This window comes from Canis lupus, chromosome 19 (assembly GCF_003254725.2).
Source record: "Canis lupus dingo isolate Sandy chromosome 19, ASM325472v2, whole genome shotgun sequence".
In the NCBI taxonomy this organism is placed as follows: Eukaryota; Metazoa; Chordata; class Mammalia; order Carnivora; family Canidae; genus Canis; species Canis lupus.
The window spans coordinates 10,366,791-10,438,879 of NC_064261.1; positions in this window are offsets into that span (position 1 = coordinate 10,366,791).

Below are 72,089 nucleotides of genomic sequence, written 5' to 3' on the forward strand. Positions count from 1 at the left end.
GAAATTTGATTTCCTTTGATTTCCAACATTGTAATTTTTGTTTTACTTTTTCTTATGAATCTCCTTGTATTTTGTTTTGCTAAGTTGTTGTCAAAGTATGTTTTCCTTCATGTCTGTATTTCGCATATTACTTAGAAGGCTCTCAGATCAGTATTCTAATAGTTCCGAATAGTTCCGAATTGCAGTGTCACCATCTATAATGCAAACATACAAGATTATTATTGTATAAATTAAATAGACTTACTCCGTAAGCATTTGATCTATAAGAAATGTTTGATTACTCCTAATTCTCTTCTTTTGACCATAGAGTTCTATGTTCAGTTTCTACATCAGCTTCTTCTAAAAGAACAGTATAAATATAACGCCTGGTCATTAGATTCTATCAAAAAGTCACTTTACAGCGTCGTTGAATTTTAATATCACACCTCTTTCTCAACCTGAATTATTTTCTAAACCATGAGAAGACTTTCTTCATTGATAGAGAACCGATAATTTTTCTTTAATATTTTTTTTTCCTTTTCTGTTGCTTTAGGTAAAGCATCCAAGGATGTAAGGTGTGATACAATAAGGAAATTGATTGTCAAAGAATTTGGAGTTCTGATCCTTAGAGATAGGCTGTATTAGTAAATCATAAAAATAAGATCATTAATACCTGAATTCATTTCTCACAAACGGAATTAACTTTCTCAAAGTTTTGTGTGGTAGATTGTTTGCCAAAAATATCCATCCTTTCTGTATTCATGGCAGTATTATCTATTACTGCCTAACAGATTATTCCAAAATTTAGCAGCCTAAAGCAACACACATCATTTCACAGATTTTCTGAGATTTAGGAAGCTGCGAGCAATTTACCTGTACGATTCCAGTCTCTCATGAGATTGCAGTTAAAATGTTGGCTGGAGCTAACACCTCTGATGGCTTGACTTGGTTGGAGTATCCGCTTCCAAGTGTTTTTGGCAGGATGACTCAGTTCCACAACACATGGACCTCTGTATGGATCTGTTCATGCGTGACAGCTAGCTTCCACAAGAGCAAGTAATCCAAGAGAGAGCAAAGCAATAGCCACTTTGTTGTTTTTTAGTCTCAAAAGTGGCATACCTTCGCTTTTGCCATATTCTATTTGTCACACACACTAACTCTGATAGAATGTGAGAGGAGAATACACAAAGATACAGCCAAGAGAGGAATCCCTGGAGGCTGATTATCACAATGCTTCTTTAAAATATGACTTTCTAATTAATTGCATCAATAATTAGTTTATTTCCCTATCCCTTATTTCCAAGCTCTGCTCTTAATTTGCTTTGATCAAGAAATTGCGGGCTAAGGAACTCTTTATCAGTTTCAAGCCCAGACATCATGAAATCTTGTATGCTTTAGTTCACTCTCTTAGAAACCAACCTGCCCTATGTAAAGTCTGAGATAGCTTGATGAATATTAAGAGTCTATGTGAAAAAAAGCCCAGTAGTCCCAATGGTCTCTGATAGTAAGACCCAGACAATATCTTCAGAGCTATATACTCAGTCTGTGACTCATCAAAGACACATATGTAAACACAGGCAGGACTCAAAAAACTCTATAACTTACTCATAGTTCAGTCATAGTAATTGGTTGCTATTTTCTGCCACTAACTTTTGGATGATCTGCTACAGAGCAATTGATAACTGATATATTCTGTGTGGAAAATGTGGACTGCATCTTGTACAAGAAAATGATTAGAATGAAAATCAAATAGAAATATGTCTTAAAGTTCACCTTCCAGTTTATATTATTAATTTTGACAGAGATATCTAGTTGCTCAGCTTTGCTGGTTACCTCTCAGGTGCAGCCTGTCCATCTATGCCATGCTCTGTAATTCTGGGGCTGAGAGAAGTACAGTCGATATCTGATGCTCTTTTGCCACCTGGACTACTTGCTGAATTTTTTTTTTTTTCAGTAGAAGGAAATCAGAAGATAAGACAGGAAGAGATATAGTTCTCCTCCAATTTTTCTTCCTTGGGCTGTGACTAAATGGTGATATTTTCTTCTTCAGCCTACTCTAAGGTGTCCTTAAAAAGACTCACAGTCATTTCCTAAGAAGACTGTATGTGGAGGAAAGGAACACACTCTGGTCGCTTAAGAATTCACTCTAAATCCTGGGTCCTAAAACTTCACTGTGGTCCACAGTTATTATGAGGTCCTACGTAGGTAACATATACTAAGGCTATTTTTCCGGTTCCCAAATATATAATTTCCACAGACTTACCTACACAACAGCTTGTAAATTCTCCACATCCCCCCCTTGATTCATGGATTGAGACTATTATTTGAGAAAGGACCAAATGGAAACCCCAGGAACATCTCCCTACCACACTAGCAAACAATACATAATGCACTCTCTTTGTGGGATTTCAGAGTTCAGTGCACCTTGTCAAATATGAAAATGCAAGGATTACCCCTTCTCCTTTACCGGGCATGTTTGGCCTGGGCAGAAAGTTGATGAATTATGGAATCATCAATAATCACTATAAATTGTGAGAAATTTCAACAGGTAGTAATTCAAACTGCAGGTGTCACTCATCAAAGCACAAGGTACACGGTCACAGCTTTCCATATATTTTTGCAAGGACCACCTGGAAACAGTTCATTTTTACTAGCAGAGACCAAAGCAAAACTTCATTCTCTTATCTAAGGGCAATGTCGACACTCTCGATCCTTTTTCATAATGGTCACCCTAACATCCTGCAAACTCTTTTGTGGTCCACTCCATTGAGGACATAGGTGGATCTGATGATAAAGAAGTAACAAATTCAAAGATGCCTAAATAAGACATGTGCCCAATTCAGAGAATTACAATGTGATCCCTTAAGGCTTATAAAGGGGGTAAAGCCATGCTTTCTTTTATGGATAATTATTCTAATTATTCTCTTCTGAGGAAAGTTTCCTGTCTCTGGTTGTTTCTTCATTGCCCGGATCCTGGCTTCTGCCTACTAACAGACCATGTGTAGTTGCCATTGACTGGTGTAAAGTTCTAGTTTAGGGAGGAATAATTTTACCAGGGGAAACAATACCATTGAACTGGAGTCAAAGGCTTGAACCTTACAATTTGAGGCCCCTCATACCTTAAACTTATAGGCAAAGCAGAAGATAACTGCACTGGATGAGATGAGCAATTCTAATTGCCAGGAGGATCTTTTTGGTTGCTGACACATAGTGGGAGCCGGGAGAGCTAGGTCTGAAACTCAGGGCTTTTTCTAAGCTACCTTTTGGCACTTTTACTGTCAATTATATAAGTAAATTTAGAATAGAGTAACCCAACAAAGGCAGAACTACTTTGAAAGCAGACCCTTGGGGAATAAACTCTGGGGTTCCAAATCTAATAAAAACCCTAGCCAGTTGAAGTGTTAGATGAGGAAAAAAAGAAAATGAGATGACTAATAGAAGAAAGAAATTATGATAACAAACTTTAGCTTCATGATCTTTGACACATCAGTGTTACTATGTGTATTTTCTTCCTTTCGTAATTAATTGCCCAATTAATCAATCTACATTTTTACCTTACTTTTCATTTCTTTATGATTCTATTAATAGTGATTAATTTCCAAATATAATCTTAAGTTTACAGAATATTCAAGAGTGGGATTTGTGTTTAAACTGAAAGTAGCATAAATATGAGTAGGAATGAAAAAAAAAGGAATGAGTATGGTGGCTACTGTTTCTCCCATTTTTAGAAAACAACAGATTCTTTATTTGCAATTACATTCTGCTGGTCAAAAATAGCCCAACTGAAAGTAGCATAAATATGAGTAGGAATGAAAAAAAAAAAAAAAGGAATGAGTATGGTGGCTACTGTTTCTCCCATTTTTAGAAAACAACAGATTCTTTATATGCAACTACATTCTGCTGATCAAAAAACCCACCCTTTTGTAACATACTCTAGGATTCTTCATTCTAAAGTTCCTCTGCCAATTGTCTTCCCATTGGAGTCAAAGGAAAAACTATTTTTTTCCTGTTGCATGGTAGCTATCTTCTTCTGGCCCTTTCTCTAAAGTGATTGTCCTTCAGGCTTCCAATTTTGGCCTGCATGAATCCCTTCTGCACATACTCACTGACAAAACGGGGAGTCCTAAGGTGAACACATCTCTTGAGGATGAGTAGAGGAGGACCTCCATTCACATTCCTAGATTTTGGAATCCCCATCTCTTCTGTTTTCCTCCAGCCCTAGGAATGATAGCTGCTTCCTGAAATCTCTAATCTACAGGGCTGACATCTTCCTTTTTGTTATCTCTTGGGCCTACTTGTAACTATGTATCAATTACTTTATTAGAACACTTTACTATGAAGTATCTAATATGTAATACTATACTATAATAAGTATCTAATATGGCTTATATTGGTGTCTCTTTGTTTGTTTTGGGACAAATGATAGGACTGTTACAGCCCCAATTTCCTTGGTAATAAAGATAAATTTTTATTTTATTTTATTTGGAGATACCCCAAACCCCTTTAAAACTATGTTTAATCCTATGACTAAATTCTGGTCAATCAGAGCTGAGTATAAGACATATCCCTTAAAGAGAAAGAAAATTACTTATTCCCTCTTTTAGTCATTTTGGCTAGAATATGACCATGAGGATAAACCATTCTTTACCTTGCAGAGAAAGAGAAACACTTTAGGGATATGGAGATGGAAGTATAATACAGAAGACTGAGCCTCTGACATGTTATGGAATAGAGCTGCCTTTCGTGTTTGGACTTGGACAAGAAAGAGAAATTTTATCTTGTTCGAGTTGTTATTTCAGGTGTCTGCTACAAGCATCCAAATGAATACCCAATATATACATCAAAGTAATATATTTCAGTTCTCCTAATCTATTAACAGCAATACGAATTTTAACTAAGCCCTGTGATTATATCAATTACTCACCTTCTCAGGTAAATTAAAGCAATTTATCTTAATTTACCTCCTTTCTCTCCTTTCACCAAAACTTGGCCCACTGCTGCTAATGGCAGTATGGACTCCTTTCCTGCATAATGGCACTTGCAATAATCTTGTCTTAACCAAGGTAAGAGTGAGTTGACAGCAGTAAGCCACAGGTGTGTGTGTGTGTGTGTGTGTGTGTGTGTGTGTGTGAGAGAGAGAGAGAGAAAGGAAAGGCTCTCCTATATTTTACTTTAGATGAATTAAAGACTATAGAATATATTGTACCAAAAGTATATGGTCAAAAATGTTTCCATACATTTGTCTATTACCCTGATATTTGAAAATTTTTGGATCTATTGAAACTAACTTAGAACAAGTGTATTTGTAGTAATTCGACTTTATTTTTTTTAAGATTTTATTTATTTATGCATTAGAGACACACACAGAGAGAGGCAGAGAGATAGGCAGAGGGAGAAGCAGGCTCCATGCAGGGAGCCTGATGTGGGACTCGATCCCGGGACTCCAGGATCACGCCCTGGGCCGAAGGCAGGCGCGTAACCACTGAGCCACCCAGGATCCCCTAATTCAACTTTAAATATAGGTTTTTTCCTCTTAAGTTTATCTGTGTGCCTTAGTGAAGCACTTTAAATGGAGGGGTAGTTATCCTCCAGAGTTGCTTAAAGTAAGGAATAATTATACCTCTTATAACTGTCTTTCGAGTAAAGCACACCATGCACATTAATACACCGGAGGACAACTATATGTTGGCTGAAAATATGAGTCCCAGAGGAAATGATTCAAAGACTTATGTCCTGTATTTGTAGTGTCATGTTATTCATATTATGTCTCTCATGGGGTGACACCAAAGATAAAGTAGTAAAGCAACACAAAAAAGGTCACTTCGTAAATCTTATGAAATAAGTAGTATAAAATGCATTCATGATGAGATACTGGATTTTTTTTCTTTCTCTCTTTTTGTTTTGTTTTGAGAGCTAAGTAGTTTTGTTAAGGAGGAAATCTTTGACAGTGCTTTTATGTTACTTCATCATATTTTTTACCACGTGTATTTAAACTTTAAATAGGACTCTTTGAACCATAGTTAACATTGTGTGACAGGGCCTTTGAAAGACTTGAGATAAAAATCATTTTGTTGGCATTGTCTGAATCAGAATGTGTATTTTTTTTAAAGTAGAGCCTACTATTAAATACCATATGACTCAGAAAAACCATACAAACAGATGAAAGTACAACTATGTTAATTTACAAAATATTCTTCTAAAGTCCTTTACTCTGTCAAATATCGCTTCTCAATAAATATTTCCCAGGCAATCCTTTTTGTAGGAAACAATAATCATCACAGTAAACAAAAAATTCTGTTTTCCTCAAAGAAATAAAATTGTTTGCTAATAAGGACTTGGAAATAACTCTTTAACATTTCCTGTTTTAAAGTGACTATCTTTATGTAGTAAGAAGACAACATCGCATAAGACCAGTAGTAGAGTGAGGCTCCACTCATCACTAAGAAATTTTATTGTTTCCACTAGACAGAGGTAAAATGATTGATTTTGTGGCAATAAACCTGGAAATCACAAATCCTTACTTCTAAAAAAAAAACAACAACAACAACAACAACAGTCCATGGGATGCCTGAGTGGCTCAGTGGTTGAGTGATCACACCTTTGTTTGGCTCAAGGTGTGATCCCAAAGTCCTGGGATCAAGTCCCACATCAGATTCCCCTTGAGGGGACTGCTTCTCCCTCTGCCTGTGTCTCTCCCTCTCTCTCTGTATCTCTCATGAATAAATAAAATCTTAAAAAAAAAGTCCTTGATTTCAATATTTAATTTAGTGTATAGTTGAACATCTGGTCTGTAATATCTGTTTGGCTTTCACATGACTACTAATATGGGTAAGACATTAGGATAAGCCAAAGACCAAAATTTATTCATTTTTCTTGTTATGAAGATTTATAAATCTCAGTGTAATTATCATTTTTACAGTTAAACCATGGGTTTTCTATATTTGGATGTTTCACTTATTTCTCCTTTCTTTTTATGACTTTTCTACCACTTATTTGAATTTACCTAAGAAATTTATCAACAATAAACCTCAACATGAATTAATTGGATTGTATCTTTAAAAAAAAAAACTAAAAAAACTATCTTTTTGTCTTTATGAAGTTTAAATGCTTAATATTCATGTATTTCAAACCCTTCAGGTGTCTGAAGAATTCCTACGGTCTAAAGATACTACTGTGAGTATATCAGACATAAGGAGGAATGGGTGACAGGTAATCCCAAACAATACATCTATAAATTCTTATGCCTAACCTTCAAAATCAACATAAAATTTCCATTCTATTCTGTAATTTGATAATGTCTGTTTTAATATGAATTATGTTCCCAAATATTCAAATAAAATTGATATTACTGGAAGCATACATGTTTATCATATATCCATGAAGTAGGTAACACACAGAGAATAACTTCCATCCCCATTCTCCAGAATGTTTTTCATATATCATCATATAAGATCTCAAAATCTGTTCTTTAGAGAGACAAAATGTATGTACAGCATTTTCCTAATAATTAGTTTACAAATTATATGACCAAATTGGTATGACATTATTCAAGTCATTATTAGTCATTTTATTATTTTAAAAAATGGCAATTTCTGCTTTTTGTTGAAGAAAATATTATTTTAAAATGTTGTTGTTTCTTCTCTCTATGAAATGACCTTTGTAGGCAGCCTGGGTGTCTCAGTGGTTTAGTGCCTCCTTCAGCCCAGGGCATGATCCTTTAGACCCAGTATCGAGTCCCATGTCAGGCTCCCTGCATGGAGCCTGTTTCTTCCTCTGCCTGTGTCTCTGCCTCTCTCTCTCTCTCTCTCACATGAATAAATAAATAAAATTAAAAATCTTCAAAAAATGAAATTATTCTAGCTGGCTATAAACATTTCTGAATTGTTACATTTCCTTTATCTTTCCATATATGGATATGAACAGAATGGTCACTCAAATATACATATTTATACCAAAAATTTTTATTTATATATCTAAGATCTAAATGCAAAGTAATCTTACATGAATGTTGCCATATCTCTTCAACTTCTCCACATCCAAAAATCAATTGTCAAAATGCCAGCAAATCACATTAACACACTCAAGATTTTCCTAAGCCACAGAGCAAACTAAACTTTTACTATAAAATACTTAGTTCATATATAATTTATGTTTTTTAAGTGCTGTGGCCATTGAATAAGTACACTTATGAAAATTACTTGATTCAACTTGATTGTGCACATTTGGAATTTGTCTCTATTAGCCAGTCTATGTTTTTCAAATGTAATCATAATTAAGATGGCATCTATTCCATTAATGCCATGTTGAGCATAATTATTATTAGAGGTGACTGAACATAACATCCTTTTCCTCATTCAAAGATAAATCTTCAGAAATAAAAAAGTTATATATCAGCATAAATGATTTTTAAAAGAATGAAAATCACAGCTTCATTTGACAGACATAAAATTAATTCTAAGCCAAATCCCAGGGATTTTTGAAATGATATTAATTTATATTTTAATTTTTCTCTGCCTAAAATGCATCTCTTTCAAATACCATTATGTGCTGATGCATACTCTCTAATCTCAGGAATAAAACTTATGCCAAACCATTCTTCTTAGAAGAAAGAAGAGTATCAAATTCTAAACAATTTTATCATCAAGATCATATTAATGAGTGATGCCTGGGTGGCTCAGTGGTTGAGCGTCTGCCTTTGACTCGGGACATGATCCCAGGGACCAGGATCAAGCAGAGAGCCTGTTTCTCCTTCTGCCTGTGTCTCTGCCTCTCTCTCTCTCTCTCTCTCTCTCTCTCTCTCTCTTTCTCTGTCTCTCATGAAAAAATAAATAAAATCTTTTTTTAAGATTATATTGATTTGTCAACATGCAACACATGCCTATGCAGATTTGATAGCAGTTAACTTTTGTACAAAATGAAACCGATAGGGGATCCCTGGGTGGCTCAGCAGTTTAGCACTTGCCTTCGGCTCAGGACATGATCCTGAGCATGACCCTGGAGTCTCAGGATCAAGTCCCACATTGGGCTCCCTGCATGGAGCCTGCTTCTCCTTCTGCCTGTGTCTCTGCCTCTCTCTCTCTCTCTCTCTCTTTCTCTTTCTCTCTCTTTCCTTCTCTGTGTGTGTGTCTCTCATGAATAAATAAATAAAAAGCTTTAAAATAAAACAAAACAAAAAAGCAAAATGAAACCAGATAATTAAAATTAAACAGTTTTTGTATCTTAAAATGTTTGAATATTACAAAGTTTATATCTTTTAAAAAGATTTTATTTATTTATTTGATAGATAAAGAGTGAGCACTGGGGTCGGGGGACAGAGGGAGTGAATCTCAAGCAGACTCTGCACTGAGCACAGAGCCTGACGCAAGGCTGGATCTCATGACCTAAGCCGAAATCAAGGGTCAGTCGCCCATCCAACTGAGCCATACAGGTGCCCCTATATTTTTTGTAGTCAATAATATTTAATAACATTGTATGGTAACAGATTATACCTACATTTATTATGGCAAACATTATGCAATGTATAGAATTGTCAATTCACTATGTTGTGTACCCGAAACTAATAAAATATTGTATGCGAACTCTACTTCAAGAACTTCTTTTTTCTAAAAATGTCAACTCAAATATGCTCCAAAAATGAAGCTTCCCACACTCTTGTCTTATCCTGTACTTAGAAAACAGAATATTTCTTCTTCAGGATTAAGCCTGTGTCTATTACTTATTTTAAAAAAAATGCTAGCATTCTTTTGTCAAAGAAAAAATAATCAACATGGCCAAGTTTTGCAGAAACTCTCATAACTTTTCATAATGACAATTTTTTTAGAATTTCAGCCTCTGAAGTTTATATCTATATCTGTTTTTTGCAACATTACAAGCAGAGTCTACAAGAAAACAAATTCTAAACAACTTTGAGAATAATTTGTTAATATTAGTTAAAAACATAAACACTTACAGGTGTTTTTTTTCCTGAAATTATTTTGTTTGTTTGTTTGTTTGCTGATGCTACTCAATTGTAGTCAAATAATATAGTTTCTTTTCAGTATAGTCATGATGATAAATATAATCCTAATTAAGAGTGGAAAGTGACAGTTGGAGTCTTGAAGGCTTCAATTTATCTTTCCAGTCTAGATCTAGGTAACCAAATGCTTATTGATTAATATAATTGTTATTGATCATACCTCTCTATCTGAAGTTTATATCCTGAAAATTTATTTCCTGTTCCATTTCCCTATGAGAAAAAGCTTAAAAGACCAAATTTTAAAATTATTAAATCTAATTTTGGTACCATAAATTTTCTTTGGAGATTTTGTTTGTTTGTTTGTTTGTTTGTTTGTTTGTTTGAAAGAGAGAGAGAGTACACAGAGGGGTTTGGAGCAGAAGCAGAAGCAGACTCCCTGCTGAGCAGAGACCCCATCATTGGGCTCAATCCCAGGACCCTGAGCTGAAGGTGACTTTTAACTGACTGAGTCACCAAGGGACGCCTGGGTGGCTCAGTGGTTGAGCGTCTGCCTTAGGCCCAGGGTGTGATCCTGGAGTCCCCAGGATCGAGTCCCACTTCAGGCTCCCTGCATGGAGCCTGCTTCTCCCTCTGCCTGTGTCTCTGCCTCTCTCTTTGTCTCTCATGAATAAATAAATAAATCTTAAAAAAAAATAACTGACTGAGCCACCCAGGTTCCCTGGTACCTCAAGTTTCTGTTATATTTGTCATGTTTGACCAACAGAAAGGCTTTATGTATATGGATATTTGTTCAAATATTCTGCTGTTTGCCACATTGAAAAAGTTGGATCTTTACCAAAATATTTATGATCCATAACTCATCCTTCCAGTTTAATGTTAAATCTTAGAGACGTCCTAAAGATATTTGAACCCTGAACTATATAGTGAGTTAAGTTTCAATAGATTTTATTCATTCCAATAAATTTGTCCATTACAGTACTCAATCTCTTCTTTTATGGCAACTTAGTAACACTGATCATTTTCTCTTTTTTGTCTATATATGCTATTTTTGCTTAGGATATTGTAATTTTCAGTTTATTAATAACTATAATAGAAAATGTAGGGCACCTGGTGGCTCAACCAGTTAAGCAGCCGACTCATGGTTTAGATTCAGGTCATGAACTCAGGGTCCTGGGATTGAGCCCAGAAATGGGCTCCACATTCAGCTGGAAGTAACTGGAGATTCTCTCTCTGTCTCCCTTTGCCCCTCCTCTCACTCATGCTCTCTTTCCCTAAAATAAATAAATAAATAAATCTTTAAAAAAATAAGATAATAGAAGCATAACTTCAGCTTCCATTTGTATATCATTATACCATTCATAAAGGATTTTTATACACATAAGATCATTTGAGTTATTTAATAACCATATGAAGAGAAGCGCTAATGATTATTTCCATCTTATGATTGAGAATACTAAGGCTCACTGACACAAATGAGTTATCTAAAATACTTTTTCTAACTCAAAGCCAGATTCTCATTTAAATTAACTATGTTTCAAATGTTTAGTAACTGCATTACAGTGTTTTATTTTTTAAAGTCCTCCTATCAAGAAGTGTCATGATGATGTCTGGCAACTATAATAACTCCACTCTGACTTGAGTCCACATTTTCAGAATGAGGAAAGATCACCACATGAAATCTGGTTTTCAAAATGGATTCAATGCCAAAATAGTAAGTAGCTACCATTCATTGATCAATTACAAATACTGTTAATTGGATGTTTGTGTTAAAATAGGATTGATAAAACCAATAGAACAAAAATTGAAAAAAGTAGTGGCGGTTTAAGTAAGGATTTTTTTTAAAGATTTTATTGATTTATGCATGAGAGACATAGAGAGAGAGAGAGAGGCAGAGACACAGGCAGAGGGAGAAACAGGCTCCATGCAACAGCCTGAAATGGGACTCGATCCCTGGTCTCCAGGATCCCACCCAGGGCTGAAGGCGGCGCTAAACCGCTGAGCCACCAGGGCTGCCCAAGGTAAGGATTTTTTAATGTTGCATGTCATTCTGAATAGTTTTAGGGTATAGTCTACTTATTTAAAGTAAATAATTCATCTATATTATCATTAGACTTTCAAAAACCTACAATTCTCGGCAACTGTTCATTTAGTGCACAAGTAAATGAGTAGAATATGTGGAAATAATAAACAGCCCGGTAAAAAAGCTCTTAAAAAGAGCATTCAGTTTGAAATGTGCTAAGGATAAACAGTGTTGAATAGAATAAGTTCTATATTCAGGTGACAGAGTGAGGCTGACTGGATTAGAAACCTGGTCAATTCAATTAGTGACTGTGTGGTCTTGTGTATTTTACCTAAACTTGGTGAAATTAACTTTTTTTTTTTAATTTTAAAATGGACATTACAATACTATCTTCCTCATGAATGTCACAACTGTAAGACAATGATTAAAATACATGGTCCATAGATTTACAATGTGATAATAAATAATTGGCAGTTATTAGCAAGACAGTAATCTCTGTGGGGGCAAAGACCAAACAATGTTTGCACATCAGCATATTCTTAGCATAGTACAGGTTCCACACTCAGCTGGAAGTAACTGGAGATTCTCTCTCCATCTCTCTCCGCCCCTCCTCCCACTCGTGCTCACTTTCTCTAAAATAAATAAATAAATCTTTTAAAAAATAAGATAAAATAAAGATAATAGAAGCATAACTTTAGCTTCCATTTGTATATCATTATACCATTCATAAAGGATTTTTATACACATAAGATCATTTGAGTTATTTAATAACCATATGAAGAGAAGCGCTATGAAGAGAACCATGTGAAGTAGAAAGTCTTGCTCTTAGTGGACTCTCAATAATTCTGTTATTCCTTTATTCTTGAAAATGTAAGTTAACCATATAATTTGCCAAGGATTATTCTCACTGATTATTTAAAGAAAGCCAAGCCTGTTACTGGATTTAGGAATGAAGTCTGATTATTCTAAGATAGTCATGGTAATCCTACTACCCTTGCCAGTTGATTTAAGGACCCAGGGTAAGTCGAATAGCTCACAGCTGTTTGGAGACGAGAGAGAGAGAGAGAGAGAGAGAGAGAGAGAGAAAGAGAGAGAGAGAGAGAGAGAGAGAGAGAGAGAGAGAGAGAGAAATTAATCTATGTTGGCTCAATACTATCAATGAGGAGGATTTTCATTCCAGAGTGTGGAGGAAATATGTGCCACTGGACTTGAGCAAAGAAGCATGCAATTATAGGTGTGAATGGCATCTATTTTATACCTGTTAAGAGAACTAGAATAAAGCAAATAATTGTATGTCAAGGTGAAGAGAGAATGAAATGGCAATATTGAGTTGGTTAGTTAAATAATCTAAACACATACTACCTCTAGATTCTGTAATGCATAAGATAATAGATTAATTCATTGTTTTAGCTAATCTCTGTTATTGCAGCTAAAAGCAATTTAACAGATGGATACTCCTTGATTCCCAGCTTTTAAAAAAAATTAGGAAAATGAAGTGAACTACTGGTGAAATAGCAAGAGAATTGCCCTTTTAACCATATGAAAATTCCATTAAGTTTCCTTAAGTTTTGATTAAATATAGTTATAAAAAGAGATGATTGATAAAGAGGATTGTCCTATCTAGTAACTTTGCATAGAAAGCAACAACATAACTATTAGAAAAAGAATGCTTTTGTCTTGTAGCTCTAAGCCTAAGGTTTAAAGCATTGTTCTAAAATTACTTGCAAAATCTATTTTAAAATCGTGCTGATACTTACAAACTATATAGACTTGTAGAAAGTTATGTATTTCCTTTCAGCTCTGTTCCTTGATATATAAAATGATAGTAAGAGTAATTGAATCTTTGAGTGAGAGTAAAGATTAAACAAGAAGACAACATATATAGCCTGTGTTCTTTGTCCTCTGTAATTAAAATGTTTCTACTTTCTCAATATTTTTACAAGAAACATTTATTTGTTATAGCAATCAAAACCTAATAGTCTTGTCTTAACTTTGTACTCTATTTCTATTTGTAAAATAAGTGTAATTCTTAAGCACTGTAATTACAATCTGTAAAATTATATAATAGAATATTAAAAATAATTAAGATTCAGGGATCCCTGGGTGGCGCAGCGGTTTGGCGCCTGCCTTTGGCCCAGGGCGCGATCCCGGTGCATGGAGCCTGCTTCTCCCTCTGCCTGTGTCTCTGCCTCTCTCTCTCTCTCTCTGTGACTATCATAAATAAATAAAAAATAAAAAAAAAATAATTAAGATTCAAATTTTAGCTATTCACTTGAAACTTTAATTTATAACACTGGATTTTAGATTTAAAACAAAAATCTTCTTTGAATCATCAGGCTTAAGGAGTTCATATAATGTACACATGAAGAGAAAGGAGAAGTGAGCCAGAGATACCCGAATACAACTCTCCTCTCCAAAACCAACAACCTTGTGCAAGAGAACGACGTGATATTAAAAGATTTGGATAATGCATTTTATCAGGTTAGTTTGGTTATTCTGTACTAACAAACTCTCAGTTCTCAGTAGCTTAAAATACAATATTTATTTTTTTAAATAATAATAATAATAATAATAATAATAATAATAATGCATGTCTATCCTGTTGGCAGGATCATTGTAGCCAATCAGACACCCAGTGGAATGGAAAGTCCACCATGTTGTGATCCCATCAGCCAACAACCCAATGACCAGGCCAAGTGACAGCATAATAGATGACATAATATTTTAATATTTTCTTATTGGCATTTCTATAACTAAATCCTAGGTTTACAATGCGATGTATTATATATATATATATATGTTTTATCTTCTTAATTCTATGTCCTAGATTGTAGACTTAACTACAAAATTCCTTAAATGCTGTATTATTTTGGCTGAGAAAATTATAACACAGCAACAAATGATTCCAAAATCTCAGAGATTTAACACAATATATTTTATTCTTTTTTTTAAAATTTTGAGTATAGTTGACACACATTGTTACATTACTTTCAAGTCTGAAACTTAAAGATTAAACTTCTCTACATTTCATACGATGCCTACTGTCTGTCATCATACACTATTACAATATTATTGACTATATTCCCTATGCTGTGCCTTTGAATCCTGTGACTTATTTGGTCCATACCTTGAAGACTGTATATCCCACTCCCTTTCACTTTGTCCATCATCCTACTCCCTCATCCCCTCCCCTTTGGCAAATTATATTTATAGGTCTGATTCTGCTTTTTGTTTGTTTATTAATTTGTTTTGATTTTTCAGTTCCACCCATGAGTGAAATCATATGGTATTTGTCTTTCTCTGTCTGACTCACTTCACTCAGCATAACACCCTCTAGCTCCATCCATGCTGTTGCAAATAGCACAAACTTATACAGTTAATGTTTAGAAGGAAATGCTAAAAATTGAGCAATTTTATTGATGGTGTTGTTTGTTTCTATTTCTTAGCTTCTTTCTTCTTTCTTTCTTTCTTTCTTTCTAACTTCTTTTTTTTTTTCTTTTAGGTCATTGTGCATCAAATATTTGAAGGAAAGTGTGCCATAGCACAAAGCTAGAGGAAAAACAAGATAAAAAGATAAAAACAATTTTTTTTTTTTTTGAGAGAGAGAGAGAGTATGCAAGGGGAACAAGAGAGAGAATCTTTTTTTTTTCCTTTTTCTTTTTTCAAGATTTTATTTATTTATTCATGAAAGACACAGAGGAGAGAGAGAGGCAGAGACACAGGCAGAGGGAGAAGCAGGCTCCATGCAAGGAGCCCGATGTGGGACTCGATCCTGGGACTCTAGGATCATGCCCTGGGCCAAAGGCAGGTGCTAAACCGCCGAGCCTCTCAGGGATTCCCAAGAGAGAGAATCTTAAGCAGGCTCCATCCCCAGCTCAGAGCTCTATCCCCCAACCCTGAGATCATGACCTGAGCCAAAAATCAAGAGTGAGTCACTTAGCCAACTGATCCACTCGGGTGCCCCAAGATAAAAGCAATTTCTGTTGGCTTTGGAGTTTCAAATTAGAAGTTAACAGATTTAAAAAAAAAGAAAAAAAAGACAAACAAAGGTTATACAAATATGTAATACATCTGTGAAAGTTTTGTAATGTGTCATAGAAAAATACTCTGTGCTCATGATCAGAAACAAATTCCTAGGTACAGATCATAGGGGAGATCAAGAGGAAACAAAAGAAAAATGAGACCCAGGTGGTAAGGGCCTGGACCTGGAGTGACCTGTGGATAAAAGCAAGTTCAGCAGCCAGAGGTCACCTGACCTCCAAAGTCGTTAACATGATCCATCCATGACAGTTGGAACTGGATGGAGCAAAGATCATGCCCACAGATATCTAGTCCTCATTCCAATAAACAGCTTTCATTACTTGGATCTAGGCCTGCTTTTATCAAACCAAAGTCTGGGATTGTGATTATTTTACACTAGGCCAAACAAAGGCCACAAAGATAAAGGGATAGGAGTGGCTTAAAATTGAGCCTGTTCTCTAATTTACCTAGCTGTTGTACTCAGGCATGTAGCAACATCTAGAAAATTCTTTGTCTTCACACAAGGATGCCAGTAGTTTTTCCAGATGTGAGTCTCTGGGGCTGCCCTTCTTCAAAGGAGATTTTGTTTATGAATTGTCACAAAACTTCAAGAAACGTTAATTATGTCTTGTACTTTCCTCTGGCCTCTGCTGAGGAACTTTATACAAAAAAAAAAAAAAAAGAAAGAAAAATTCAGTAGGTCACCTATTAACTCAGGCAGGAGGGACTAGTCAGTCTCTGCCCAGAGAATCAGTGAAAGCTTGTCAAATTTTCTTCCTTTTATGTTCAGGATAATACAAATTGGCAGTTCTGAGCTACTACTACAGATAGAACTATCTATAATACCTGTAGCTGAGTAATCTTGAAATGAATTGGCCAATCTGATTATCACTATTATCACTATCACATCATTATTACTCTGTCATAAAAAAATACTAACACAGGGGTAGCTGTGTGGCTCACTCGGATTCTCTCCCTCTCCCCCTTCCCCAAACCATGCCCATGCTTACTCACTCTCTCTCAATCTCTCTTTCTCTAAAATACATAAAGCTTTAAAAAAATACTAACATAGATATATCATATATTTTAATTTGAACTTAGAAAAATTAATTTTAGGGGCTTCATCAATCTAAAAATCTGCGCAGCAAAAGAAACAATCAGCAAAACTAAAAGACAACCTACAGAATGGGAGAAGAAATTCACAAATGACATATCAGATAAGGGCTAGTATGTATGATCTATAAAGAACTTATCAAACTCAACACCAAAAATAATCCAGTCATGAAATGGGCAGAAGACATGAACAGACATTTTTCCAAAGAAGGCCTACACAAGGCCAGCACATGAAAAAATGTTCCACGTCACTTGCCATTAGGGAAATACAAATCAAAATCACAATGAAATAATACCTCATATCACTCAGGATGGCTAAAAGTAGCAAGATGGGAAACAAAAAACATTGAAGAGGATGTGGAGAAAGGGGAATCCTCTTGCACTATTTGTGGGAATGCAAACTGGTGCAGCCACTCTGGAAAACACTGTGGAGGTTCCTCAAGAAGCTAAAAATAGAGCTACCCAATGACCCAGCAATTGCATTATTGGGTATTTACCCCAAAGATACCGATTAGTGAAATGCCATGACACCTGCACCCCAATGTTCACAGAAGCAATGTCCACAATAGCCACATCCACAATAGCCAAACTGTGGAAGGAGCCTCAATGTCCTTGACAGATGAATGGATAAAGAAGATGTGATCCATATATACAATGGAATATTACTCAGCCATCAGAAAGGATAAATACCTACCATTTGCTTTGACATGGATGGAGCTGGAGTATATTATGCTGAGTGAAATAAGTCAATCAGAGAAGGACAATGATATGGTTCCACTTATATGCAGAATATAAGAAATAGTGAAAGGGGCTATAAGGGAAAGGAGGGAAACTGAGTGAGAAGAATTAGAGAGGGAGACAAACCATGAGAGACTTCTAACTGGAAAACAAATGAAGAGTTGCAGAAGGGGAGGAGGTTGGGGGGATGGGTTAACTGGGTGACAGGCACTAAGAAAGATACTTGGTGGGATGAGCACTGGGTGTTATACTATATGTTGGCAAATTGAATTTAAATTAAAAAAAATAAAAAAGAAATAATTCATTTTAAATTACGATGTAATGAAATGTAAATTTATAATCTGAACTGCAGGTTTTGCTTTATCACTGAAACGTTATATGACATATAGGTATTTGTCTCATAATCATTTAATATCTATGATTCTATTAAATGGTGATATCTGAACTGAATTTTTGAATTGATAACTGAAGTGAAATTTGTAAGATATTTGCTGGATGTTGCCAAAAGTGAATGTAAGTTTCAAATTGAATAATGTCCTGTTTAAAAATTAAATGGTCTTTTATTTTTTTAATGCTTCAGGTTTTTATTTAAATTCTAGTTAGTTGGGGGCACCTGGGTGGCTCAGTGGTTGAGCATCTGCCTTTGTGCTCAGGTCATGATCCTAGAGTCCTGGGATCGAGTCCCACATTGGACTCCCTGTTCGGGGGGGAGCCTGCTTCTCCCTTTGCCTGTGTCTCTGCCTCTCTCTCTCTCTCTCTCAATCTGTATCTCAAGAATAAATAAATAAAATCCTCAAAAGTAAATAAAATAAATAAAATAAATAAATTCGAGTTAGTTGGGGATCCTGGGTGGCTCAGTCCATTAAGCATTTGGCTTAGGGATCCAGGGGCCCAGGGATCAATCCCAGGCATCTGGTCTCCCTGCTCAGCAGGGAGTCTTCTCCTTCTTCCTCTGCCACTCCCTCTCCTTCTGTTCTGTGTCTCTGTCAAATAAATAAAAAAATAAGATTAAAACAACAAAAATATACATAAATTCTAGTTAGTTAACATATAGCGTAATATTAGTTTCAGGAATAGAATTTACTGATTCATCATTGACACATAGCACCCAGTGCTCATGACAAGTGTCCTCCTTAATACCCATCACTCATCAAAATTAAGTGGTATTTTAAATAAAAAATCTTTCTTATTCTTGCTGATGTATGAAGCAATTGGGAAAATTGGTCATCCCATCTAATAGTATCTACTTTTCTTCCTCTTGGAGTTACTAATTTCATAAAATATTAGCTATTAAAACCCACCAATGCATTTAAATTAACAGCTTAATTAAAATTGATAACAATTTATGTAATTGGTCACTTGCTATTAATTATACATATATTTTATTAAAAAATTGAACTCTGGAAAGAAGAAATCTCAATATATTGATATTTTCAGTAATTAAATATCTTAAACATATGTAAAAAGTAATTACCATATATTATGCTTTTTTTCCTGACAGCTATGTTTCATAGTTCTTTCTTAGATTAGTGATTGCGATATATTTTAAAGAAGGAAATAACATTGGAAAATAAAAATCTAACTCATTTTTATGACTTCTTTTCTGTTCAGTTACAAGTATCAGTAGCTACAGTTATGAGAAAAAATTTTCATACTTACACATTATGCAATTCATCAACGGATCTTACATTTCTCTAATAGGAGATGATTTGGCATTATTTTGACTGGGATAGAGAATATCGTTCAGAGTAAAATCAATTTATTTGTGTTTCTAATTTATAGAATGGTTTCTCCAAAGTATAGTAGTGTGGGGTTTTTGGAGTGTGCCTCCACAGAGAATAGGGATCAGGGAATAGCAGAGAACATGCAGTGAAGGGAGATATTTCCATGCACCTGGCACATTTCAATTAAATGTGCTCCTAAGGAAGCTTAATGGTCCAGAAGTCATCTTTTTTAAATGATAATAACTAACCCCTAACTAACTAAAGGTTATATTTATCTAACAATGGAGTCAGAATTTTCCACTTAGATCTATTTTTTAAATATAAAATGCTGGAAAAATGGTGAGAGTTTATGTCTCTTTAGTTGCAAGACTTTCTTTCATTAAAAAAACTCACTGATACAAAAAGTATCAAGACTTTTCTGAATAGCATGTAGCAAATATAACTCTGCACAACTTGAATGGGCACAGAAAATGTAGTTCCAGCATTATGTCTGTAAGTTATGCAATTGCACTTCTCTGACTCCTTTCCTCTACTGATTTTATATGAATTAAAATCTATTTAACATTGACTGGCTATAGATTTTCTTTTTATATTTATATAAATCTCCTGAAGAATTATTTTATAATAAGTCACTTGGCTCTTATACACACTAACATACGGCATACGTTATAAAATGTACAAAATAGTTAAAATATTAATAAATGTTTAATAGAAAATGAATTTCATATCAAAATATTTTATATGAAATAAAGCACTATCATTATTGCAACTGATCAAGTAAACATTGTAGAGATATTAACTAAATTCTTGAAATAATAAATATATAAAATGTACTATCCTTTCTAGCTTCAGGGCCATTCCATTTGCATTATTTTTAAAAGCCTAATATAATAATTCAAATATTTAAAAGCCTACCTTTGCTGATGATAGACAGGAGGATAGGCTTTCATTCCCACCTTAACTTGGTCTTAACTGTGGATTTAAAATGTGGCCTTTTAATCTCGAATTTATTATTCAGTCTTTGTATGTTTCAATGTCTCTGAGTATGATCTGGCTTTGTAAAAGTTGGATTAAGACTTCCACTTCCTGGTGGTCTGTAGCTGCAAAAGCTTGATAAATTACAAAATCACAAACTCAAATGCTTCAGCAAGAATGAAATGAATTAAAATTCCGTCAGAAAAAAAAAATCTTTCATATCTGTAGCTTTTATAAGGGCTTTTGTCAATTTGAACAAGAGCTTGATGGAAGAACATGAACTAGCCCAGGCAGTGTTGCTCAGGGGACAGAGAACCAGCAGAGATTTTAGCAGTCACATGGGGCTAGAATAGTAAAATTTGAGACATTAGAGCCTTCAAATACATGGAGGATTGTTTTTTCTAAAGGCACTTTCCGTATTTCAAAGTTGAAAGGTGCAAGAGAATGAAACAATAAAACAGAATAGAAATTGCCAGAATCCTGTGGTGGCTAGGAGAAAAAGAGCCTCATGAGGGAGGGCCCAGACTACAAGTCAGAGCTGAAAGCCCTAGAGGGAATGATGAATTCACAACAGCAATCTGTAACTGCTTTTTCCTTGAGCCAGTTGCTGATCTGAAGCTAAGATGGAACTGAGAATTCAGAGAACCACTACTGGTGTTCAGAGGAATTAGAAAACGTTTTGGCAGCGGTGTGGCTCTTGTATGGTAAAACAAGACTTGAGGCTTCAAATACAAATTGCTATCTCCTCCATATATTTCTAAATTCTGAAGCTGCATAGGTGGGTGGCTAAAAAGCAAAACCAAATTCAGCCACCCCGCCCCCCAAAATCATAGGTGTAATTTCCATTGCATGTGAGTATGATGAAGACAAGCACTTGCCAACCATCAAGAAAGCCTTTCATATTCTTCACAGAGGTACCTTGTGAACCATGTCTGAGACACAGGCAAACCTGAGACTTGTAGACTGAGTCTTACAGAAGCTACGATGCAGTCTCCACTCAGCTCAGTTAGTCATTGGACTGAGGTACTTAGCATCCCCACACCACTAATTCTGGAGTAGAAGAAAGAGTAAATCCTCTTTTTCAGTAGATATGTGGAACCTTTACAATCCTTTATAGAAACAATGAATTATCAAACGTATGGTAAGTGAAGACCAGATGACATGCAACTAAAAAAAAAAAAAAAAAAGAACCAATACTAACTCTGTATATAATCTAGATATTGTAATTAGCAGTAAAAGCCTTTAAACTATAAAAAATTTGATGAAAAGGTGGACAGAAGAGGTTAAAGTATGTACAATTTTAAAGGAAAATTGAATTCTATAAAAAATATCAAACAGCCTGGAATGTAGTTAGCGATCAATACTTGATATTAACTGTAGAATGAATATAACAGAAGAAAATATTAGAGAGCTATAAAGCAAGTCAATGGAAAATATTCAAATTAAAACACACAAGGAAAATAACATAATGCTATCTGAGCATTAAAAATGTGGAAGACACAGTCAAGAAGATACTGGAAGTGTTAATGGCTGAGAATTTTTCAAAATTGATAAAATATCTCAGAAAACATCTATTATGTCAGGGAATCAAAATTAGAATAAGCACATAGAAAATTACACCTAGGCCATATTGTAGTAAACCTGCTTAAAAAAAAAAAAAAAGACAAAGATAAAATCCAAAAAGCATCCATAAGAAAAAGACCCTTTTTCTTCAAAGAAGCAAAAATAAGACTGACAGCTTACTTAGAAAAAACAGCGTCAAAAGACAATAAATAGTTGTCATTTTTAAAAAATGATTTTATCTATTGACAGAGAGAGAGAAAAAGTGAGCAAGAAAGAGTGGGGTGAGGGGGGCACAGGAAAAGATTGGAAGCAGACTCCCACCAAGCAGGAAGCCCAACTGACAGCTCTGGGCTGGATCCCATGACCCTGGGATCATAACCTGACCTGAAGGCAAATGTTTGCCTGATTGAGCAGCCCAGGCACCCTAATAGTTGTCGTTAAAGTATTGAAAAATATAGCTAGTACTTTATTAAAAACACAGAAAGAAAATATGTGTCAACAGGATAGAGTTCAAAATTATAAGTGATAGTGCCCCAATTTCAGGTAAAAAAAAAAAAAAAAAAAAAAAAGTTTAACCACACTGTATCCTGTGTCTGCTACTGAATGCAACTAAAAATGCTGAACAATATGCATGAAGCATCTGTCTGAGGTCTCTGAAACATAAATACTGGAAAACAGATTAGGAAGCATAAAGAGAATAAAAATACAAACTATTGACCAGGAGAAAATATTTGCAAATCACATATTTGACAAAAACTTGAATCAAGAATATATAAAATATATAAATATATTTATATATATAAATATATATAAAAATATATAAAAAATTTTATATATAAAAAACTAAATGAAAGAAGGCAAAGACTCTATTAAAAACTGGGCAAAATATTTGAAAAGACACACCATCAATAAAGATTTACAGATTCCAACTTAGCATATGAAAACACATGTTAAAAATTATTAGCCATTAGGGAAGGAAAAATTAAAATCACAATGGATACATATCAACACTCCAGTGATGATATATTAATAAGATTAATAACAAAAGTGACAATTACAAGTAATAGTAAGGAGGCAAAGTAATTGTAACTCTCATACATTGCTCGTGGAAATGCAAAATGTTATAGCAAGTCTGGAGAACAGTTCGGCATTTTTTTACAAAGCTAAGCATCCACTTACAATATGAGAGAGCAATTCCACTTCCAACTATTTAGCATAGAGAAATGAAAATTTATGTTCAGTCAAAAAAACTTAGATGAAAGTTAATTAATTATCACCCAAACTGGAAACAACCCAAATGCTCTTTAGTTGATAAGACAAACACACTGTAGTACATCCACACAATGGAATTCCTTACGATGATAAAAAGGAACACATGCTACTCATACACACAACAACCTACATGAATAGCAAAAACATTACACTAAATAAAAGAAACCAGTATCAAAGTTTACATCCTCTACAATTACATTTATATGACATTCCAGAAGAGGAAAAAACTATAGCAACAGAGAACAGATAGGTTAGTGGTGAGTGATTGATTTTACTACAAAAAGACAGCACAGTGAAATTGGGGAAAGTTTGGGAACTGTCCAGTATTCTAATTATGGTGAGGCTTAAATACATGTTTGTAGGTTCTAAGTCATAAATACCTGTAACCACAATTATCCAATTAATATGATATGAATTTGTATAATATATATGCAACATATGTTATATGACAATAATTGTATATTATGGTAGTAATTGCAGGGGTATGTACATTTTCCAAAATTAATAGATACTTAAAATGTTTGAATTTTATTTATATAAATTATATCTAATAAAATTAATTAAAAACAAATAGGTTCTCTCCCAATAAAAATAAACATAAATAAAATATAATTTTTCACAAATGAAATTGAGAGAATGTATCACCATATGACTTGCATTAAAATTGTGATACCAGTATAAAAATGTGGGAGTTAGCCTAGAACTGTAGATAGCCAATTATATAGAGCAGTATGCATCAGGTACTTGGTGGTTTAACATAGTACATATGTTGAACTCATATATTTTAAACATACATAGTTTTAGGAAAAATTGCTTTTGGGATTGCACATCCATCAAAATCAGATTGTTATTCAAAAAGTATGTGGGAAGGTATGCATATTTTTTTAAATCTGGAAATAAATGACTATTATTTTAAAACTATAGCTTACAAAGGAAATTCAAAAGTGGAACTTTAAGTAAGAATACCATACAATGAATGAATCTGCTCATAGTTTAAACTCTTCCAGTTAAAAAACAAACAAACAAACTCAGTTTTAAGGAGACTATAGTCTTTTGATATTTCAATAGCCAATGCCTAAATATTTAGAATTAGTTAGTGGTTTTCAGTGATGAATTCATATTATTTTACCATGTAAGTTTCTATGTTTCAATCTTATCTCATTATTGTCACAACAGTTTTTTTTTTTTTTTTTCCATTTAAGAAAGGCTTTGAAATGTGCTCTTAGGAAGATCATGCTATAACATGTACTAACCAACTTTAAATAGGAAATGCTATTTCCAGTGGCATTGTGGCCAGGATGACATCAATGGTAACAAACAAACAAACAAAAAAAAGATTACACTGTAGCTCAAATATCTATGGTCAGTTCTAAAGCAGATAGAACTAACATAGTGGTCACATTACGAAGATTTCTTGACACAAATTGCCAATTGACCACTATTTATGAGAATGTTTCTAAGTATGAGAGAAATTATTTTAAATTCTATCTGCATACTCTTTAAACATTGATTTTTAAAAACTGATTGCACATTTTTTTTCCTAAATTATCAAGTGTTGAAGCAGTTGTTCATATGTCATCAGCATTAGTATTATCTAGGAGACCTAATTCTTTTGTATCACAGGATTTTTAAAAACACCAAAAAAAGAAGCTAATTTGTAAAGAATAAAATAAAAAGAACTTGAGAGAAAAAATGATTTTTTAAAAATGATTTAATAGTACATAAAGAACTACACTGTTCTGTATTTTTTAATGTTCTTGGAAGTATATGTATAAGAGATTATAATCAAATATAGTTTCCTCATTAGGTTCATCATTAATGATGCTGATTCAGCTCTTGTTAATGAGAATTGCAACACTTTGTTGATTAGGTCATTGAATCAAGGCTTGCTGGTATCATTACAACACATTTACTATTAGGAAAGTAATACAAATGGGGAATTTTTGTCTTTTCATTTCTGTAGAAGTACACTTTTACTTGAGAATGGAGCTGCATCTATATTAAATAAAATACCTTTACTCAGTTTTCTTCTCTTACAACCTTCAGTAGCAAATAAAAAATACTCAGTTTATAGAAAGCAAATTATGCAAAAAATATGCATCGGGGTGTATTGTAATTCAATAAGAAAAGTGGATAGCACCTGGGATATGTGACTGACTTCAGATCACCTTCAAAGAATGTGACCAAACAAGTGAATACAACAGGACACAGATTGAATTGTGTTAACAGATTAGTCAATCTCCACAAAAATGAAAAAAAAGGAGAGAATCTAAGTAATCAATCTGCATTCAGCAGACTGTTATGGAATACTAGTTATAGCTACAAGATTCAGACATAGTTATGCCAGCATCAGCGAGGAGGTCACAATCAGAATGAGAGCCTGCCTGAACAAGCCGACTCCTGCAAGCCCACAGCAGCAGTCTGCTGGCAACCAAGTAACATCTTCACACTCTTCCTTTCATTTAAGAATATTCTCAACAATAAACTAGATAACTTTCTATTATAAAAACCTGAGAAGATCGATCACTGGAAAAAAAACAACATGAGGCAGACATTCAAGATGTGAAAGATGCATTTGGAACTCTACTTGAAAGAATAAAAGCCACACACAGGTGGGGATTAAGTTTAATGTACTCCTAAATTAAAAATTGTGCTTCTTGGACTTAAAACTCATGTTTGATTTTCTGACAATTCTTCTGCTTTCCTAAGCTAATCTTTTTCCCTGTGATACAAAAGGCTTATTCAATAAGCCATTTGAGTAATCCATAGATTTTTCTCTCAGACTCTCTTTTTAAGTTAGTAATAATTTTCAGTTTGTAGGACCTCAAATCAACAACTTGAACCCAGTTATTAATAAAACATGTCATTTCATATAATCTGGGTAACCTGCCTTGCTCAGTAAGTAGACCATGAGACTCCTGATCTTAAGATCATGACTTCAAGCCCCACATTGGGAGTGTTTACTAAATAAATAAATAAATAAATAAATAAATAAATAAATAAATAAATAAATTACATAAACAAAGAAGCAAACACAAAACAAACAAACATAAATGCATACATACATATATAAATACAGACATAAATAAATAGATAAATAAATAAATGAGCAGGCATTTCAACCATGCAACTGTTCATACCCTTATTGAAGTGCTGCTATGCAATAGACAACCTAGTAATCCACTCTTCTGCATCATTAAAAATTCTGATGAGTATCTTTTTAAATATGGACATTTGCTATTTAATATCCTAAGAATAAAGGTTTTTTTAACGTATAATTTGCAGCTAACTATAACAGGTTTGAGGCCATCAAGTAAGCACTTCTGCTTTTGTCTCAGTTTTAACACAAGTATTCGGAAAACAGACTTTAAAATGTAAACTCGATGTGTAGGGAATATATTAGAGTTTATCTCCTCCTGAAGTGAATGTATCTTTTTAAGACTTCTCATGTGCTATCAACTTTTGCTCATCTGGTTTGTAAACAAGAGGTAACTGAAATGATGGAAAACGCCAGAGGACAGAAAAGGCGATACAGCCCTGGGGCAAAGCTATAAATGCCTACTCTTGTGTGAACCTGAACTTCTTACTCTCAACCTGATGGCAGCAGAAAACAATGCATTCATCTGCTCAGGGGACACAGATGGTGTATGTGAAGCCATGTTGATCTTCTCTAGCAAAGAATACTATAAATTGCACAGTAGCTGCAATGGGATTACTTCTTTGTTGAGTCATGGCTGTCTATTCTTATCTGTCAAGAGGATAGAGAAGTATTGCTAGAAGAATGAAAAAAAATTATTATATTGATACTATTATTATTATTAAAGAAATCACACAAAATCAAGGTTTATAAAGAGATTACAGATCTGAAAAAATATATGGAAAGCATGAAAGTGTAAGAATTAATAAGAGATAGCTGAGAGTGGAAGAGATCTATGGCCCAGGACATGTGAGGATAGCAGTGCCTAAGCTCATGGTGCATACAGGATCCATTGCATTAAAGGCTTCAAATGACACATAAAGGTCTTTATTAATTTTTATATAGTGAATTGAGAATGTTTGTATTTAACCAACAGGATTTTATTTCAGAGTTTCATTTTAGAAATATACCAGTGAAAAATGTGACAAGGTAGCAAAATCTGATTTAAAAAAATTATAATAGACCAGGTGAAAGATGACTTAGGCTTGTCTTAATATGATATAGGATGTACTTGAAGATATTTATGGAAAGATATAAATTTTCAGATGTAAAAGAAGTAAGCTCTGAGGCTCTGATGTACAACAGGATGACTAAAGTTAATACAATGATACTATAGACTTGACATTTGCTGAGAGTAGATTATTTATTTATTTATTTATTTATTTATTTATTATTATTGGAGTTCAATTTGCCAACATATAGCATAACACCCAGTGCTCATCCCATCAACTGCTCCCCTCAGTGCCCGTCACCCAGTCACCCCCACCCCCTCCCACCTCCCTTTCTACCACCCCTTATTCATTTCCCAGAGTTAGGAGTCTGCTGAAAGTAGATCTTAAGCATTCTCACCACAACACAAAGATACACACACACACACACACACACACACACACAAAAGGAACTATGTATGTGAAATGATAGATGTTAATCATCTTGATCTTGTTAACCATTCTACAATGTATATATACATCAAATCATCACATAGCACACTTTAAATATATACAATTATATTTGTCATTCCACAATAAAGTTTTTAAAAATAATTGCAATAGAAAAAAATGTGTAAGAAATTCATGATGTTAAAAAAAAAGAAATTCATGATATATTAAAGGAAATGGGAAGTACTATGACTTGAGTTGGAGGTAAGAGGAGGAGTTAACCATAATCAGAAGAAAAAAAAAAAAAAAACAGTGCTTGAAGTGGCGGCCAGGGTAAAGGAGGATGGGGTGAAAATCAAGATTTATTGGCTACCCTTGGCAGTTATGTTTACTTACAAACATATGTAAGTGCGTGTCACCACCTGAAGGCCTGTGCAGTGAAAAATAAGAATAGGAGCTGGGAAATGAGGTGCTTTAGAAATAAAATGTCTTGGGAGTCTGGGTGGCACAATTGCTTAAGCAATTTACTCTTGGTTTTGGCTCAGGTCATGGTCTCAAGGTCATGATATTGAGCCCTGCATGAGGCTTTGTGCTCGGTGGGGAGTGTGCTTGAGATTCTTCCTCCCTCTCCTTCTGTCCCTTCCCAACTTGTGCTTGTGCACTCAGGGTCACGTGTTCTCTCTCTCTCCAAAATAAAATAAATAAATTTCTTAAAACAGGTTTTGCCAATGGACTCTGGAATTACAAAGTGTATCACTCTTCTAAGAATTATTAAACTCAACACCAAAGAAACAAACAATCCAATCATGAAATGGGCAAAAGACATGAACAGAAATCTCACAGAGGAAGACGTAGACATGGCCAACATGCAAATGAGAAAATGCTCTGCATCACTTGCCATCAGGGAAATACAAATCAAAACCACAATGAGATACCACCTCACACCAGTGAGAATGGGGAACATTAACAAGGCAGGAAACCACAAATGTTGGAGAGGATGCGGAGAAAAGGGAACCCTCTTGCACTGTTGGTGGGAATGTGAACTGGTGCAGCCACTCTGGAACACTGTGTGGAGGTTCCTCAAAGAGTTAAAAATAGACCTGCCCTACGACCCAGCAATTGCACTTTTGGGGATTTACCCCAAAGATACAGATGCAATGAAACACAGGGACACCTGCACCCTGATGTTTCTGGCAGCAATGGCCACAATAGCCAAACTGTGGAAGGAGCCTCGGTGCCCATCGAAAGATGAGTGGATAAAGAAGATGTGGTTTATGTATACAATGGAATATTACTCAGCCGTTAGAAACGACAAATACCCACCATTTGCTTCAAGGTGGATGGAACTGGAGGGTATTATGCTGAGTGAAGTAAGTCAGTCAGAGAAGGACAAAGATTATATGTTATCATTCATTTGGGGAATATAAATAATAGTGAAAGGGAATATAAGGGAAGGGAGAAGAAATGTGTGGGAAATATCAGAAAGGGAGACAGAACGTAAAGACTGCTAACTCTGGGAAACGAACTAGGGGTGGTAGAAAGGGAGGAGGGTGGGGGGTGGGAGTGAATGGGTGACAGGCACTGGGGGTTATTCTGTATGTTGGTAAATTGAACACCAATAAAAAATAAATTAAAATATATATGTATATATAAAAAGCAAAAAAAAAAAAAGAATTATGTATCTGATCAACACCGGTAACTGGATGTTTCACTACTCTCTGCAGCTATCATTCAGCAATCCCTTTAATAAAAATAAACTGGATAAAAATTCTATATAATTGACACGAAAAAATATATTTTTTTAAAGATTTTATTTATTCATTTGAATGCAAGAAAGAGAGTGAGCAAAAGCCAGGGGAGAAGCAAGGGAAGAGGGAGAAGCAGACTCCCCGCTGAGGAGGGAGCCTGATGCTGTGCTTGATCCCAGGACTCTGGGAATCATTACCTGAGCTGAAGGCAGATGCCTAACCAACTGAGTCACCCAGGTCCCCCCCAAAAAAATTCTTATAGAGAGCAATATTTTCTGTCACTGTGTTACATCTACAATAGTTAGATGTCTTTTATTATAAAATACATTCAGAAACATTAACAAAAACACAACAAATGATCTTAGAACTGTCTAATATGATGGCCACTGGCTATATGTCATTACTGAGCATCTGCAATGTAGTCAGCTCAAATGAAGATGCACAATTCAGTCTAAAATAGTCACTAGATTTTAAATATATAGAAATACCAAAATACCTCACTAACATTTTCTATATTGATTGAATGTTGAAATAGTATTTGGGAGATATATGAGCTAAATAAAATATATTGTTAATTTATATATATATATATTTATATAAATTTATATAATTTATATATATAAATTATATAATATATGATTACTTTTGTTCTGTTTCTTTTTACATTTGTCAATATGACTACTAGAAAAGTTAATATGCTGACAATTATGAGTCCAACAATTATGGCTAACATTATATTGTCACTGACCAGTATTGGTGTAGAATATAATAGAAGTTAAGATATTTAAGGTTAAATTATTGACTTTTATAAATTTTATCTGTTGAGAGTCTTTTTTAAAAAGAATATTAATAGAGTACCTAAGAAATATTCTGGGTTTTTAAGTCTATGTTACTAAATTTTCCATATTATTTCTAGGGATGCCTGGGTGGCTCAGCCATTGGGCGCCTACCTTAGGTCCAGGGTGTGATCTTGGAGTCCCAGGATCAAGTCCTGAATCAGGATTTCTGCATGGAGCCTGATTCTCCCTCTGCCCATGTCTCTGCCTCTCTCTCTCTCTCTGTGTGTTTTTCATGAATAAATAAATAAAATCTTTTTAAAAATTGTTATTTCTAGCATCCTTCGTTTCTTATTTTATTTAAGTGGTGCATTTGAGGAGAGTTTTCTTCTCATTTTGTGTTTGCTTTGCTTTCACCTTCATCTGGTAGATGTGTGACTGATGAAAGAGTCTGTGTGTGAATGGACTTCTCCGTTCTTGGATTCCCCACAAGAAGACTTACGTGATTGATCCATGCTCAGATTAAGACAACCAGAAGGAAAGTAGAAAGCATAAAACGGTTTATTAAAGCAGAAGCATACTCTCGAGGTGGGAGTGCAGGCATGTTCCACGAGATGGAACTGGCCATATGTTGTTTTAGGGTTGGATATTTGTTGTCTCTCTGGGCTGGGAGGAGCTGTTACTATACAGTGGGTGGTTTCTAGTGGAAGCTGGTTCCAATCGTTTGAGAAACTCCTCTCACAAATTGACGGGGGATTTTCTGACCCTCTAAGGACCAGACCATCAGGGCAGCCTTGGGGAGTTGGGCTGTAACCAAAACACAACTGTATTATATTACATCTAGAAATTACTCTGGGGTAGAGGTGAAAGTGAAGAGACTGTGCTCTGAACCTACCTCTCTCTCGATAAGTCAGCCCCAAGATCTTGGAAAGGACAAGGTCAAGATATTGTGACCACCCCCCAAAATTCCCCACCCCCACCCTGGCGTTTAATGTGTAGCCTATTTATCACCATCCTTGCCTCCTACTCATTTCTCTATTATTCTCTTCAAGGACTTGGGACTCTGGGAGTATTCCTTCCTCTGTTTGTATCTTGCTTCTACCTAACATATGTAATGTTTGTGGAATTGTTTTTTTTTTTTTATTTAAATTTTTTTTTTAAATTTATGATTGTCACAGAGAGAGAGAGAGAGAGAGGCAAAGACACAGGCAGAGGGAGAAGCAGGCTCCATGCACCGGGAGCCCGACGTGGGATTCGATCCCGGGTCTCCAGGATCGCACCCTGGTCCAAAGGCAGGCGCCAAACCGCTGTGCCACCCAGGGATCCCTTTTTTTTTTTTTTTATTGGAATTGTTAATTAATTAATCTCATCTACTGGAGATGGTAATATAAGAGTAACCAAGCATTGATGTTTTTCATTGATTCCTTTATCATTATATAAAGACCTTCTTTGTTGTTCCTGTTTTTTGGCTTAAAGTCTATTTTCCTTTTTTCTTAAGTTTTTATTTATTTATTCATGAGAGACACAGAGATAGAGAAGCAGAGGCAAAGGCAGAGGAAGAAGCAGGAAGCAGACTTCTCACGCGGAGCTGGATGTGGGACTCTATCCAGTAACTACTCCTGGGATCAAGCCCTGAGCCAAAGGCAGAGGCTCAACTGCAAAACCACAGAGAGCCACCCAGGCACCCCAGCTTAAAGTCTATTTTCATCTAATGTAAGTGTAGTTACTCTTTCTGTTGTTTGGTTTTCATTTGCATGAAATATCTCTTCACTTTGATCTAATGTTTTCTTGAGACTGACATGAATGTCGTTTAGGCAGCACATAGTTGAGTCTCGTTTTTGTTTTTGTTTTAATACCAGACACTCTATATCTTTTCTTTGTCTTTTTTGAATGAATAATCCAACTGTCACGAGCACGTTATGAAGGCACACCAGGAGTTGTGTCTTTCCGCAATGTCCGCTTTATTCACTCCTAAAGCAAAGTGAATTCACAATTATAAAGCAGGTTCTGGATTCCAGACACAATGGCAATTCACCGAGCCATTAAACTTCATTTCTTACACAGCATGCAGAGCAGGACAGAGGACAAACTACACAACAGACAAGATAACAGAAGGTGTAGGAAGTTAACAAACCAAACATGAAGTCGGTCTGTGGGGCCGCAGTTGAGATAAGGCCCCAGGCTGGTCTGGGGCAGCTCGGGGCACTTACTACTTCTTACATTCAAGGATCCTGGTTGGTAAATTGAACACCAAAAAAAAAAAAAAAAAATTAAATTTATTTAAAAAAAAAAAAAGGATCCTGGTTCTCTACGGAGATCAATTCAGCAGAGCCTTCAGAGGCAGTTGCTTTTTTAATTGGTCAGACATAGAGGGGTCAGGTCTGAAGAGTCTGACAGTTTGCTGCCAAAATCCTTCCCTTTTTAGAGATTTAATTGGTTTCGGGTCCCAGTAGACCTCCTCTGGTTCTGTTCCTTATCAGTTCTGTGGTGTCAGCTGACATTGGACCAGGTCAGATCCCCCAGCTGCAGTACCTTAAATGCTTGCGTCATTGCTAGACACAGGCCCCTACTTGACACAGGCCCCTGCTTGACTTGAGAGACAAAATTTTGCTCTGAACACTATTTACATTTAGAGTAATTATTGATAGGAAAAGACTTGCTAATGCCATCTTGTTAGTTGTTATGGGGTTGTTTTGTGGTTCGTTTGTCCTTTGTTTCCCCTCTTGCCCTTTTCCTTTATTTGATTATATTTAAATCGTAGTATTGATTATGCTTCTGTGTGTGCTTTGATTACTATCTTTATCTTTTATCTATTATAATTTTTGGTTTTGCTGTTACCATGATGCTTAAATAACTCATCTTATAGTAGATGGTCTATTTTAAGCTGTTGGCTTCAAACACATACAAAAACACTACATTTTTATAGCCCTCCCCTCATTTATTTATTTAGTTTTTTTGTTTTGTTTTGTTTTGATGTCACAATTTGTATCTTTTATATTGTGTATCCACTAACAAATTATTGTAGTTTTTTTTTTAAGATTTTATTTATTTATTCATGAGAGAGAGAGAGGCAGAGACGTGGGCAGAGGGAGAAGCAGGCTCCATGCAGGGAGCCCGATGTGGGACTCAATTCCGGGACTCCAGGATCATACCCTGGGCCAAAGGCAGACACTAAACCACTGAGCCACCTAGGCGTCCTGAAATTATTGTAGTTATAGCTATTTTAAATCTTTTACCTTTTAGCTTTTATAGTACAGTTATGGATTACATACCACTGTTACATTAGAGTATTTTAAATTTAACTCTATATTTACTTTAAGCGTGTTTTACACTTTCCTATGTTTTCACATTACTTGTTAATGTCCTCCTATTTCAACTTGAAAAACTCCTTTTACCATTTCTTACTTTATTTAACATTTCACAGTTGTGATGCTTGGTTTGTGGACAAACTCCTTCCAGGGAGAAGCTGTAGACCTATTTTACTGTTAGAGTGCTAGACAGTAGGCCACATGCTAACTAGTCTCTCAGGTTCCCAGGAGGATCTCAGTCAGCTACCACATTCATCTGTACTAGAAGCTATAACATCAGCAGCAGTTGGGAAAAGTGTGCAGTCAAATCTGTTCTAGGGAGAAAGGAGATCGGTCTTTTGTCTCCTGCCTCTGTCCCAGAGCCAGGGGGAACAGCTTCAGGGAGTGCTTCTGAACCTATTTGAAACTTCTTTCTTTGTTTAATAGTCCTGTGGAATTCATGGATGCTGAATCCCATTGGTTATCAGAGCTAGGTGACTTGGGCTCATGTCCCTTGGGGAGCAGCATAAAATCTGGGTTGTTCTAAGTGTGGTACAACCCTTTGCTCTTCAGGGAGAAACTAGGAGTTGAGGAATCTCCTCCCAACTGTAAAGGGGTGTGCCTGGGTGGGTTTTATCTCAAAAGTGTGTTTCAGTTTTTCTTATTTATTTCAATGTAGATATGTTCACAGTCATCCAATGGGTGGATACCACGCAAGCAGTTTCTGCATCTCTCACAGAGGGAATGAGACATACGTGGCTATATATTTGGTGAATCCATACAGAGGGGAAATTTAGGAGCCTCCTTTAATCTTAGTTTGAAATATATCAATGGGAATTGTTATCTCCTTAGATACCCTCAGAGCATGGAATATATAACATGACACCTTGATACTTTGCACTGCAACATGGGAAGCAAAATCAGACCTTTGAGTCAGAATTAGCCTTTAATAAAGGTTCAGAAATACAAGATGTATTCTAAGAATAATTAGAGGTATATTTCTTTTTCCTTTTTAATTGGAAGAAAGGCTCCAGGACAACAAAGGCAAGAAGCTCTTTGCTATTCACAGACATTGAATGTAAGTTATGTTTCAATGTCTTTTAGCCCAATATTGAGATATTTTTTCACTTAGTGGAAAGTATTTCCTATCTGGTTTTAAATCAGGATATAGTGAAAAGTATTTTCTATCTGGTTTTAAATCAGGATATGCCTGTGGTAGGCTTTGGTCCATCACATAACAAGAAGAAAAAACAATTCTGCTTTTGGTGATACAGGTGAGTCCTGACAGTTGCTGGTGCCTACTATTGTGTTAGCACAGGTTGTTGATTATCAACTCTAGTTGCCCTTGAACTTACTAAGCCTCTTACAATGTTCCAGCTTCAAGAGAATATGCTTCCTTGGAGGTTTCAACACTACTGGTAAGAGCCTCTTCACCAGCCCATAGCAGATGGAGACTCATAATTTCCAGAACTGAAGCATGTACAGGTTCCTATATTCTGGCTTAACTCCTCTTATTCCCTTACTTATTCTGTAAGCTCTGTTTTGCTCATTAATTCATTTCAACATCTTTGTATTTGATATAAATGACATACACCATTATATCTGTTTTAGGTGTACAACATAATGGTTCAATATTTGTATAGATTGCTAAGCGATCACCACAATAAGTCTAGACAACACTTTTTAAACATGTTTTATATTTCTCTCTTTGAAATTACCATTAATGATTCTGTTTTTCTTATTGGACTCAATAAATGCTATGTTACTGTGTTAAAAGAAGTTGTAAAAACAGTTACATATAAAGAAATGAACATAGTGCAGGAAAGTGCCCACGTAAGTTTGTCAACATCAATTCGGCCAGTTCCAAGAGTAAATAGGGATGAGTTCTCTGAATAGACATTAGTTGAGAAGCCCTTTTAAGGATGGGAGCTTATACATAAAGTTTAGAGCAGCACATAGGATCCATGAAGGGAGGAGGGTATATGTTAAATTTCGTTCACTTAGTTTTTTTTTTTTTTTCCCCCTCCAACGAGTACAGACAATTTGTAAAGGCAATAAATGATGGTACTATATGATGACAAATTTATTGTTATTAGACCATGGGTATTTGGTGAGTTCTACATTTTATTTTATATATTTTTTAAGATTTTATTTATTTATTTGAGAGAGAGTACACAAGCAGGGCAGAGGGGCAAAGGGAGAAGAAGCAGGCTCTCCACTTAGCAGGGAGACCAATGTGGGGCTCCATCCCAGGACCCTGGGATCATGACCTGAGCAGAAGGCAGACACTTAACTAACTTAGCCACCCAGATGCCCTGAAAACCTTTAAATACAACAATACATAATAAGGTCTTTGTTGACTTCAATTAAAACAATAGCAATATCCATGTATCCCTTTTCAAGGGAGTCAATTATTTTTCTTTTTTATTGACATCTAATTTTCTAAGCACAGAAATATGTTCAAGTTTCTCAAATCTGGGTATCTACTATAGAATGATTTTGAACAGTATAAGAGAAAAATTTTCAAAAACATTATTCTAAGCAGATTCCTTCAATAAGTTATTTGTGGATTTTCAAAGGGTAACATAATAATCACACTATGTTATCATGTAGTCCTCATTAGCAGCATTAAAAATTTATAATTATTGGGCAGCTCGGGTGGCTCAGTGGTTTAGTGCCTCCTTCAGCCCAGGGCGTGATCCTGGAGACCCGGGATTGAGTCCCATGTCAGGCTTCCTGCATGGAGCCTGCTTCTTCCTCTGCCCATCTCTCTCTCTCTCTCTCTCTCTGTCTCTCTGTCTCTCATGAATAAATAAATAAAATCTTTTAAAAATTATAATTATTATATGCTTAGTATTTTTCAAGTGCTAATAGCATATTAGGATTTTGGACATAAACTACTACTTCTTTTTAGCAGATACAACCGTGGAGAACGAAAGTAAATAAATCAAGATCTACAAACCAGGCTGAAAGGAGAATCCAGGAATTCTTTTCTTCCTTTTTCTCGTCCTGTTTCCTGGACAATATATTCAGTGGCTTAAGTCATTTTTAATTAAACATAAAATCACCAATTCTATTGAAGATTCAGCTAAAATTTTATATTCATAAGTCTTAAAGCAAGTATAAAACATTGGATTCACAACCTAATATGTTTCTCTCTCAGGTATTTTTAGATCACTTAATTTTATCTGTTGTGAAAACCATTTCTAATGCTGCATTAAACATAGAAAAGATATTACCCTCTTTTCATACATGTTTATATTTCTAAAATTATGATAGATGAATAGAAGATGAAAGATTGATGTTATAATGGAACTCTTCTTTCTTTTTCTTCCCTTTCCCTTCATATGTAAACTATATAAACATATACAATGATACTCATATATGTAGCTACCCACATATGTATAAAATATACTTTTAAATTTATTATTTTCTTTAAAATTAAAATTATGGATAATTCATGGAAAGTGATTCTTGAAAGAAGCATGGCCTTCAAGTACCACCTGTATGGACTAAGAAAATGGAAGAGTGACACCTCCATGTTGGAAAAAAAAATTCTCTGAGAAGATAGAGATGAGAGACAATGCTAAACATACACTACCTGTAGAGTTACATGAACTGGTAGGAAACTAGAAGCTTCTTTCCCAAACTCTGAATTTCTCCCTCCATTCTATCACTCAGCCTTACAGACATCCACAAGTTTTCTAAATACCTATTTAAAGTCACTGACTTGGTATAAAAGTGGTCAATTTTATGGGTGGACATTTTTAGAGGATAAATTTTAAATATAGTTAGGAGGTACAGGTTCTCCCCAGGGAGCAATCCTTTATAATGGCATAGTTAAAATGATACTGAAAAGTTTTATTTTTCAGTGCAGTTGTCACAAATACATAACACTGTGAAAATATTGTCTGTATTCACTAGTTGTATACTTTTCTTCCACAGGCTAGATGCTTTGGACAAGGGCTATTATGCATACTTGGTGATGTTAGTTATGATCTTAAAAAAATGACATATAAAATACAAATAAAAAGAGAGATTAAATGAAGAGAGCATTATTATGGAACAATAAAATAAATGGTTAAATCGTGCAGAAAAAATTGTTGAAATGCATTAAAAACTAAACATTTTGTGCACAAACCACTTAATAAAATGACCCATGATAATTTAATTTTTTAAAACATATATATGCTATTTTTATCAATTTTTTATTTCTTTAATTCATTTACTACTATTTTTTTCTGCCAAATATTACACAGTTCTGAGATAATACCCCTGAGTGTGATTCATTTTCAGTGAACAGTTAAGGCTGACCTTTCAAGCATCAGGTCATTGTTCGTCTTCTTTATTAATATTTTCAGATTCCATACCATCATTTTATATTCCCCTGAAAATTTTTCTCACAAGGATTTTGAGTCTGACTAAAAATAAAAGAAAATAAAAAAGAGAAGACAGAGCATATTAAGAAGAATGAACAGTGAGAAGGTAATTAGAATCCATAATGCCTTTGAGATCCATGAGTTCTGAACCTATAAGCCCAAGCACTTTGATACTCTACCTACATATCTCTAATTATAGTTTTGCCTCTAGTTGGAGATTACCAGAAATCTCAGGTATTAGTTTTCTATAAAAATAGCATATTGCATTTTTGGCAAAGAAATACAATATAGGAGAATTTCAATGAACAATAAATATAGTGATGATTTCTTAAGAAACATTTTTCAGATCAGGTACGCAATGAGGCAATTTGCATGCAATTATTAAAGATGACCTCATCTTCTGATCTTTCCTTTATAATCATTAATTACATTTCTTTCAATAAAACCCCCTGGGAGAACCATTTGTAACATTCAATAAAAGAGTTAAGTAAATTAATTTCACTTAGTGGTGCATTTTTCTATGTTTACTTACTCTTCGCATCATTATGAGTTTAATGTGCACTAATACTAAATATATAATAAAATAATAAATTAACCCTAATTTTCTACCAAGTGTTTCTATTGTTAATTAAAAGGGGAAAAAAGCCACAAAAGCTAACTAATCAAGAGACATCATTTATCTTTCAAATTAGCATGCATTTATGTGTACTTAGTTCAGGCTTGCTGTGTTCTCTGTCTTATTAATACAATATTAAATAGAACATTTTTTCAGCCACAGAGTTATTGTTGCCTGTTAGAAGGATTTATGTATATCAATATTTAAAGTATTTTATTAATGGGAAATAGATATACACAGATAATGATTAGTAAATAAAGAAGGAAATAGTCCTTTTATCTATTTTTTTTTTTTTTGAGGAATGGCAGTGAAGGTTTATTCAAAAGATTAAAATGGCATTGAGTGTTCAAAGATGAATAAGTGTTAATGTGAAAGAGAGTTTGGAATGGTGTGAAGAGTGTAGGTGTAGTTCAGAAAGAAGACAAATATAAAAGTAATATTCAGAAGGATGAAATAACTTGCTCTTTTTTCAGAACTGCGTGCACTCTTGTCAATCTAGAAAATGAGATCTATCAGGGAAGATGAGAGAGGCATAGCTAGTGAGAATCCCAGACAGAGAAGCAAGAACCAGATCAAGGTTAAGGAATTTTTATACAAATTTAAGACATGTTCACTTTATTTTATAGGTAAAGAGAAATCAGTGTTGGGTATTATGAAAAGAGATCACATGATTAAAAATATTTACCCATGAAAAATTTTGGAAAGTTAGTGGTGTATTTATCATTCAAAGTGATTTATCTTTACCTGTAGGGTTTTTTTAAATTATTATTGTTTTGTTTTAGGGTTCTACTTTTTAAAATTAGACCTTGAGTCTAAGTCTTATTGTGCCATCTAAGACAGGATAGTAAGTAAGTAGAGAAAATTAAGAAACAATTATAATATCTAAATAAAATATTTTTAAAACTCATAATGGAAACCATTGATCTAAAGTCAAAATTTTACATTTAAAAAATAGGCTTTTTGAAAGAGGAAGGATTTTTTTAAAGCAAAAATATTAATTGTCAGAAGCTCTCTGCATAATACTTGTATTTCATGCAACTAGGTAGAGAAAATGCAGAGCAATTTAAGAGCTATTCTAATTTTTCTTATAGCTACTTTGAGGGGAGTTAATTCAGAAGGTTGAGACAGGAAAATCTTTAGAGAAGGAAAGATGAACAAGAGAATAAAACCCTTGATGTAGATATTAATAGAACATTAAATGAAGGCAAACTGTAGAGATTCTCTCTAAATTCAGAGTAATCTCAGAGCACTCGAATACTTCTGCCTCATTTATCATGATATATCTTGAGAATGAGCCTCACAGAGAAGTTGTGCATCCATCTCAGTTGTGAATCTGAGAGGTGAGTAACAATAGCTCAGTAAAGTTGAGTAGATTGAAAGATTCAAGACAAGCAGGGAGAAGTAGGCAAGAGTTCCTAAACACATTAAAATCTTAAATATGCATGCATTTTTTTTCAGAAAATAGGTGTGCGTGATCTATTTGCATCATTTTTATTTCCTCGATAGCATATGTATATTTCTTTCCTTCTCTACCTACCTATCTTAACTAATAAAATTTTTAAAAAGCTGCTCTAAGGAAATATATTACTTCTCAGTTTAATTGTAAATTTATTGATTTCCTAGATGTCTATATGGTACCACTTTTATTTTAATCTGTTCCATGGTGTCTCAGGGTATGAAGGATGCCAATATCAGAATTAAAATCCAAACTCTAAAACTAATGCATATCAAAATGTGAGCAGGCTAAACAGACTCCTGTATTACGCTGGTACCATAAAAAAGTGAATTTACTGGGCCTAGATTTGTAGTCTAGATGATTTTTGAGAAGAACAGACTCAATTTGTCTATGGAAGGAAAAATCCCAAAGTTACGTTTTTGAGGTTTCTAAATATTAAATCAACTGTTATTCATAGTACAACAACAACAACAAAAAACAAATTGACAAAATTCACAAAGCTGTACACTATGGATATCAACAGAAACAACAACTAATAGATAAGATATTATCTTTTGAGTTATGAGATATACATTCCAAATTCAAAAAGACAAGCAAAAATTTACTGAAACAATATATTTGGAATGAAAGAATGAGTTAAGTAAATAAAACTTTAAAAAAAAGTAATTAGAGCTTGTCTAAAAAGACAATTTGTGAAAAAATTTCCAAAATGATATTTCAGAAATTATGAAATATGTTTATCAGAATTAAAAACTCAATAGGTAGATTAAAATTTTTTTTGGAAATGCTGGAAAGAGAATAAATTAACTAGAAATAAGATCTGAGGAAATTACCAGAATATCAACAGCAGGTACAAAATAATAAAAGGCAGGTTAAGAGACATAGGTAAAATAAGAGATTCCAATACATGTTAAACATACATTACAGACGAAAATGTTTTAAAAAAAGAAACAATATTCGACTAGACAAGGACCTGATTTTTGAAAGTTTGATAAAATATTTATATCCACAGACATAGAGGGGAAAAAAACTATGTAAAAGAAGAGGATAAAACTAAAAGAAAATTCAGAGCTTGATTTATTGTAGAAAACCCCGAGAGAAAAAAAAAAAAAGTTCAAATCTGCCAAAGGGAAAACTATTTGCCAAAAAATTTTTAAACAATAACAATGGAGTCAGACTGTACCTGTAACTTTTATGGTCTGCACTTCATATAGTTACAGTCAGAATTGAATTTGATTGTACAATACTCAGCTGGTGTCAGAAAACTGATGGCAAAACAGACCTACCAACATTTATGGAAAGAGATTTATAATATTAAACAAAATTTTTCCAAAAAATAATAAAAAAGCCAATCCCCCAGCTTTCTTTTATTTTTTTTAATTTTTTTTTTATTTATTTATGATAGTCACAGAGAGAGAGAGAGGCAGAGACACAGGCAGAGGGAGAAACAGGCTCCATGCACCGGGAGCCCGACGTGGGATTCGATCCCGGGTCTCCAGGATCGCGCCCTGGGCCAAAGGCAGGCGCCAAACCGCTGCGCCACCCAGGGATCCCCCCAGCTTTCTTTTATAACAAGAAATTTGTAATCTAAAAATTTAAGTGACCTGCCTTAAATCAAATTCTTAGTAAGTAGGACCTTGCATTAATGTAACTTCTAATACCTTTCTACTACACTCTGCTCACAGCATCAAAGTATAAATCAGTGAAATATAAAGAGTATAATTTATTAATTAGTAAATTCACATAGAACATTTAACTACCTTACTTAACAATGGCATTTTAAAATTTTGAAAATTGGAACACCTGGGTGGCTCAGTGATTGATCCTGGAGTCCCGGGATCGAGTCCCGCATCTCACTCCCTTCATGGAGCCTGCTTCTCCCTCTGCCTGTGTCTCTGCCTCTTTCTCTCTCTCTTCCTCTGTCTCTCATGAATAAATTAATAAATAATAAAATAAAATAAATAAAATATTTAAAATAGTGAAAAATGTTGCCATAGTGAGGTTCACGTCATATGTTCACATCACATTCACATGGAAGTAGATAACTGGTCAAAACATTATTAACAAATTGTTCATTATAATTCTAGTTTACTTTATAATGTATTAATATAAGCAGTCATCTTTGGGGTATCATAAAAAATTGCAGGAATAATCTATTTATAGGGAATAGAGATAAAATAGGCCTTCAGTCTTTTGTGATTCCATGATTTTTTGATAGTAAAAATAATATGGTATAACCTGAGACAGGATTCATCAAACATTTTCTTCTATAATTGAGTGAGGAGAGAAGGTACTAACAGGATAATACTATGTTGAGATGAAGGTAAAAATTACAAAGGCAGTTTATTTCAGTAGAACACTAATGTGCAAGCATAAGTGTATATTCTAGTTATTTTTTAAAAAATTTTAAACTATTTATGTACTTTTTAAAAATACTTTTCCTGATGCCCTTAAATATTAAGCAAGTCTAATCTCTTTCTCTTTGTGTTTTATTTTAAAAGAGTAGAAATGAAGCTTGATTCAAAAATTAAAGAGCAAGTATGTAACCTACTTTTTAAAACAAAGCTTTGATTTAACTCTAGAATATTTTGATTAGTTAATATCATGATATTGGAATCAAAATGAAATGAGACAGGAAAAGTGCACATGCTAATCATAACGGAAAAAAAGTAAAAAAGGTTGAATGAATTATGGTGGCTGTTGTTATGAGACATAACATTCAGTCTGTAATGGAGCACACAGATAATAGGACCGTGCACTCAAATAGAAGCTTTTTGCTAAAAATTGAAATTGACATAATTACAGTTTCAGGAAAAAAGGCTGACCTTGATTCCTGGATGTGTTTATCTAAAATATTATGGGTAGTAATGCAGTAAAAGAAAGGGAGATTTAGGTCTTTAAGTAAAAAAAATAAAATACATTAAAATATACACACATGCAAATATACATATATATGTATTTGCATATATATGTATTTGTATTTGCATGCATATATATATGTATATTTACTGGTATTGGTATATACATATATATACCAGTAAAACAAGTTATAGTAAAGAAAAAGAAATATCTAAATTAAAGTTAACTCATATCGTATTTTGTTTTATTCTTGGTCAATTATCCTTGTCTAACCTGTAAGTGTAAAATTATTATTGAAAATTTTAAGTACTTGTTAGCTAAGATTTTCAATGTCTGTGGCTTCCTATAATTCACATCCTAGTTTTGAGTCTAGCAAATATTTTTATCACTTCACTGCGAGGCAGGCAGTCTCTGATGAATTGAGCCTTTTGAATAAAATAATCAGCTCTTCATTTTAAGTCACAATATTTGTAAATAGTTTGGGATTTTTGTTTATTCTAAGAGCTTAACTAGCCACAAGGCCCTATTCGAATATATACAATTAAAATAAGAGATAAAATGATAATTCTAAAATCTCTATAAACCTAAAATTGACCAAGAAGTGAAATCTTTCATAGAAATAATTTATGTATTACAAAATACCAAATATATACTTTATATTTATATGAAAATATAAATGTGTAAACTTTATTTTTGTGTTTATCATATAGAAAATATATTTTATGTATTTTTTATGTGTAAAATTTATTGTATTATTTATTTTAAATAAGACACCATATATTTATATATGCTATTTATTAACATGTATTTATAAGTATACATGCTATTCATATGTAAATAAAAACTATAAAATATAAGGTTTTATGAGCTATAAATATGTAAGATGGTATATATTTTATTTGAAAGCTGTTTAGCTGAATTACAGTATACCCTCATATGTCCTCAGGAAATATCCAACTTAAAACTAAGCTGACTAAAAGTAATGAGAAAGTTTGAAATTTCCATCTGTTTAAAGTATATTTTATATATAAACATGATTCAAGAGAAGTCATGAAATTTTTAAAAGATATTTTTAATGAATTCTAAAAAAAATAAATGTAACAATATGCAATACTGGTATTTTCCATGCATTCTCATCCGAAAATTCATCCACCCGCTAATTCACTTAATAGACATTTAGGGAATCTATTCTATTGCCCAGACTATTTGTTAAAATCTGGGATTAGAGAGGTAATTTAATTCAATCCCTACTGCGTAATTCAGAAAAGAAAAAATTATGTGCAAGTCTTAGCACTAAAATGATACTATACACATAGCATGCTACCTTGGTGCAGGGTATAAACTTCAATCTGAAGAAGTCAAGTATGTATTAGGTCAAATAGGAAGAAAATGGTTTCCAGATTTATGAAAGGAAAGAAAATATGCAAACTAATGATAAGTAACTAGTTAAGTAAATAATGTTGGGTAGATGCAAACTAATGATAAGTAACTAGTTAAGTAAGTAATGTTGGGTAGCTAGACAAAGCAAATGATGCAGCAGGGGTGTCAGATTTTGGTAAAGGCATAGTTGGACATCCTAGATGTCAAGCTTAGAAAATTCCACATACAATAAATATCCACCCAATGATTTTAAGCTTAATTGATTTGTATTAAAAATACTCTTTCAAAAGAGTATTAATGAAGAATTTAAGAGGACAAATTCTGTAGAAAGGGAGAGAGGAAGAGAAGCTTTAAGAGGCTACTGTGTTTACCAATGGAAGAAAGTGAACTAAGGTAATAACAATTTCCTGAGAGAGGAAATTAGTGACAAAAAATATATGCCATAGAATGTATAGTAAATAAAATTTAATTTATTAAAGCACTAGTAAAACTGATAAAAGATGTAACAAGTTAATCAAGCAAGAAAAGATGAAAAATTTTAAAAAGAAGGTTAACATTACAGATGAAAAGATGAAAATATTTTAAGATGATAAAATTATGAGTTTTCTGCTGATAAACAGAATTGGACATATTTAACAAATCTTGAATAAAATAATTTATCACAACTGACACAGGAAAATACAGAAACTCTGAAGTATCCTATAACTACTGAAGAAATTTAAGTTTAAATTTAAGATCCACTCTTCCTACCCCAAAGAAAATTTCAAAATGAAATTCAGACAGTGTCACCAGAGCAAGGGTCTTTCCCTAAAATTTTAATGAAGATAATAATATCAATCAGTCATCCAGAAAAAAATAAAATAAGTAGAAATATTTCTTAAAATGTTTTAGGAGGTTGGTATAACATAGACACCAAATGTAATAGTACGAAATAAAATTGAAGACCATGGATATCAATACAAAATCCTCAAAAAAAAATTGTAGCAAACCCATCTAGTTATATAAAAAAGGATAATGCATCTTCACCAATGTGAGTTTATTCCAGAAATGTGTTATTTATTATTAAAAATAATCAACAGAGATGCCTGGGTGGCTCAGTGGTTAAGCATCTGCCTTTGGCTCAGGGCGTGATCCTGGAGTCCTGGGATCGAGTCCCATATTGGACTCCTTGCATGGAGCCTGCTTTTCCCTCTGTCTGGGTCTCTGTCTCTCTGGGTCTGTCATGAGTAAATAAATAAAATATTTTAATTTTAAAAAAATTAATAAAAACAACATAACTCAATAAAGTAGAAGAAAAAAGATATAAAAAGATCATGTAAGCATATAAAGAAGAGTATTTTATAACACTCAGCATCAGTTTATTAAAGGACACATATGGAAAAATTTACATTAAACAACATAAAATGTCAAAAATTTGCAAAAACTTTGTCCCTGGACTAGGATAGCCACAGTCAACATTTCTATTCAGTTTTGTCCTGGAAACCAAGCTAGTGCAGTCAGGCAAGAAATGCAGATGTTTACACAGAAGGCATCATTAATGGTGTGAGAAATTAAAAGTTCAGATAAATGAAATTTTTAAGCTGAACCATATAAAGCATTTTAATAATTCATAAAAGGCAATATAAACAATTTCATTTTGATACTCAAAGTTATAAAAATGTAAAATCTTTCTAACTATTGATTTAATAGAAAGTTGTGATAAAAATCACAAACTTTTAAGTTTTGTAGAAATTAAGTCATTTTATATATTTATTTTTGAAAATAACTAGACAAGGACAATAGAGAGAGGAAGCAGAAAAACTGATGTGTTTATGTTACTGGGTATCATGACATATTATAAATTATTGTATTGAAACATTGTCATAGTGACACAAAGATGAACAACTAGGCAATATCAATAGGTAGTCTAAAAATAAAACCAACCCACATAAGTACACCTGCTTTATAACAAAAATGGCATTGCATAGAAATAAAGAAAGTGCTTTCAATGATACTGGGCTATTTGATTTTCAACATGGGGGAAAAACTAAAACTATACCCCTGTCTTGTGTATGGTTTAATTTAAAAAATCAATTCCTGATAGTCCATAGACATAAATTTGAAAATTAAAATAATGAGGATTCTAGAAGATAAAATATGAGGTTTGGTTTTTGTTGTTTTTTTTTAAGATGGATTTATTTATTTAAGAGAGAGAGAGAGAGAGAAGGTGTGAGTGGTAGGAGGGGCAGAGGGAGAGAGAGAATCCTTCAGCAGACCCCTCCCTTCACCTCCCTACCCCCTCACCCCTCCAACCCCCCGCAGAGCATGAAGCCTGATGCAGGTCTGTTTGTTTGTTTGTTTGTTTGTTTTCTGATGCAGATCTTGATCCCAGGACCCTGAGAACATGACCTGAGCTGAAATCAAGAGTTAACTGCTTAACCAGCTGAGCTTGCAGGTGTCCCAAGATTTGAGGATAGCTTAAAAAATGTTAAGGAAGAACAGTATTTCTTTAAAATGAAACAAAAAAGCAAGTTTAAACAAACAAAAAAATGGTAGACATTAAAACAAAGAATTTTTGGTTCATTTATAAGTATCAATGGGAGAATGAAAAGTAAGCCATGGAGGAAAACAACATAATTGCAATACACATATCCAACAAAAGGCTTTAATATAGAAAGAAATATTTAAAAAGATGAAACCTCAAAAGAAGAATGATTGACAGACATAAAATGGTACTTCATAAATGATAAACAAGTATAAAAATATGAGAAGTGACAAAATAGAATTAGTCATCAAGGGAATGCAAATTAAAACCAATATGAAATACTAATACTCTGAGAATTACTGAAATTAGTGAAATTGTGACTACAAGGTGATATAAGCAATAACAACCATTTGTTATTTGTACTTATGGGATTGACAATGAGTTAAAAACCTACCTGTTTGGCATTTTCTATTAATGATAATATGGTGCAGCAAGTTTACTACTAGGTATATACTACAGAAAATTTATGGATGTGTGCACTAAAATGTTAAGTACAAAAATGTGCTTAGCAAAATAATTTGTAATTTGCCCAAATAAAAACAAGCAAAACATGCATCAATAGTGTAATATAAGTAAATTTTAGCACATCCTTAAAATAAAATACAAGAATGGATAAACTATATTTACACAAAATCATATTGCTTTATACCATCTAAAGTTTGTTGTTTTGCTGTTGTTGTTGTTGTTGTTGTTGTTGTTTTAATCATAAGACATACTATATGGGCACTGGAATAGTTGGAAGGTAGAACTTTTTATTAATAGTTTTAAATGAAAAAAAGATGGCAAGCAGGACCACATAGAGCTTGCATTCAGGGACAGGTTAATAGCAAGCTGGAGTTATAAGGGACAGTTTATATGTATGGCAAGTGGGGGTAGGATTAACTAGGTTTTGTGGGGTCCCTGTATATTGGCTGTTTTGAATAATTCAGCACTCTGGTGCATAGGAGATGTCTCCAGTTGTACCTGGACCTGGTAGCTGGCCCTGGGCCAATTAGGACTGATGCACTGACTGATGGGCTAACGCACAGTGGCACAGGGTATGACAGCCTGATAAGGGAAGTGGCTGGGTGGGGACTGTATCAGCTACTCATAAAGAAAAACTAACTTCCTCTTAGCCAGGGCCTCAATACAAGTGGTCCCTGACTTAAGATGGGCCCACTTGAAATTTTTGGATTCTATGGCCATGCAAAAGTGTTACGCTATTCAATAGAAACTGTACTTTGTATACTGAAGTTGGCCCTTTTCCCAGGCTAGCTATATGCCCTATAATACTCTGTGGTTATGCTGGGCAGCAGCAGTGAGCTGCAGCTCCCAGCCAGCTTCGCCGTCCTAAGAGTGACCACCAAGACACTTAAAACCCTTCTATACCCATACAACCATTCTATTTCTCACTTTCAGTAAAGAATTTAATACATTACAGGAAATATCCAACAGTTTATTATAACATAGGCCCTATGCTAAAGGACTTTGCTCAACTGTGGGCTAATAAAGTGTTCTGAACAGGTTTAAGGCAGGCTAGGCTAAGCTAGAATGTTCAGCGGGTTAGGTGTAGTAAATGCATTTTTAAGGTCGTGGTGTTTTCAGTTTATGATGCGTTTATCAGGGCATAATCCCATCATGCTGAGGAGGATCTGTAGTGGTCAAGACAGCATAATTATTAAAAATTATATCGAACATATGAATTACAAAGACAACAGTGAAAAAGCCAAAAGATAATGTCCTTTGTAATTCCATTTATTGAAGGATAAATTAACTGATACTAATGTCCTGGTTTCAAAAGACCATTTAGCAGTTTCTGTTGAAAAACTTCTTCTAGAGAAGAGGTTGTGTTTGGGAATGGTATGCGGTTGGCGGTTTTTGGGATCCAGTAAAGTTCATTTTCTTCATTGTATAGTGACTCATCTCTTCATGATATATTTTTAAAGTTTTTTTTTTTTAAGATTTTATTTATTTATTCATGAAAGACACAGGTCGAGAAGCAGAGACATAGGCAGAGGGAGAAGCAGGCTCCCTTTGGGGAGCCTGATATGGAACTTGATCCAGGATCTCGGGATCAGGACCTGAGCCAAAAGTAGACACTCAACCCCTGAGACAGCCAGGTGCCCCCACCTGTTCACAATATATTAAAATATGCATTTACGTACATTTGTATGTTAGTTTTATGTCAAAAGAATGATTATACACACACATACAATCTAACATACATTTTTCTACAGCCATTCATTTATAAAACTTAAACATTTTGGGACCCTGGCTGGCTCAGGGGTTGAGCATCTGCCTTTGGCTCAGGGTGTGATCCCGGGGTCCTGGGATCATGTCCCACACTGGGCTCCCTGCAGGGATCCTTCTTCTTCCCCTGCCCGTGTCTCTGCCTCTCTCTCTTTGCGTCTCTCATAAATAAATAAATAAATAATATATTTAAAGAAATTTAAATGGATTATTAAAAAGTCTGAATTTAATTTAACTAAATATAAGCTTTACCATCAAATAAAGTACAGGGAAATCTAATGTGCTCATTTTATGAGAAATGGTTTGTTCAGGGAAGATGCTAATTTATTATCTCCCAAATGATAGATTTATTATGAATAATTAGGAAGTGAGGATAACAAGAAGAGCAATCCACAGGAGAGTTTGTTTTTCCCATCAGTCCTGTATTAGATAAAAATCATTAAAGTTTCTTATAAAACGTCCATGATAATTATTACAGAAACCTATGCGAGAAGACAAAATTATCTAGAAATCAGAAATGGAGAGCAAATGTAAAATTAACTAGATAAGTCATAATAACTCTTGGAAAAATACTTTGATGACTCATAACAGTTAAATGGCTACACTAAGCATCCCTTTGTCTAACAGCTGGGTTAACATTAATCTCATTTCACCCTAAGGAGGACTCAGCCAGATTAAAAAAAAAAAAAAAAAAAAAAAGATGGTGCCAAGTTTTAAGAATCTAATTTAGAGCATAGTGACTATAGTTAACAATTCTGCATTAAATAGTTGAAATTTTCTGAGAAAGTAAATCGTAAGTATTTTCACCAAAAAAAGCCAGTAATGATGAGGGAATGAATGTTTTAATTAACCTGATTATGGTAATCACTTCACAATGTATATATATAACAAATTGTCACATTGTACACTTATAATAAATTATAACTTTGTCAATTATATCTCAATAAATCTGGGAAAAATTCTTTGAAACAAATAAACAAAAAATTGTCATAGCCATAGATGACCTTCCAAGGTAATTCTCCAAGATATAGAGAACTCTGGTTCATGAGATGTTTTGTGCAATACCGTGCAAATAAATCAAACATCTAAATAAGACTTTATATACCATTTGACACTGGACAGTCCAGGCTATGTCTGATGTCCCACCATAATAACTAATAGTAATCCTGAACCTTCTCAAAAGTGTCTGCAGATGTAAAAATTATGTATGTGGTTTATGTATACAATGGAATATTACTCAGCCATTAGAAACGACAAATACCCCCCATTTGCTTTGATGTGGATGGAACTGGAGGGTATTATGCTGAGTGAAGTAAGTCAATTGGAGAAAGACAAACATTATATGGTCTCATTCATTTGGGGAATATAAAAAATAGTGAAAGGGAATAAAGGGGAGAGGAGAAAAAATGAGTGGGAAATATCAGAAAGGGAGACAGAACATGAGAGACTCCTAACACTGGGAAACGAAGTAGGGGTGGTGGAAGGGGAGGTGGGTGCGGGGTGGGGGTTACTGGGTGACGGGCACTGAGGGAGGCACTTGACGGGATGAGCACTGGGTGTTATGCTATATGTTGGCAAATTGAACTCCAATAAAAAATAAATTTATAAAAAAATTATGTGGTTACTCAAAAACAACTAAATATTCACCAACCTTTCTGTTCATCAAGTTACTGGTAATAACCACTTTTTAAAATTCAAGAGGCTACCATTAATTCAATCTGAGTATCAAGTCGTAAGAATATAATGAGGTAGAATATTTTTGATGTCACATCTTGTCAGTCTTATCAAAGTTTTACAGCAACATTGTTATCAGCCGATGTCCCAAATATAGTAGTGATTTTTAAATTTATTTTCTAGTCAAATAAATTGAGAAATTATGCACATTGAGTAACGATATCGGGTTTTAAATTATAGAAAATTATTCACTGCTTGGTATTAGTTCAGTGAGATACATACACTGAGATATTTTTTAGAACTCCTGGAACACAAACCAATGCTTCTGAGCTAACATTTTACTAAGAGGCACTTAGTGTATCTCTGTAGGTTCAAAATCTTATTTTTTAATTTGTTTTAAAAAAAACAGCGTGTATGCTATAATAAATTCTCCAATCAGGTATACAGCTAGATAAGCACAAGTCTGTGAACTTGTAATTTGCCAAATGGTTTGGAACAAATATTAATTTTAATCCCTAATGTAGATATTATAATTTGCAAAGACATCTTATAATACAATTAAAAAAGTAATTATTTTCTCATTTGCAGAAAGATTATAAAATATTTTTATGTATGTATAATTGAATATCTAATTATAGCTTTATATTAAAGAGATAAGCTTCTTTTTGCAGCCTTATATTTTAGGTATGATTTTTCACAATTTAAACATTTAACATTAGTTTTAATATAATAACAATATATAATAACAATATTTTATATGGAAGTATTAAAATTTGTAATGTTAATGTATGATATGTATATAGAACATGTAAAAATATTTAGATATTTTGGGTGAAAACATGGTATGAATATTTTTAAATAGTACAGACTAAACCAAAAAAAGTATCATTTGATTGCATTTATACAGATTCGTGGCCATGTCTTTGAATATACATTGTTTTAATGTCCTTAAATAAAATCTTTCACCATATAACAGTATTAAGGGATAGGCTTTACCATTCCTACCATGTTAAAACACTATTGTAACCTATTGGCTTGGGCAGTAACCAGGAATTAAAAGACCTGCATTGTATGTATTTCTTTAGGAAAATTCACAATCCTGTGGTTCAATTTCAGTGTCTGTAAAATCTCTCAAATAGAAGTGGTCATGGTCATGTGGAGGTAAGCATCCTGCAGAGCATGGAACTGAGATAATACAGACATGTCCCTAGAGCCAGGATTTTCAAAGGCCCAGGCTCTAATAATGATACCAACAGATTCTGCAAGACTTTTAGCCTAAACAACAACAACAACAAAAAGTGCATTCATGTTGTCTTTAATGCAAAATATAACATTCCAAGAAAAGGCTTTAAGACAAATGAAATTTGCAATGATTATTAGCCCAAATGACCTCCTGAATTTGTCTCCCATCCAAGTACTAACAAGGCCCGATGCTTCTTAGCTTCCGAGATCAGATGAGATCAGGCGTATTCAGGGTGGTACGGCCATGGACTCTCATATTTGTAAGAAGCAGAAGTAGAAATAAGCACTGATCTGAGCCATAGACATATTTCTATTAAAATCATTAAATTTGGTTATGTATAGTCCACTTCTTCATCCAAATTTTCTTTGGGAAAAACCATTTGAGGCTAAAATGAGGAGATTGGGGAAATTTGGAGGATATTCTAGGCATTGATTTGTAGCAGATTGTATAACTAAGACACAATGTAGGCAAGAACATTTTTCTTTTAAACTTATCTATATGAAAAAAATTAAAAATAAACTATCTATATGGGTTTTATAAGATATGATATATTAAATTAAATTTTCAAGTAAATAAACTTTTGTAAACAAGTGTTTACTTTTGAAATAAATGAAATTTATAATTATTATTTTTAATAAATCATACACCTTTATAATTATATCATTATCCCAAATAAATAAACCATTTCAAATAATCTACGATCATGAAGAAAAAGTAATCAAATTACAACAAAAGACTAGTTTATTTCTTTGGCTCTAAAGATTGCAACATTAGGGATTAGGTCTTCTAGAAGCCTCTGACTATGGCATAATTTTTGTCATTCTCAGTTTTGTTTATTTTGACATAGGAATTTATTTTGCTTAGGAGATAATGTAGCTACTGGATAGTATCTAGGTCAAGAACTTGGATAAAATAATCTGGAACTGTATGGCCTAGAATTTTTCTCAAACTGTGGTCTTAGGAAAGGACAAAAGATGTTCATGTCTAGATGATTTATTATAATTTACCAGCACTGAAAAAGAAGAACAGATTAAGAAATGGTTTCTATGTACAGTAAGCCGAACTGTAACACTTGCTTACAAACACAGATTTGTTCAGAGACAATGATGTGGTGGGAAACAAGTTTAACATGATACAAATTTCTTTTCTTTTCTTTTTAAATTTTTAATTTGTTTTACATTTTAAAGATTTTATTTATTCATGAGAGACACAGTAAGAGAGAGGCAGAGACATAGGCAGAGGGACAAGCAGGCTCCCTGCAAGGAGCCTGATGTGGGACTCAATCCCCGACCTCAGGATCATGCCCTGAGCCCAAGGCAGCCGTCCAAAGGCTGAGCCACCCAGGCTTCCCAACACAATGCCAGCCTCAGTGTCCATTGAAAGATGAATGGATAAAGAAGATGTGGTCTATGTATACAATGGAATGAATATTACTCAGCCATTAGAAATGACAAATACCCCACATTTGCTTCACGTGGATGAACTGGAGGGTATTATCCTGAGTGAAATAAGTCAATCGGAGAAGGACAAATATTATATGGTCTCATTCATTTGGGGAATATAAAAAATAGTGAAAGGGAATAAAGGGGAAAGGAGAAAAAATGAGTGGGAAATATCAGAAAGGGAGACAGAACATGAGAGACTCCTAACTCTGGGAAACGAACTAGGGGGTGGTGGAAGGGGAGGTGGGTGGGAAGTGGGGGTGACTGGGTGACGGGCACTGAGGGGGAACTTGGCGGGATGAGCACTGGGTGTTATGCTATATGTTGGCAAATTGAACTCCAATAAAATAAATAAATAAATAAATAAATAAATAAATAAATAAATAAATAAATATAAATTTCACATTTGCTTATGTATTGTTTCATCTGTGGGAAATCAGGCATACACATAACTGAATTCATACACACACACACACACACACACACTCCAAACATCTTTTATTACCATAGTTTCACACATGTGATATGCCACACACACCCTCATACAATCTTGTAGTACAACATTGTATCTAATTTTAGAAAATTGCCATTCCATTACTTCACAATAACTAACAAGCTGCAACTCTTTCCCCAAGCAAACTCCAGGTCTTTTGCTTAAGTATGTATACATTTCTTAACAATTTAAGCCATGTAAAATTCTTTTTATTAGTTTTTTTGTCTTTTTTAATGTGTTTTCACCAATAAACCATATTTTATTATATTTTGTCTTCTTTTTTAGCATTTCAACCAATAAACCATAACTTCCCCATAAGCTCTCTGATGTTGTAGCACAATGTTGAATAAGAATGCATATTTCATCCTGTAGCAGAACAGACTGTACTGTATTTTTATAGAAGAATAGGGTATACAGGATGAATGATTCCACACATTTTAATAATAAATTAAGAAATAATATTAATAAAATGAATAAAGAAATCTGTCTTTATTTACTAAAAAATCCAAGAATTAATTATATATATGTGAATGATACATGATATGTGTGTGTGCATATACATATATGTTTTAAACTTACTTACATCCTTACTACCATGCTTGTGCAACTGAGAAATAACAATACCTCTTTTACATTACCAATAATAATTTTTTTTAATTCTACATAGTTCAGAAAGTACACCTGCTAATTAACATAATGATATTTAAGCAATGTGTTATAAGCAATGAAAACATACTAAGTATAGACTATACTAATGGTTAAGGTTATAGTATATTATACTGTAGTCACAGTCACAGTATATTATAAAACACTGTTGCTTGATTTAAATGTTGACTCGCTGTCCTGTAAACCTGAAACTGATATTACACTGTATGTTAACTGAGTGGAATTTAAATAAAAACTATTTAGAAAATAAATAAAAATTTAAAAATAAATAAATGGCTATTTTTAAAGCTTTCTTAGAATTTTAGAGAACAAAGTACTCAAGGAAAAAAATTTACTCTTCAAAATTGAAATATGACCCTTAAGATGCAATCCAATTAACAAAATCCAATGACTATAGTAACTAAGTATATCATTGTCTAATTTTATCTTTCTGAAAATATTAAAAATTTATAATTTACCAGCACTGATAATATATATATATATATATATATATATATATATACAAGCTTAAAATATATTTTATCAAGATTTTATTTTCTTGATGAAGCTAAATTATAAATAAAAATAAAAGACTGGGCTGCCCCAATGGCTCAGCGGTTTGGCGCTGCCTTAGGCCCAAGGCATGACCCTGGAGTCCCAGGATAGAGTCCCACATAGGGCTCCCTGCATGGAGCCTGCTTCTCCCTCTGCCTGTGTCTCTGCCTCTCTCTGTGTCTCTCATGAATAAATAAAAAAAAATATTTTTAAAAAATAAAATAAAAAACTGATTCTAAGTGTTTCATTGAACCTCTAGCTCTAACATTTTAATTATATTCACTATACCATATTCAGAATATTGATTAAGATTATTAGGATTGTTGTTAGGTGAACCATTCACTCAACCTGTTACTATAAAAATAGCATGTGATATGATTTCACTTATTAGAGACCTTGGTCATGCAGCACCCCCATTAGAATTTCTAAAGCACATGCCAATATGCAAATGAAATATTTTTCAATATTATGCTTGATGCTTGATATGTCTCCCACAAGAGTTTGATTTTTATATTGATATAAACTGTTCATTTCTTTTGTTAATCTTTCAACCATTTATCAAATATTTCCCAACATAAAAATAATCATGTTGTTCAAGGTCTTCATTTAATGTTTGATGATCAATTGTCTCAAATCTATTTTATTGTAATTATGTTGATATTTCATGTTTTGAATTGCAACATCCTATTCTTATAAAAATATAAAAGTACTGTGATTTCCTTCATGGATACTGCTAACAGATTAAACATTTTTTTAATCTATTAAGAATACCAGTGAATCAAAAAATACTTTTACAACCTATAGAGCAATAAAATATTTTTGCCAATATAAGAGTGAGCATTATATTTTATTTAATACAGAGTATTAGCATAGAATAGTGTTTACAAGAGTATAGTGAGGGCATTCTCTGCTATTGGTCTGATAAGAGGTAGGGAAAATTGGAATCACCAGTCTGGAATTACATGGACTTCTGACAAGTTTTCTAGAAAGAGAATTGCTTTGTCCAGAAACCAAATTAGTACTATGGGAATGCATGACTTACAGAAGAAAATTAGGTTGAACAGGAAGGGTAGAAGAAAACTAAAGAACTTAGAAGCATCCAAAGATTCTATGCTCCAATAGTAGGGAAAAATAACAGAAAAATGGTAGAGCATTTTTGAGCCATAAATATTATTAGAGAATTCCCCAAAATTATTAAGGATCACACAGGTAGTATGTGAGAATTTTATGTGTGCATGGAGGGTCTTGAAATTAGCATGATTTTATTATTAAAGAAAACTTGACATTAATTTCTAACTCAAAATGTTAATGTGACACAGTTAATTATTTATTATCTAAATGTACAGTAAGAAAATTGTTAAAATTTTAATTATTTTTGCATACCTATTTCTTGAAAGCAAACATTTTTCTAAGGTAGCTATGATTCAAATTGTTCTTACCAACATACCTTTTTTTTTTTTTTTCTTTCACTTCTGCACAATTGATATATGTGCCAGTGTCTGTTGCTATTGAGTAGCTATACGGCAGTGTTTGGCCAGTAACATGTTGATGGAAGTAATATATACCTCTTCCAAGCCCAGGCCATAAAATCATCTATTAGAGAGTCTCTGTTCTTCCCTTCCCCTACTCGGGAACATTGGAGAGCATTTATTCTAGAATGCTTATCTACACAGAAAAAGGACATCAGGTAGTGATGGAGCAAAAAGTTAAGCATTATTCTATTAATATCCTGAAATGTTAAGAATTATATGCCACTCAGGCCTAGCTTTGTCTATATTAATACAATAATCAATTATGTAAATAATTTTTTCAAAGTTTCCAATTTTTCCTATGGTGCATCTCTAATCATAGAATAGTCAATTCTGTTGTAACAGTGCATTTGTCATCTCTCATGATTCCCAGTTCATTAGAAATAAAGGAGACCTCCATATATTTAAAAAGAGCCAAAAGGAGATAATGTGTTAATACTAAACACATCAAAGACCATATTTAGAGTGCTGTTGTATTTCATAATCTATTTTTTTCTACTAACAATGTATTTTTAAGATCAATGCTCAAAGGGCCCTAGCTCAGTCAGTTAAGCATCTGACTCTTCATTTCAACTCAGGTCACAATTTCAGGAGTGTCCGGAGTCAGGCTCTGAGCGGGACATAAGACTTGCTTAAGATTCTCTATCTCCCTCTATTTCTGCCTCCTTCTGCTCTTCCTCTCTAAAAATAAAATTAAATTAAATTAAAAATTAAAAATTAAAAAAAAATTTTAAAAATAAAATAAAAATTCAACGCTTAAGGTAGGAATTTCATTCTCCATGTATCTCTCTTTTTCTTGAAAAAACAAGACCCTGTTACTGCTGGCATTGGAAACATTGTTACCAGATAGTTTAATCTCTATATTTTTTACCCTTCTATGGTTAAGACATTATTACCATAACATGCTTCAACACTGCCAAACTCAATAGTGAATTTCTCTAGAAGGAATCATAGCTTATATAAAAAAACAATGTTCCACTTGCTTTAAAAAAACAGTCTTAAAAAAGAAACTAAGGTCCATTTTTACTGATCAGACATAATTTTTGCTCATATGAATTCTGCAACAAGAACTAGTTCCTTTAAAAAAATATCAATTTATTCATGAGAGACAGGGAGAGTCAGAGACACAGGCAGAGGGAGAAGCAGGCTCCCTGCAAGGAGCCTGATGTGGGACTCGATCCCAGGACCTCAGGATCACATCCTGAGCTGAAGGTAGATGCTCCAACTCCTGAGCCACCCAGGCATTCCAAGAACCAATTTCTACCCTACAATCCCTATAAACAAAATTGGGAATATTTTTTATTTTTTCTGTTTATTTGAGAGAGAAAGGGAGAGCACATACACATGGAGGGAGGCACAGAGGGAGAAGGAGAGAGAATCTCAGTCAGACTCTGCACTGAACATAGATAGAGCCTGACACAGGATTTGATCTCATGACCTTGAGATCACTACCTGGGCCAAAACCAAGGGTCTGGAGTCTGGTGCTCAACCTACTCTGTCAACTAGGAAGCCCAAAACAATTGGGATTTTTAACGGTTTTATTGAGGCATAATTTATATAGTATAAAGTTCATCCATCATAAATTTATAATTCTATGATTTAATAAATTTATAGAGTTGTACATCTATCAACACAATTCAAATTTCAAATATCTTTTCATCCTGAAATGTTCCCTTATACTCATCTGTAGTTAATCCTTTCTTTTTCTCCCAGCCCTATGCAACAAGCTGATCTTCTTTCCTTCTATATAAATTTATCTTTGCCAATTCTTTCATATAAATGGAATTATGTGACGTGTATTATTTTGCATGTGGGTTCTTTCACTCATAATGATGTTTTTGTGATTTATCCAAGTTGGACCATCTATCAGTGCTTACCTTTTAGTTTATTAAATAATATACCACTGTATGGATATAAGAAATTTTGTTTATCCATTAATAAATTTATGAACATTTGGTTGTTGGACATTTGAATATTTGTTTCCACTTTTTTGGTTACTGTCAATAATGCTGTTCGAAACATTTGTGTACCTACCTGTCTTTGAGTGGATATGCATTTGATCCAAAGATAAGCTTATATTAAACATTAAGAAGTTGAAAATTATTTTCCAAATTAGAATACTATATTATATTAAGTCCAGCAGTATAGGAGGGCTTAAGTTTCTTCATATCCTTGCCACGACTTGGTATTATGGTATTATCTGTTTTTTTTTTATTATAACCATTCTAATAAGGTAGTAGCTCATTGTAGTTTTATTTTTTATTATCTTAATGGATAATTATAGTAATTATATTTTCATATGCTTATTAGCAATCAATACATCTTCATAAAATTTGGGAAGATTTTGGATTAAAAAATTGTACCCATTATGTATGTCCTCATCTTCTGGGACTCCACATACAAGTATATGAAAATATTTGATGTTGTATCACTGGTCTTCAAGTTTCTGTTTAATTTTTTCAAGCTTTTGTGGTTTGGTTTTTTGCTGTCTGTTTTTCAAAATGGTTGATTTTTATTGCTTCGTATTCAAGTTCATCAATTCTTTTTTCTAATGTCACACATCTGAAATTGATTAAACTCAGTTACTTTTTTTAATTATAATATTCTTAAATTTCTAAATTTCATTTTTATTTCATTACTACCCAATAGATCTCTAGTTATTGGTTTATTGTTACCACAATGTATTTCTTTACACTTTATTTCCTTTTCTTTGAGTATATTTATAATAGCTGATTTGAAATCTCTATAGAAACAAGGATGGGGGATGCTGAATGGCTCAGCAGATGAGTGTCTGCCTTTGGTTCAGGTCCTGATCCCAGGATCCAGGATCCAGTCTGGCATCGGGCTTCCCACAAGGAGCTTGCTTCTCCCTCTGCCTATGTCTCTGCCTCTCTGCGTGTGTGTCTCTCATGAATAAATAAAATAAAATCTTAAAAAAAAAGAAACAAAGATGGTTTCTTTAAACTGTTCTTATTTTCCTAAGCATGGATCACAATTTCCTTTTTTTTTCTAGGAAGTGAATTTATTTTATTTTATTTTATTTTATTTTATTTTATTTTATTTTATTTTATTTTATTTATTTATTGGTGTTCAATTTACCAACAACAGAATAACCCCCAGTGCCCGTCACCCATTCGCTCCCACCCCCGGTCCTCCTCCCCTTCTACCACCCCTAGTTCGTTTCCCAGAGTTAGCAGTCTTTACGTTCTGTCTCCCTTTCTGATATTTCCCACACATTTCTTCTCCCTTCCCTTATTTTCTCTTTCACTATTATTTATATTCCCCAAATGAATGAGAACATACACTGTCCTTCTCCAACTGACTTACTTCACTCAGCATAATACCCTCCAGTTCCATCCATTTTGAAGCAAATGGAGGGTATTTGTCATTTCTAATAGCTGAGTAATATTCCATTGTATACATAAACCACCTCTTCTTTATCCACTCATATTTCGATGGACACCGAGGCTCCTTCCACAGTTTGGCTATTGTGGCCATTGCTGCTAGAAACATCGGGGTGCAGGTGTCCCGGCGTTTCATTGCATCTGTATCTTTGGGGTAAATCCCCAGCAGTGCAATTGCTGGGTCGGAGGGCAGGTATATTTTTAACTGTTTGAGGAACCTCCACAGTTTTCCAGAGTGGCTGCACCAGTTCACATTCCCACCAACAGTGTAAGAGGGTTCCCTTTTCTCCACATCCTCTCCAACATTTGTGGTTTCCTGCCTTGTTAATTTTCCCCATTCTCACTGGTGTGAGGTGGTATCTCATTGTGGTTTTGATTTGTATTTCCCTGATGGCAAGTGATGCAGAGCATTTTCTCATATGCATGTTGGCCATGTCTATGTCTTCCTCTGTGAGATTTCTCTTCATGTCTTTTGCCCATTTCATGATTGGATTGTTTGTTTCTTTGGTGTTGAGTTTAATAAGTTCTTTATAGATCTTGGAAACTAGCCCTTTATCTGATATGTCATTTGCAAATATCTTCTCCCATTCTGTAGGTTGTCTTTTAGTTTTGTTGACTGTATCCTTTGCTGTGCAAAAGCTTCTTATCTTGATGAAGTCCCAATAGTTCATTTTCATTCTTCTGCATGTGGGTGTCCAATTTTCCCAGCACCATTTATTGAACAGACTGTCTTTCTTCCAATGGATAGTCTTTCGTCCTTTATCGAATATTAGTTGACCATAAAGTTCAGGGTCCACTTCTGGATTCTCTATTCTGTTCCATTGATCTATGTGTCTGTTTTTGTGCCAGTACCACACTGTCTTGATGACCACAGCTTTGTAGTACAACCTGAAATCTGGCATTGTGATGCCCCCAGATATGGTTTTCTTTTTTAAAATTCCCCTGGCTATTCGGGGTCTTTTCTGATTCCACACAAATCTTAAAATAATTTGTTCTAACTCTCTGAAGAAAGTCCATGGTATTTTGATAGGGATTGCATTAAACGTGTAAATTGCCCTGGGTAACATTGACATTTTCACAATATTAATTCTGCCAATCCATGAGCATGGAATATTTTTCCATCTCTTTGTGTCTTCCTCAATTTCTTTCAGAAGGGTTCTATAGTTTTTAGGGTATAGACCCTTTACCTCTTTGGTTAGGTTTATTCCTAGGTATCTTATGCTTTTGGGTGCAATTGTAAATGGAATTGACTCCTTAATTTCACAATTTCCTTTTGAGTTCCATATCTCATTATATTTTCAGGTGAAAACTGAGTATTTTGGTACTATATTTTGTCAACTGTCAAGACTGATATTTTCTCCCAAGGATTGTTTTTGTTGCTTTTTTTTTTTCTCTTTGTTGTTTGATTTGCTTCCTTTTTGCTTCTCTTTAATTTTTTAAACATTTTTAGTTAAACTATAGTTGACATAAAATATGATGTAGTTTCAAGTGTATAAGATAGTGATTCAACAATTATATTCATTATGAAATGCTCACCACGTTAAATGTAGTTACCGTCTGTCACCATACAAAATAAAATTACATTATTGATTATATATTTTTAAAGTAAGCTCTGCACCCAGCATAGGGTTTCAACTCTTGACCTTGAGGTCAAGAATCACATGCTCTACCAACTGAGGCAGCCAGGTTCCTCTTGATTATATTTCTTATGCCATACTTCTGTTGTTCCTTTTCTTAAATTGCTTTCCTATACTAAGTCTGTGGATTTTATTTCCCTTGCAGTGGATAGTTATTGATATCTCTGTTCCACTTTATTTTATTATTAAATAATCCTTGCTTTTACATTTAAGCCTAACTTTACTCTAACTTTACTCCAGTTTTCCCTTCTTTCCATATAAATCAGTGATTAGCCAATGACTATATAGAGGTTGTTAGAAAACAACGTAGGTAACATTTCAGCTTTGTCAATGGATCTGTGTTTGAATAGGGGAACATGTTTAACGTTCAACATTTCCAAGTCATCACTTCTTTCTGGGCTCTTTGGAGTCTTCTGTGCATGTGTGAACAGCCATGAAATATACCAGGACCTTGTTAATAGCTTGGACACTGTCTCTTCTCCATTTCACAAGTACAACGCCACAGCCAGAGATACCCTTTCTCCAACCATGGACTGCAATCTCAGGTTAATCGAATGAGCTGTATCCCATCACTCACTTGTTGCCCGTGAGAAGTCACATCCACTGATGATGATACTGGGGGTGGATATTGCTCATTGCCCTAAATCTAATTCCCTTTTAACAGAGAAGTTGCCAGTTCTCATACTTTCCCTACCCTGACAGGAAAGTTCCGTCAACCAAGCTGGAAGGAGCAGGCCCAGGTCAATTGCCACAGATCCCCACAGTTCTTACTTATAATTCAGCAGCTTTTCAAGCATAAATGGTTTTTAATGTGGTTTATGCCTTTAGTCAAATACTATAACACTAAAATAGTTGCTGCTAAAAAAAAAAAAAAATAGTTGCTGCTGCTTATTTCTTCCAGTTTTATTGCTAAAAGAGAAGACTTGTCAGTCTTTTCATTTGGCCACAGCTGGGAGTTCTATTTCCTTACATCATCTTTTTTCTAAGACCAAAACAAAATGTGATGTTAAAGTTAAGGTATGTTTTTTTTCAGTCTCCTAGGGCTGTCATCGGTGCCTAATTTAGTGGCAGTAGGTATATTTGTGTTGTGGATAAAGTTTTATCCATCCATTCTACATAAATTTATCTGTGATATTCCCTTTGAGAGCTAACCTCTGTAATTAACGGTTGAACTATCCGGTCTTGTCATCTGATTTGCTTCAGTTATTAAGTTGGATAGTTTTTTTTCTCCCAGAATCTTCTTCATACATTATTTCTTCTATCCTATTTTTTCCTCCAACTTAGTGTCCAAAGTACCTTTTATTATTTAGCAAAACAGATACATAACTTACATATTTTGTAGTATTGCCAGAGTTGTTGAAAGAACCACTTAACTGGAACAATTTTTCACTATTTTTTTTTTTACACCTTTACAGAAAACAATTTCCTCCTAGGAGTATTTTTCAACCACTTCCAGGAATCCAAATAAGCATATATCTGCTGGCCAAATATTTTATAATACTGCTTGATAAGGTTCAACTTACCTACCTATAGAATTTTTCTTAATTTTACCAGCCTGTCCCTCTAGTAGTATTAGTACATGTGTAAAAGAGCGTATGATACTAATATATAATACTAATGCTAACACTAATACTATTATGTAAAAGGGTGTTTTCCTTTTAAATGGTTGATTATTTGGTACATTTATAAAACAATAAAGGTCTCTAGCACAGAGTTCACAAACTGGGCACAGTAATGCCATAGAAGACAAGGTCATCAGTATGTGGCTTCATTCATTTAAGAATGTTTATATCCCATTTTGTAATAGGGAGGGAGGTGAAGAATAAAGCAATAACATAGACCGTTCAAATACTATTTATCAAGGTCTTACTGGGATGAAGGAACTCAACATTAGTCATATGTTCACTTTTCTTCCTGAGGCTCTAGTACAATTTGTTTCTAATTTAGTGAAGACGGAATTCTAAATATTCCCCAAACTCAGTGGTGTATAGTACTTTGCCGTCAATCACAGCACACTGTTTTCTTTTTTCCCCCAATTCATTAATATATTTACATCTTTAAAAGTATTCTCACTAATAAATCACCTTTATAGAAAACAATGAAATGAATTGAAAAGGCACAAATTCAACTTTTATCCATTCAACAAATACTCATTGAGTGCCATTTGTGTGCCAGGCATGATTTTAGGTAGTGGATATGATGCAGACTAAACAAAGTACTGACCATAGATAGTAGTCCATTGTTTTATCAACAGAGGTTTATTGAAGGCTGCTACACACCAGGCATGTGCTATGGTTGATATTCTGTTGATTTACAATCATATACATTTGAGATCATATATATACTTGGGAAATGAAATGTTACTGAGTCTCCTAGCCTAAGAATTCCTGGGAATACCTAGGTGTCTCCCATGGGTCTGCTGATCACTCTTGGGCATAGCCTGTTGCTCAGTTGGCTAAGCTAGAGTTCTGTAGACTTGGTCTCAATGTACAGAGTAGCTGTACTGAGCCAAAATTTTGTAACTCCTGGGGCACAAGCAACCAGAACTCAGTGTGCTGGAGGAAGAGTGCAGTCTCATGACAAGTCATGACAGGTCGCCATCTCAGAACACAAGGCCCCATTCCAGGGGCACCAACATCACATCCAGATCTCCAGTTCCACAAGCATTGAGGCTGTAAATGTAGAGGTAACCACACTGTTTTCAATGGGATTTAAATCTTTCAGTAAACCCCCTGTTATTTTCCCAGGATTCTGAGATAAGTGTACAAATCACTACAGGGATTGCACTCATAAAAATATATAGTAGTTTCCTTAAAAAGGCAAGATATATGAGCATACCCACAAGTTTCCATAGCCTATACTCCACAATTATTAACAAATACTTAAAAACTCAAGAAACAAAGGGAAGATAGTTTCAAGGTCACCAGTCATCCTATCAAGTTCCAACCATATGCCTTGTTCTTTGCTAAAAGGTTGTTTTTCTTTTACAATTGCCTAGCCAATAACTACAAATGAATATAAATGAATTATACAAATTCAATTGGAATCATCTCACTTTCAAGTGAGAACTGGATTCTGAAGAGATGGATATAAGCAATTGTGAAGAAACCATAAAAAATTAAATGCAATGACCACCACCAGTGTGGTTATGGACTTAGCCTTATTTTTACAGCTATAAAGTATTTCTATTCTCCTGTAAGTGGGTGGATGGAGCAATTATATGCTGGAAACATTTTTTTCATCTAATGTTATAATATTGAAATCTTGATAATATTGTACCTGATAGCTAGTGAAAATTTATTCTGAAATTTCTATGTAAATAGTCCTTAATAGGAGTAGTGCTAATACTAATAGTAATAGCAAGCATTTTATATTACAGTAATAATCTCTTTGTACTTTAGCAAGAGTTTTTCATATGTTAAGCATTGTGGAGTCATTTAAAATCTTCTCTTAATTTAAAAAGTGTAACTATTTTAAAGGGTAAAAGTCAAGAGGAAAAATTCCAAGGTTTAGCTTGTCACTATAGTACATTATAGTATTAAATCATTAATCGTAATACAAAAATCTACTTATAATCTTTGAAGAAGTTAGATTGAAAAGAATGTTTATTTATCTTCAATATGTATTATTTCATCACTACAACTGTATAAACATTTTGTCACATAGATAGCAATTAATAGAAAATAAATATCTGCTTTATATTATATTTGGTGCCAAGAGGGACACATACACAATTAGAAAATATTTAAATAAAAATAAAAATAAAAAAATAAAAAAAGAAAATATTTAAATAAAGTATATATATTTTGCACTAGATTATATTTAACTGGATCATATTGTTTAAAAACTTTTGCATTAATAGTCTGAAATGCTATGCTACTTAAGCGTAAAATATCAGACTATTCCTTTTGAGCCTCTACTGAGTTGTTTATAAATCACAGTGTCTGCTTAAGGCTTATAAATTCAAGAAATCTACAGAAACAATGTATTTCAAGAGAGATTGTTAAAGTAGAAACAATAACTTAAGAAAAATATTTTTGCAAGTAAAATTCCTAAGTCTAAAAAAGAAAAACAAGAATAGTGAACACCTAACCACAAATGTTAATGGATACAACGGCACAGAGAATGACATCTAGCATAACTTTATTCTGTGTCAGATTCAAAGTCTCCTAGAGCATGGGCACTATCACCAGAAATTATTCCTTATTAGTAAAAGTTACTACATATTAGACTTCCTTGAAGTAATGAAACCTCCTCAGAAGTCTTTAAAATGTAGGAGTTCATAAGAGAATCTTAATGATAGAGAACAAACTGAAGATTCATGGAGGGAAGAGGGTGGGGGATGGGCTGGCCGGGTGATGAGTATTAAGAAGGGCATTTGTTGTGATGAGCAATGGGTGTTGAATGTCAGCGATAAATCACTGAGCTCTACTCCAGAAACCCATATTGCACTGTATGTTACTAACTAAAATTTAAATTAAAAAAAAAATGCAAGATAGTCACACCTCTTTTTCATGCCTTATTTATGGTTCTGCCCTAAGAAGATACAGTGTGGCCTAGATAACCTTCCATGATTCATTCTCAGTTCAATCTAGTTATTTAGTGCTTATGGTGAGTGGTGTCCCAGCTATATAATTGTGAAACAATATGAAAAATCCAAAAAAAGTCCTTGGCTTAATGTCATATAGAGTTAAGACATGCCAGAGAAGGACTCCATAAGCTGTACTATTTTTGGAAGATACCCTCAACAAGTCATTTAACACTTAGGAATAAAGAAAGCATCAAATTTTCCAAGCCACTGCAGTATTATGACCATTTAAGTGACCCACTTAATCACAAGAATCACAGTAATGTATAATTGCAGTGAAGTTTGAATTAGAGGAATGACACTCTGAATAATATATTAAAAGATAGCCTGTTATTAAAACTCCCATTCCAACTTATATTGGAATAACTTTCACCTATTAGTCTTTATAGTCGTAAAACTAATTTTTAAATTATATTTTTCTGGGCAGCTCTGGTGGCTCAGTGGTTTAGCACCACCTTCAGCCCAGGGCCTGATCCTGGAGACCAGGGATCAAGTCCCACCTCTGGTTCCCTGCATGGAGCCTGCTTCTCCCTCTGCCTGTGTCTCTGCCTCTCTCTTTCTCTCTGTATCGCTTATGAATAAATAAATAAAATCTTTAAAAATATATTTTTTTTCTGAGCAAGAAAAATCTTTCTGCTTCTTTAAAATAGATGTCTTGGTAATATATTTTGTTGTTGTGAATATAAATGAAGACCATCCAAGGGAGAATAAGCAAAGGCTATTTACTCAAAGCTTGCAAGGAGTCAGCTACTATCACTTGCATTTGGCAAAAATACAAAGACATATAGGCGATTGTAAAAAAGAGGCTAAGCTTCTGGTATGTCCTATTTGGACATTGTTGGTGTAAGGACACGGGAGTCTAGCTAACAAGAAATGGGTTATCCTATGTGGTTGGTCAGTGTAGTAGATTTGGCTTTCTCTGGTGGGTTCTTAGTTGGAAACTGGGAGGGAAAAGAGAGGAGGGCAAAAGTGGGGGAAAACCTGTAGTGCTTGATCCAGTTGATCCTTTGAGCCTGATGCATCTTGGCTTCCTGGACTGGTTGCTTTCATATATGCTCTGGTCATTGCCTATTTGCATATTCATTATTTAGTCATGATGCTCATATTTTAATTTCCTGCCCGTTAAAACATATGTGTCTTTTATTTTTTAAATTTGTAAAAGATTTTATTTCTTTGTTTGAGAAAGAGCAAGCAGGTGAAGGAGCAGAGGGAGAGGGACAAGCAGATATTACAACTGAGGGCAGAGCCTACTCTAGGTCTTGATCAAACCACCCTGAGATCATGACCTGAATAGAAATCAAGTTTCAGGTGAGCACAGCCTCCAATTTCTCTGTTTGCCTTCACCTCCTATATTACCTTTTACTCACTTCCAGGGAAAGTGCCAGACCAGTTTTTAATGCTTGTGCCTTTGATGTGGGGATCAACCATGTGAATTCCTTTGGCCCTGAGATCGAGATGAAAGTGATGGAGTGCAAATTCCTAGCATAAGCTTAAGATGCAAATGATTCAGAGAGTTTTCACTTGCTGTCCTGTGTTTCTATGATTGTCATGGGGAGGACTTGCCTATGCAAACCTGTTGATTTCACGAAGAGCAAAGAACATGTGAGAAAACAGCCCTAAGACACGTGACTAAGCCCAACAAAGATTAGCTAAAACCAACCTAGATCAATCAGATCCTCCAGATACTGTATGCTAATATTTTGATTTGAATGTATCTTTATAAAGGAAAGGCTAATATATATGTATTGAAAATTGCCCTGAAAATATATGAATCTGGATATATATAGGGAAATTAATTTCCCCATATTTCCCAGCGCTACTATAAAAAGCCTTAGTCTTCTGGGAGTCTTCATATACCATCATATACCATAAGACTTAGATTCTTAGACAATCATCTTATGAACTGCTCTGACCTGAAGGGATAATAAAACTTCTTTTAACTCTCTGTGAAAACCAAATAGGTATAGCCTGGACTTTATCTCTAGGTTAACTCCACAGTGAGAGCATCTTGGTGAGTTATTTCCCTAATTATGTCAAAAGGGATGAAGCCACCCAAAGTGCCATAAAGGCTGAGACACATCAAATTTTCTGGCTACTAGAGAGATTTTACTTACATATTTACATATCATGGGTTGGGAGTAAGGACTCAGGCCAATTACTTTTCCAAAAAGACCTTCACTTGGGGTGGGGAGGCAGGTGGGAGTTGTCTCCTTTCTCTTGTAAGCAGAGGACAACACATTTTTCAGGCTCCTGGCACTAGGAAGTATTTGGCTACCTGTATAGGAAAATCTGCTATTGATTCTCATCATTTTATATCAGAAGTAAGCATGAGAACAAAGGGGGCCAACACATTTATTATTTACTCTGAGGTAATAAATAATAAATTATCTCTGACCCAGGATACCGTGTGTATGCATTCAGGATAAAATTAATAAAGATGAATACTCATTTGCAACAATCTAACTTAATTTTGTTGAAATAAGATAAAATTTAATCCTTAAAAACATTAATACCTTTAGCATTTATATTTGAGACAGTTCTACAAATGCCATATGCTATGGGACTTTTAGAAAAATTATAGAAGTATTTCTATGCAGTAAGCAGCCAAAAGGAAGCAATCCTTAAGCCAAGTAACCAATAGGATTGAAGTTAGGATGAGGTATGATAGATGCTGGCAAAACATATTGGAAGATGAAAATGGAAAATAAGATACTGATAAGCCAGTAAAGTTCAGTTCAATAAAATTTAAACTAAAATATATAGCTGAAAAATCCCATTTCCATATGTAAATGAATTCAAGGAAAATATAACATGAACAATGATACTATATTGTAGGCCCAGAATAAAGCTTAATGTGTTTTAAATAAATAATTAGTAAATTAAGAGCCCCCAAATATAGAGTAATAATGTAGAAGTGTAGTGAGTCAGAGAGTGATAAATGGTTCAGGAAGAGACTGAGCCAGCAGATAATTTGATTGACACTTTCAGGGACTCTGAGATTGAAATCATAGATGAGAAGTAATTTATCATTAAATCACAGAACCATGGACTCAGGATTGAAGTTTTTAAAATGCAAACTATGATGAGCAACGCGTAAATCTGAGGACTTGTGTATTTTTCAATTCAGTTCTTGTTTAAAGGTCATGGAGAGTCCCGACCCATTCTGGAAACAAAAAGCCATATTTGTAACACCCACCTGTTTCAAGCACATTCTTCAAAGTTCAGTTAAAGAGAAGGGATAAGAGTAGATAACACAGAGCAGAATCTCCTTCAGCCAACCAAAGGGAACAAATTGACTGCAGGAGTGAATGAAACAAAAATAAAGACTTAGGAAATAATGAAAAATACAATGAACTGAGGAGCTTGGTAAGCTTCTTAAAAGAGAAAAAGGCAGAGAAGAATTCTGAGAAACCAGAGCATTGAGGGTTGTATAGTAAGCTGAGCCATAGTTTAGACTTTTTTTTTTTCTGGCCCTGAAAAGTCATCCCCATAATTGCAAGTGATCCTGAGCTTTCTAGGTAAGCATTTGGCCATTTGATTGCTTGCATTAGGGAAGTGAAATACATTTTACATGGTATTATGACAATTAGAGTGGTTTTATATTTGATTTGGTCCAAGGGATTAACTATATATATAGTTCATTATTGTTATGTAATGTATATACTAAATATAATAAAAAATATAATAAATATATATATAATATATATAAAATAAATATATAAAAATATAATATAATAATTGTATGATTATACAATTATTTATTTATAATATACTAAATACTATAGCTTTATATAATAAATAGGGATAATAGATAATATTATCTATAAAATATACTATAGCTATATGTATAATACCTTCTATTATCTCTATGCATAATGTATTACATATATCTTGTTAAATAAGGTTTCTGGTTATGGGAGATACAGAGACAATTAGAATGTTCTGAAAAAAAAAGAATAACCAGGTACACATTGCATTTACTAGTTTGGGACTTAATACCATCTAAGAGTGCTTCATCTTCAAGCCCACAAAACATTGATTCTAAGGTTAATGACTTCAATGAGTGAACTTTGTCTCTCTCTCCTGCTCTGCCTCTCTACCTTCTCCTCTGAACTTCTTTGAAGATAATAAAGACATTTGTAAAAATGTAGGAAACAAATTCTGGAGATCACATACATTAAAACACCTGGTTACAGACTTTGTTTTGTTATAGACAGGTGACATGACTCTTAGTTGATGTACAAAATTCAAATCCAGAACATTAATTCCTTTTTATGTTTATTCTTGAAATTATGTTATGATTGTGATTCACTTTTCATAGATATCATAAGGATAGTTCTTGGTCTGTAAAGAGTTCCATTATATAAGGTATCTACATAGCTTAAGAACATTAAAGTCCATATTTCCAATCTTATAGATAAAAAAGAAAACTGAATGGAAAAATACATATTTGTCAAATGTGATCACTGTTTACTGTAATGATTCAAAGGCCATAGAAGATAATTCAAAATATATTTCCTAATTATGCAAATCAATAATTGTAGTTATATCCAAGATTTTGTTGTTCCTCCAGTTTTTCTGCATGCTGATCAGCTACCTTGATTTTGTTTTCTATGATTACAGGCTCAACTATACTTGCAGATGAGCATGCCCACCTAAAACTATAAAGACAGTCTTAATTGAGGCTAGGAAGTCTCAGTACTTCAAAGTCAAAAGTGCATTATAACAAAAACAGTGGATGAAAACTTTTCGTAGAAAAAATAAAATCTGCTAAAGGTCTGTTGACTTCAGTTGCTTAAGAGGTCGAATGAAAGTGTAAATCGCACTTAAAAAATAAAAACTGGTCATCACTATGCACACTAACATTTTCTCTCTTGGATCTTAAATAATTTGAGGAATAAATTGAATGCCATTTGCATCTTCTTTATAAAGAAAAACCTGCCTCTATTTTTAACCAGTATTTCATTGTAAGATTTGTTTTTCTCTCTTTTTTGTTTTTCTCACTTCAAATTTCTATTAACTTTCATTGATTTTATCTTATTTGCAAGTTTATTTGGAAAGCAGTAAAAAGAATACTAGCTTAGTAAATAAACCTTTCACAGTTACAGCTTTAATGTGCATTTTGAAAGCGACGAGTAAATAACTATTTCTTTTCTATTTAAATACAGAGGCCTAACATATTCTAGATCTTTGAACTATTGAGCTATTGTGCCCCCATATAATATTTTTATAGAGCCTTAATGTATGAGAAACAAAAACCAAAAAATTAATTCAGCAAATTAAATTATCCAAAATGGGACAGTTTTAAAATATCATCTTAATATATAGAAATTGGCCTCTTTATTATAATTATACAAGTCCATTGTTTAAGATTAGATTCTTAAACCAATATATATCCAACTACTAAAGTAATCCATTTGATAATCATATTATCAACAAACTAAAATATTTACTTTTAAACTGTGCTATGAAGATATTACAGGCATAATCTTTTGTCCAAAGGTAAATATATATAGATGTATTCAATAATTACAAATTTTCAATACATTCAGAACAATTATAAATCAAATTACTAAATCTATTCTAAGAAAAAAAATACAGACAACTTAAGGCAATTCTGGCATAGAAGTCTTGTGAAGTTACTATTGCCTTTGGTTTTCAAGTGTTTGGATTGCTAGGTTAAACTTAGCA